The 57,551-nt window shown below is 43.4% G+C and overlaps 4 protein-coding genes across 5 annotated transcripts; 3 read left to right on the top strand and 1 right to left on the bottom strand.

Moving 5' to 3' along the window:
- The first annotated feature begins 1,279 nt into the window (after positions 1–1,279).
- Positions 1,280–18,912, top strand: LOC124273358 (cholinesterase 1-like). 2 transcript variants are annotated; one of them, XM_046708594.1, is made up of 2 exons: positions 1,280–3,111; positions 18,429–18,912. In XM_046708594.1, exons 1-2 carry the CDS (start codon positions 1,568–1,570, stop codon positions 18,811–18,813), a joined length of 1,929 nt encoding a protein of 642 aa, XP_046564550.1. In that variant the 5' UTR covers positions 1,280–1,567; the 3' UTR covers positions 18,814–18,912. The 2 variants fall into 2 exon arrangements, with proteins under 2 accessions (XP_046564550.1, XP_046564551.1); XM_046708595.1 differs by lacking the exon at positions 18,429–18,912 and adding an exon at positions 3,309–3,883.
- Positions 8,047–10,572, top strand: LOC124273359 (cholinesterase 1-like). The gene is made up of 2 exons (XM_046708596.1): positions 8,047–9,789; positions 9,988–10,572. Exons 1-2 carry the CDS (start codon positions 8,246–8,248, stop codon positions 10,370–10,372), a joined length of 1,929 nt encoding a protein of 642 aa, XP_046564552.1. The 5' UTR covers positions 8,047–8,245; the 3' UTR covers positions 10,373–10,572.
- Positions 18,913–29,581: 10,669 nt separating the features above from the next.
- Positions 29,582–33,097, top strand: LOC124273356 (cocaine esterase-like). The gene is made up of 2 exons (XM_046708591.1): positions 29,582–31,190; positions 31,387–33,097. Exons 1-2 carry the CDS (start codon positions 29,608–29,610, stop codon positions 31,751–31,753), a joined length of 1,950 nt encoding a protein of 649 aa, XP_046564547.1. The 5' UTR covers positions 29,582–29,607; the 3' UTR covers positions 31,754–33,097.
- Positions 33,098–34,528: 1,431 nt separating this feature from the next.
- Positions 34,529–38,074, bottom strand: LOC124273357 (cholinesterase 1-like). Its single transcript, XM_046708592.1, has 2 exons — positions 36,180–38,074; positions 34,529–35,457 (listed from the first exon to the last, which is right to left on the bottom strand). The coding sequence occupies exons 1-2, from the start codon at positions 37,700–37,702 to the stop codon at positions 35,088–35,090; spliced, it is 1,893 nt and encodes a 630-aa protein (XP_046564548.1). The 5' UTR covers positions 37,703–38,074; the 3' UTR covers positions 34,529–35,087.
- Positions 38,075–57,551: the final 19,477 nt, after the last annotated feature.

Genomic DNA, 57,551 nt, shown 5'->3' with positions numbered 1-57,551 from the left:
GACGCTGCGTATACGATGTCAGCAAGTATCCTGAGCATGGCGTTAGGTACATACAATGTCAGTAGGCACCAGACGTCCTGGGCTTGGCGCTAGGTATACGACGACAGTAGGCATGCTTGGCTTGGCGCTAGGTACATAAAATATCAGTAGGCACCAGGCGTCGTGGGCTTGGCGCTAGGTATAAGCCGTCAGTAGGCATCCTGGGCTTGGCGCTAGGTACATACAATGTCAGTAGACACCAGGCGTCCTGGGCTTGGCGCTAGGTATAAGCCGTCAGTAGGCATCCTAGGCCTGACGCTAGGTATACAATGTCAGTAGGCATCCTGGACATGACGCTGCGTATACGATGTCAGCAAGTATCCTGGGCTTGGCGCTAGGTATACGACGACAGTAGGCATGCTTGGCTTGGCGCTAGGTACATAAAATATCAGTAGGCACCAGGCGTCGTGGGCTTGGCGCTAGGTATAAGCCGTCAGTAGGCATCCTGTGCTTGGCGCTAGGTACATACAATGTCAGTAGACACCAGACGTCCTGGGCTTGGCGCTAGGTGTAAGCCGTCAGTAGGTATTCGACGTAAGTAGGCATCCTGGGCTTGGCGCTAGGTACATACAATATCAGTAGGCACCTGGCGTACAGGGCTTGGCGCTAGGTATAAAGCGTCAGTAGGCATCCTGGTCTTTGCGCTAGGTATTCGACGTAAGTAGGCATCCTGGGCTTGGCGCTAGGTACATAAAATATCAGTAGGCACCAGGCGACCTGGACTTGGCGCTAGGTATAAAGCGTCAGTAGGCATCCTGGGCTGGGCGCTAGGTTCATACAATGTCAGTAGACACCAGACGTCCTTGGCTTGGCGCTAGGCATAAGCCGTCAGTAGGCATCCTGTGCTTTGCGCTAGGTATTCGACGTAAGTAGAAATCCTGGGCTTGGCGCTAGGTATATACAATGTCAGTAGGCAACCTTGATATGACGCTAGATATACGGCGTCAGTAGGCACCTTGGGATTGGCGCTAGGTACGCGACGACAGCAGACATCCTGTTCATGGCCTGCTAATTGGTATGACTTTTATATCTCCTGAGTATGATGCTAGGTACATGACGTTAGGGAACCAGCCTCCACAAATGGTATCTGCCGACACGGCGAGCTTAAATAAAGATAACGATTTAGAAATACACTGAACTTGATATGCCCTGGCCACACTCTGCCCAGCGACGATGTCACGCGCAGGAACCTGAAAGATTACAGGTCACGTGACTCTCTCGTAAGCACTGGACGCTAAACACCACCCACGAGGTGCACATTACAAGCTAGGGCGTCCCGAAGAGCGGATTGTGCAGACCGTTTACAGCTTGGATACATCAAATTACACAATATGAATATCGGACCACATCTCAATCTAAGGAACGCCACAATCTCATATAAATTTCAGTATCCAAGCTGTGAGAACATTGAGCTCAGATAACAACATTTCGCAACGTGACATTATCTGGTCAAGAAGGACAGTTTTGATAAACGGGAAATCAGTTGTTCACGAAAGTCAGTATACCGTTCGATGTAGCGGAGTTTAAAATGATTCAGCTGATTATTGTGTCCATGTTGGTCCTCCCTGCTGTAGGGATAGAGGCACCAGTGATAAATTCCACCTGGGGATATATACAGGGAGTGGAGAGAACCAGTAGGGAAGGACAACCTTACTTTGGCTACTACGGAATCCCGTACGCGAAACCTCCAGTAGGAGATCTCCGATTCAGAAAACCTCAACCACACCCAGGAGTTTCTGACATATTTAATGCTTCGAGCTATGGACTGCCATGTCTCCAGCTATCTCCAATGCTCCCTTTGAACTTTTCCTTTCAAGCTATGAGTGAAGACTGTCTCACGTTGAATGTGTTCCTGCCAAATACAACCGATGTATCGTCCAGTGTGCCGGTGATGGTCTGGATACACGGGGGAGGATTCGTGTATGGATCCGCTTCTTTGTACGAGCCTTGGCAATTGGTGACAAAAGGTGACGTTATAGTCGTCACCATCCAGTACAGATTGGGAATATTCGGATTTTTTAGTACCGATAATGACGTCGCTCCAGGTAACTACGGATTATGGGATCAACATCTGGCGCTCCAGTGGATCAAGACTAACATTGAAGCTTTTGGTGGTGACAGCAACAACATCACCATCATTGGGGAATCTGCAGGGGCGGCGAGTGTGGCCTATCACGTGTTGTACCCGGGGTCAAAGGGGCTGTTCCAGAGAGCTGTTCTACAGAGTGGAGCTGCCACATCTCTCTGGGCGATCAACAGATATATCAAATTGTTAGCGATGTTTGTTGGAAGCAGTTTAGGTTGCCTTGGTGATAACCCGGATATTATCAGCAGACAACGGGCCATGGTAGACTGTATGAGGAAGAACGATAGTACCAGAGTGTTAGCCTTTTCTTCTGTTTTGGGGACGCCAGCCTACCAGCTCATGCAGTACACGTGGGTCCCCACCATTGATGGAATCTTTGTCAAAAACAATCCCCAAGTCTTAATGAGAGACATCACATTCTTAAATACCACATGTATCAAGGACATCGACGTTATGGTAGGGGCCAACAACAACGAAGGGGGACTCCTGTTGACGAGTGCTCTAGCATTCGACAGGGCATATAATTACACATACGCTACCGACATTTTCAAGCAGAAGGAGTTTGATACAGATATTCTCCCAACAGTTACATCATTGTCATTAGAAGCTAGCACTACATCCATCAATAATATCGTCAGCGTTGAGTACACCTACCCCCGACCACCATCCGACCAGCCGCTGCCTCAAGAACAGGTACTTTCAACATACGGTGACCCTAGCTTCTTAGTACCGGGAGTCCTCTTTGCCAGGACGCACGCGTTGTTGAACACCAGCAGGAAGTGTTACTTCTACTTATTTGACCACTATCCATCCTTCGCCAGAGATAGCCCTGTGAAAGGCATGAGCCATGGAGTGGACACCTTGTATCTGTTCGACTTGAATCCGGCCACGGTCAAGATGCTTGGCTACTCAGGGAACCTGACGGCAGAGGAGTATCAGCTGGCGGAAACATTTGTTTCTTTCATTGCTGACTTTGCCAAGACTGGGTACGTAACTGTTTTCATTTGATATCATCATTTTATTTCCACAATCGTCATGTAGAGTGTGTCATCAGCCAGGTGTCGTTTAATGTAATACGTTCAAATGACAATACATATGTCTAAAAACACGGCGATACTTGTACATTCGCTCATATGAGGGGAATATCCATCAGTCTTTCAAAGTGATTACTTTATTTTCACAGTAACCCCAACCCTGCTGTTCAGGAAAAGCTTGGACAGGCATGGCCCGAGTTCAATATGGCCGACCAGCGTTACCTGACATTCACAACAAACATGTCAGTACGTGACCACGTCTACCCCAGACGAGTGACCCTGTGGCTGGACATCATCCCCAACCTCATGAAAATTCCCACCACTTCTACAACTTCCTCATCGTCTACGTCCACTACAACACCAACCACATCTGCCCCTACATGGTTCGGACTGGACGCTCACACGGCCGAGGTGACTATCCTGGCCCTCATTGTAACTCTATGTGTCGTGGGCCTGTTACTGGTGACAATAGTCATGTGCTACTGTTTGAGGCGGAGGAAACACGGGATTGATACATTGTCATGACGGCACCAGACAAATAATCATTGTATCGACCATACTTCTGTTGAAGCTACAGGACCACATTTAATGTTGTTGTTGAGATTAATATCTTCACAACTCTCAATTGTAGTCTCATCCATCAGATCGGCTATTTCCTATTTCTGAATCAACAACCCATTATGCAAAGCACAAGAATTGAAAATAAAATTAGTGATTTTTTCAAGCAATGCTTTTCATTAATTATTCGTCATGAAAGAACACATTAATTTTGCTGACGTTGTGTGCTGACGAGTAGATGCCTAACTTTGAATTTGTGGGTTCGAATCCCGGATGAGATTCAACAAAGGTTTTTGAATCTGTCCTTTACTGAGAAAGTGTAATCTCATTTATAGCATGTGCCACATTTCTGCTGTTGGTAACGATCAACGGTAAATGTGTACACATAACAACATAATAGTGTCTTGAATATACAACGTCAGTTCTAAAGAATATCAGGTTTGAGCGATCCTCAAAAACAACCTTTATCAGTGATGGGGATCAAAATAACACACAGCAGAAATTGTTGGGTACTGGGCATCCATCGCCGTGTACCGAATTGACATGTTAAAGACTATTCCCAATTTTGAGTAAATTGTCAACTCATCGTTTTCATTAAACACATCCATTGACATCATGTGACGTCAACGATAACATTACAATACATGTTGGGTATTTTTTTGTGGCAGAGTTTCATATCTATTTTCTTTTCTCTAATTAATAATAATGATAAAAGTAATGACAATACTTTAGGCCAACCGGGACCAGTCCCTTCCTACTCGCATTTGTTAGAATGTCATTCTTGCAGAAAATATTTACATGCAATGTTATTAAAGCTCATCTCAAGACCTATCTCTTTGGGAGATATTAAAATTGACTTGCACTGTTGTAAGCACTTTAAGCATGCCCATGAGGTGTGGATATCAGTGTTATACAATTGTCCTGATTACTAGTATTATCATTACAAATGTCGATTGTGCAATGAATATACAGGGACTGTAAGCTCCTTGTCAGTGAATGTCCTTGGCAAAAACAGCATATCCATGAAATCCGGTATGATACATAAATATGTAAGGTGTGTAAATATTTGCAAATTTGAAAATTTACATGTGTTTCCCCACCTAAGTAAATTCACATGTTTCCAACCCGAGTAAACTTAGAACGAAATCGGAAATTTCAACACCCACTGAAATTCAAAGGAATGCATTGGAAATACTGTATGATCATGTATTTAACGGGGTATCTGTTTTGCAATTCATATTTGGAAATCCCTGACAATCCGGTCAGGGCATACATGAACGAGGTGCTTGTGCATACGAAAATCTACGATGAGCATATGTTTCAAAGGTATAGATTCATATGAAATATATGCCCGAAGTTAGGAAATATCTGAAAACATACGTACATCCGGTCATGGCATGTATTTCCTACTGTATTTACGTTTATTTCAATGGTTTACTATCCGGCTTTTGGTCCGGTGTCTAAAACGGCATGATGGCATGGTTTGTTGCTTCTACGAAGGTCTTCCTCATGCCTGTATCTTTGAGTCCAAGGTCCATCCACGGTACGACTCTGAAGGTGTCCACGGTATCATGTTTTTAACTTCTTTGGAATAGACCCACATACAGACAAAGAAGATTTTCTGCCAAAAACTGATCGTGGCCTTTTTGAGCCAATAAATTTATTTATATCATTGAATGTCCTTTTTCTCGTCAGACCCCCATTGTTCTCGGTGCCCGTGATTTGCTACCTCCTGATCTCTAAGCGCAGATCAGGAAAGTGCCCAGGTTCTATACCAGAAGCACAGCCCTTCTGACGCTCTGGGTCATGCAGAACGCTGCAGTGTTGGGGAGTCTTCATATTCTCTGGAAAGATCTTGGCGGGTTCGACTGGGCAGCTTTTCCAGGGAGAAGTCCCATTCGCTGTCTGGGTTGCGTGTAGACAACGCAACGGGACCTGAACTGAAAAAAAAATGCTACCCGCCTGACTGTGCCAGTACAACTCACGCTCTCTCTGTGCTTTATACTACTTTTAATCTGTAAACCATAAAGGTAATTAACAAGATTCTAGGTGGTTTGGTACCTCCTGATCTCTTCATCGGGAGCATAGCCCTTCTGACACTTTGGGTAATGCAGAAGGCTGCAGTGTTGGATAGTTTACAATATTGGGGTGGGTGGGGGATTACTGCGTGCAACTGGGCAACGCTTCCTGGGAGAAGTTACATTCGCTGTCTGGGCTGCGTGTAGCCAGGGCAAGTGTACCTGAGCTGATCATGATCCTTACCAGCCAGACTGTGCCATGTCCAACCAGACCTCTCACTGATTCATTATATACTCGCCCCAAAAAGAAACGCATGTAGGAATTTCAACTGTATTTTTATGTTTCTTTTGAAACATCATTTAGGCTTTATGAGTCAATGAAATATAGCGAAATTGCACACTGGGAATGCAGATTTATCCGTCTTTGGCACCAACTCGAGGAAAGTCAGTTTGAGTGTCACATGGAGACGTGTGGTGGCGCTGAAGTCAATACCTCGTGTGACCACCGTGGGCATCCAGAACTGCACGGCATCGCCTCGGCATCGAACGAATAAGTCTCATGAATCTCATGAATCTCGTGTTGCCCAATCGCAGCCCACTCTGCCTGTAGTGCCTGTGCAAGTTGCTGAAGTGTCTGGGGCTGAGGGTTACGGCGTCGCACCCGTCTGTCCAGGGCATCCCACAGTTGGTCGATCGGGTTTAAGTCCGGTGATCTTGAGGGCCAGGGGAGCACATTGATGTTGTGGTTCTGGAGGAAGTCTCTAGTGTGACGTGCTGTGTGGGGCCTCGTACTGTCCTGTTGAAACAACTCCCTCTGGCGATCAATGATTGGAAGGAGGTGTGGGCGTAGGATTACGTCACAGTACCGTTGAGCTGTCAGGTTGCCCTGGATCATCACCAAATCACTTCTCCTTTGGCAGGTGATCACCCCCCACATCATAACACTTTGCCGGCCGAATCTGTCCACCTGGGGAACGCAAGCGTCGTCGAAACGTTCACGTCGACGTCTGTACACCCCCATTCTTCCATCGCGTCGTTCCAGTAGAAATCGTGATTCATCACTGAACCAGATTCTACGCCAATTCGGTAGGTCCCAGGCCTGAACGTTGGTGCACCATTGAACTCGATGTCGACGATGTTGTTGTCGAAGCACAGGGTCAAAATAAGGTCTTCTGTCACGTAAACGAGCCTCTCTCAACCTGTTCCTGACAGTCTGTGCAGAAAGCCTCCTCAATCTGGGTATTTGTCGAGCGGTACTGGTCGCCGTAGCTGTTCGCTCGAGGTCGCCCATTACGAGGGGCATCTGCTACCGAATTCTGCCGGCGATATCTCTCCCAGAGCCGTGAAATGGTGCTTTCGTGAACATTCATGCGTCGGGCAACTGCATGTTGAGACTGGCCAGCTTCAAGAAAAGCAATGGCGATATGACGGTTGGCTTCACTTAGACGTTGCGTTTTGCGTTCGTCAACAATATTCCAAATACAGTGAATAATCGACAGACAGCGATCAACCTTTTATACCCATCATTGAGAGTATCTTATCCCCAACTTTCACGTGCATTGCATGTGAATTGTTTATTCTGTGACACTACACGCCGAAATTGAAAATCATGCTGTTAAATACGGGTATTTTACGGATGGTGCGTTTTGTTGTGATGTTTCAAAACATAAACACCACAGGACTCATAAACAGAGCAAAACCTTTTGTAAAATGAATCACGTTTTAATTCATTGCTACATGAAATTGCTATTTTTATGATGCGTTTCTTTTTTGGGAGAGTATATTTCAATCTGTAGAATGCAATACTTTAGAAGGGACAAACTCTTTCCAAATCCATGAGAAATCTGCAAGATGCAGAGTCAACTGTAAGATTAAGACTTCATCATAAACATATGTGTAAACAACTATAACATAGTGTTGATAGCAAGTGTCAAAGTTGTGTTAGATGACAAGCTGTGGTGATCAAAATTAAAGCATCGCTTAGAATCATATATCTCCCACCTCCGCTGAACTGCTATGCCCCTTATACAATACCAGTAACAGCATCAAGAACAGTTACCAAGGCAACCAGCTAGCTTTCGGTTGTGAAGTTAGGCACACAAAACTATGATAACTATCCTATGCATACAACACAAAGATCACTGCTGGCTCTGAAACCAGGTATTTGGGGCAAAGTGCGCTACCGGTACCACTGTCTTGTTATTCTGACTAAAGGTCATACCGTATCTACTACGCCTGTCAAATATAGGTCACACACGTGACTCTCACAAGCACATACCTGGGCGTATTGACAGTACAGATTGTACGAGCATATGTCAACACCAGGAACGCCTTAATCCGGTATGTAAACAGTCAGTGAATAGTAAATACAAATCACTCTGTGCGAACAGGACAGGAAACAACAATTCGCAATATTCAATACGAGGATCTCAGTCAAGAAGGACAGGTGAGGAGTGGTGGGAAAGTTGTTCACGAAAGTCAGTACACCGTCCAATGTAGCGGAGTTTAAAATGATTCAGCTGATTATTGTGTCCATGTTGGTCCTCCCTGCTGTAGGGATGGATGCACCAGAGATAAATTCCACATGGGGATATATACAGGGAGTGGAGAGAACCAGTAGGGAAGGACAACCTTACTTTGGCTACTACGGTATCCCGTACGCGAAACCTCCAGTTGGAGATCTCCGATTCAGAAAACCTCAACCACACCCAGGAGTTTCTGACATATTTAATGCTACGAGCTATGGACTGCCATGTCTCCAGCGATCGCCAATGCTCCCTTTGAACTTTTCCTTTCCAGCTATGAGTGAAGACTGTCTCACGTTGAATGTGTTCCTGCCAAATACAACCGATGTATCGTCCAGTGTGCCGGTGATGGTCTGGATACACGGGGGAGGATTCGTGTATGGATCCGCTTCTTTGTACGAGCCTTGGCAATTGGTGACAAAAGGTGACGTTATAGTCGTCACCATCCAGTACAGATTGGGAATATTCGGATTTTTTAGTACCGGAAATGACGTCGCTCCAGGTAACTACGGATTATGGGATCAACACCTGGCGCTCCAGTGGGTCAAGACTAACATTGAAGCGTTTGGTGGTGACAGCAACAACATCACCATCATTGGAGAATCTGCAGGGGCGGCGAGTGTGGCCTATCACGTGTTGTATCCGGGGTCAAAGGGGCTGTTCCAGAGAGCAGTTCTACAGAGTGGAGCTGCCACATCTCTCTGGGCGATCAACAGAAATGATCTATTTGTAGCAATGTATGTTGGATATATTTTAGGTTGTCGTGGTGGAAGTGGTGACGCAAAGAGCAGACAACGGGCCATGGTAGACTGTATGAGGACGAACGACAGTACCAGAGTGTTAGCCTATTCCTATTTTGGTGGCACGCCAGCCTACGAGGTCATACAGTACACGTGGGTCCCCACCATTGATGGAATCTTTGTCAAAAACGATCCCCAAGTCTTAATGAGAGACATAACATTCTTAAATACTACGTGTATCAAGGACATCGACGTTATGGTAGGAGCCAACAACAACGAAGGGGGACTCTTGCTGACGAGTGCTCTAGCATTCGACAGGGCATATAATTACACATACGCTACCGACATCTTCAAGCAGAAGGAGTTTGATACAGATATTCTCCCAACAGTTACATCATTGTCATTAGGAGCTAGCACTCCATCCATCAATAATATCGTCAGCGTTGAGTACACCTACCCCCGACCACCATCTGACCAGCCGCTGCCTCAAGAACAGGTACTTTCAACATATGGTGACCCTAGCTTCTTGGTACCGGGAGTCCTCTTTGCCAGGACACACGTGTTGTTAAACACCAGCAGGAAGTGTTACTTCTACTTATTTGACCACTATCCATCCTTCGCCAGAGATAGCCCTGTGAAAGGCATGAGCCATGGAGTGGACACCTTGTATCTGTTTGACCTGAATCCGGCCACGGTCAAGATGCTTGGCTACTCAGGGAACCTAACGGCAGAGGAGTATCAGGTGGCGGACACATTTGTTTCTTTCATTGCTGATTTTGCCAAGACTGGGTACGTAACTGTTTTCATTATGATGTCATCATTTCATTTCAACGATTGTCGTGTAGAGTGTGTCATCAGTCAGCTGTCTTTAAGTGTAATACGTTAAAATAACAATACATATGTCTAAAAATACCGCGATACTTGTACATTTGCTCACAAGAGGGGAATATTTATCAGCATTTCAAAGTGATTACTTTATTTTCACAGTAACCCCAACCCTACTGTTGAAGAAAAGCTTGGACAGGCATGGCCCGAGTTCACTATGGCCGACCAGCGTTACCTATCCTTCACAACAAACATGTCAGTACGTGACCACGTCTACCCCAGACGAGTGACCCTGTGGCTTGACATCATCCCCAATCTCATGAAAATTCCCACCACATCTACAACTTCCTCATCGTCTACGTCCACTACAACACCAACCACATCTGCCCCATCTACATGGTTCGGACTGGACGCTCACACGGCCGAGGTGACTATCCTGGCCCTCATTGTAACTCTATGTGTCGTGGGCCTGTTACTGGTGATAATAGCCATGTGTTACTGTTTGAAGCGGCGGAAACTAGGAAATGAAAGATATGCTTTGGAATGAGGGCACCATACAAATAATCATTGCATCGACCATACTTATGTTGAAGTTAGAAGATCACATCATTGTTGAAATTAACAGCTTTATAACTCACACTCTTAGGCTCATCGGCCAGATCTACTGTTACCTATTTCTGAATCAACAATTCATTGTGCAAAGCATAAGGAAAGGAAATAAAATTAGTGATTTTGTTTTCAAGTAACGTCTTTAATCATTCATTCTCCATGAAAGAACACTATTACTTGAATTTCAGTTTGCCTGATGACATGAACTTTGAATCATAAAAGTTGTGTATAAACTGTTTACGTGCAATTATGTGTCGTTATGGTGGCCGGACGGTGGGACAATGTCGATGATGCTGACGCTATATATTGGGAGGTTGTGTACGTGTTGTGTGCGTGATTTTGGTGGGGTGGGGATGGGGGTGGGTGACAGCACAGAATCCTCATATTAGGAGATGATGGCTGCCCTTCAAAGCTTTTTGTTCAGATGTATTACTGTGATGTTTTTGTGCACAATTCAGTTCTTCATCGAAAAGTTTAAATCCTAATGACAAATTGCTTTAATGCATGTAGTTATAAGATCATGGTAAGGTTTCTGGATAGGATGAACGCAAAACGGTATCCGTTTAGGCCATGTTCGGATAAATATGTAAATCTTCTACTGCAACCAAGTAATGTGCATTATTTGATGTTACGTTATTTCTTATTGCAAAATGATAATAACAAGATTTGTGGTGCTTTCCTTAATCACTGTTGACAGGATAATATCGAACTCTGTATGATTTGACCCTGCGCATCGTAACACACCCAAGATATTTGGTGTGATATTGATGTGAAAAGTTAGTTCAGAATCGTGTGTGTCCACCTTTGGTGCTGATGCGGGCTTGACAACGACGATGCATAGACGACACTAAGCGATAAAAGAAAAATTGGAAAATGTTGTTTCATGTCTGAACCAACGCGTGTCCTAATTCAGTTAACGTCAATGGCTGATTCTCGGAAGTCTTGCTGTCTTGTTTGGCACTTATAACTAGTACTAGCCCAGCTTCAACTAAGTTTGTGAATTTCTGACGTTGCTGGATAATTCGGTAAACGGTGCTCCATACGTTGAATTGCTGGGTTCATATCTTCTTTTGATGCCTTAAATACTGTATCGTGGTATCTCAACAATGGAGTTGCGTATCGGTAAACACTATTCACTTCAAATCTTTCCATATGGAACAAAGGTAAGTCTCTGATATGTGCCCACTGTTTCTGGAGTGCAACCACTGGGTATATATATTCAGAAAAAGACAAGTTACTTGATGTGAAGGCATTCACGACATTGTATCTTGTTTCTATCATATTGTCTGCAGATACCAGGAGACTGAATCACAGATTGTCCACTACACAGATATGGCTCATGCAAAATTGTTGTATGCTAAATGGTTTCAAGCGACTTCACAGCAGATTCAAGAATCATAGATTTTTGGGATTCGTCATTAAGATGGCCTAAGCATTCACGTTTGGGCCATGTCCGTACAGAGTAAAGGGCTGGGATGACTGATCAAGATATACTTGGCCATTGATTTTAGCTGTAACCACTGGTCAAGGTGGGTCAAATCGTACGATGCGATAGAACCATTGGAAGCTATAGTCTTCCCAGAAATTATTGAGAAAGTTGTTTCGGCAAATATCTAATACATGTATATAAACTATAAAAGTTTTACTTAAATGAATATGTTGAAATATGTTTCTCTTACAGTCTAAGTGTCTTTGCAGTACTTTGTGAGACCTCCTTGCCTTGCAATACACGGCTGAATGCGCCTAGGCACACTACCGATCAAGTTTTTAGGAAATCGAGTGACAGCGTATCCCAATATTCGACCATATCCTCATACCCTCAATATTTCTAAGTTGGTTTATTCTGCCCTTCACTAGTCCCCACACATTCTCAATAGGGTTAAGATCTGGGCTGTAGCTGGGCCAGTCAAATTAAACTTGAAGATTTTTCTCCAACCACCACTGTTTTGTGCAGACCGCAGTGTGTTTTCGGTCGTTATACTAGAAAATCCAATTATCTTCTTACAGTGTTCGGGCCGCTGGAAGGAAGTGATCATTTGAGATGTCAACATATCGTTCCTTCGTCGTATTTCCAGTGAAAATACACGGCGTCACTCCACGTGATGATATTTCACCCAACATTTGAACTGTCGGGCTATGTTTTGGGAGTTAGTAGATAGGTTTCACAGTATCTTTTATCCACATTTTCACACAGCACGGACAAAGCCGGACAGAATTTTCATCAGAAAACATTGTCCCAATCTTGAATTTCGTTAACCCTACACAAGTTTAAACGTCTTCCTTTCCGTGCCTCTTTCATCAATGGTGAGGGAATTCCGCGCATTTTCACCCACTTAAGTCTTTGTATTTCTGGTCTGAGGGTTTCGTTACATACCTAAGAACTTCCTCTATAAATCATCTCATTTCTTATATTGTCAACGCTTTTCAATTTTCACCCACTCACAATCTGACCAAGTCGCCGGCGATCCGTAGTACTGAACTTCCTTGGTCTCCCTGCCCCTGTCTTGTGCTCATTCCAAACTCCTGACTGAATATTCTTCAAAGTTCTGTATACTGGAGACCAAGGACACTTTTGCATTAGTCACATCCCTTTCAAAATCATCTAAACTCATGGTCAAAAGAAAGTGAACACTTTTTATTTTGAATGTTTGGCGAAGTTGTCCAAGTTAGTAAAATCCTTTTAGGCCGAAACAGTTCGTCCACTCTTACTAATCATTCGCCCAAACGCAGCATGTTGGCTGTGTAGAAGCACGTGAATTTGCGAAAAATGGCAAAACGTGCATCTAGGAGATTTTGCAAAATACTTTTCGAGAAATGGTATAAAGTTATGCCACGGCTAACAGCGCAAGAAAGAGAGAGGGCCATATGTATGAGGCAGATGGGCGCCAACAACAGCCATATTGCCAGGACCCTGACCTGTTCCAGCGTTACAGGCAGACTGGCAGCGCTCAAGACAGCCCACGATCAGGCAGACCACGTGTGACGACCCCACAGGAAGACCGGCATCTGCGTTCTCTTCATCTGCGTAACCGGGTCATCACCGCAACGGATACGGCGGCAACGGCTCTAGGACATCTCATAAGTCGACGTACCGTGCTACGACGTCTACGTGCAGCAGGTATCAGAGCTCGACATTCCCTGCTTGGAATGGCATTGATCCAGGAACATCGTCGTCGTAGGTTGCAGTGGGCAAGGAATGTACGTCGCTGGCAGGTACAAAATTGGGAGCGAGTGGTTTTTAAAGACGAAAGTCAATTCATCATGTTCCATAATGTATACCGTTGCAGGGAAGAAAGACTAGCGCCGAATTGCTAAGAGGAAGTTCATCCTTTTTGAGGAGGCGGTGTGATGGTGTGGGGAAGAATTTGTGGGAATCAACGTACACGGTTGGTCGTAATGAGTGGAAACGTGAACGCTCAGAGATACAGAGGTGACATTCTTCAACCCGTGGCAATACCATTTCTTCGCCAGCAACAACAGGGAACACTTCTGCAGCACGACAACGCCAGGCCCCACACAGCGCGAATTTTCCAGCACTTCTTGAACGCCCAGAATATCCAAATTCTTCCATGTCCAGCACGCTCACCGGACATAAACCCCATAGAGCACTTGTGGGATCACCTGAATCGCCAAGTGAGAAGACGACCACGGTCCCCAGCGAACCGACAGGAACTTGAAGACGCTCTCAGGAACGAGTGGAATATGATTCCGAATGACGTCATTCGGCGGCTGACGACATTGATGAGAGGGCGAGTCGGGGCGTGTATTACTGCTAGAGGTGGTCACACTAATTACTAAGGATGACCAGAGACTTGACATGACGGAGACATTCCATGATTGACTCTTGTTGTATCTGTGAACTGTGCCATTCCTACCCTTCTACCCATTCCATAACATGTGCTCTTAATCTGTGAGGAGTTTATCATAGACACTGTGGGTGCATTGTCCCAAATGCTGGCTTCATTAAATGTATTATAACTTAAAACATCGTATGTTTTGCTTTGATTTTATCGATGATTAATGAAGGTGTTCACTTTCTTTTGCCCACTAGTTTAGAACCAGCTTTCTTTACTCTTGCGCTGTCAAATCTGCCATATCAACAAATTTAAGGAAGTCGTCTGCTACACTAGGAGAGATAACTCTTGATGTAGTAAGGTTCATTCTCAAGCCTTCAAGAGTTACCTCCCACATTGAGTACCTTACTGCATAATGTAACACCTATTTCAAAATTCTATTATCAGTTTTAGGAAACAAAGATTTTTGCAGTAATTTCTGGGAAAAACTCTACTTGTAAGATTTAGTCAGGCGAGGATGAACATCTACTAAGGTCTCAAGTGCCATCTTCAGTAAGATAAACTCTCATTTCCTTACCACTATTGAACTCTGGTAGAGAAAGTTTAGGAATTCCATAAACAGAGGAAATCAGCCTTGCGTTCATGGGCAAATCAACACTGGTAACATCTGAAGCAAGTTTGGGCTGAGGTACATTAGTAGGTGATGGACTGACATGGGAATCCTCATTTCATGTTTGATGCGTCGATTAGTTATTGGTGCACATTGGTCAGAAAAATTACTTCAGTGTTAAGTTATCTGGGATAGGATGTGTCACTGACATCAGGCTCTTTCATCCCATGTCCACTGTCAATCAGAGATGAAATTAACTTTGCTTCTTTATATACTACTCAAACTTTGCTAAAGATCAAATCATACATTCAGCAGAAAACTATGATATGGGGTCAAATTGGATTTAAATATCTAAGCTTATTGTAAGCATGGATCCTAGGTTTCAGTGTGTCATTTCATCTTGTGGATCCCATACCTGCTATTGATAGCTGTTGTGTACATGTCAATGACTTGTTCCATGGTTTGCAAAAAGGTTGCTTGGTGCCATGAAAACCATGTTGATGGTTACTCATGTATCAAGTGCATAAGGTTAGATTAAAGTGACTGTTTGCCTAAAGAGGGGTTACCATATTATTATTTATCCAGATTTAAATGGATACAATATTAAATTATGAATCTACGTTTAAGTAAAGTTGTGAATTGTTGTGATCCTTAGCAAAGTGTGAGTAGTATACATATTACCAGCTTCTCTTAAGTTTATTTCTTTAACAACCTGTAACATCATGCATTCTTTCTCTTTCTTGGTAGTCCTTCCATTCTATGGAAATTATGTTTAGTTCAGATGCTTCATCCCCCATGTGCTTAATGTGAACAACTCTGTCTCTCTGTCACCTTCTAAGTGCACCTTAAGTTCATGTTTTCGTTTTATTTTCTCAAGTTCAGCACTTTGCCCATTACTCACACTTGACAAAACGACTAACTAGTTTAATGAGCACTACCTACACTTACTTCTGATCGAGGAGTCATTATTTCATGAAGTTCATGATTCATGTCAAGTTTTGTCAACTACATAATCTGACAAATGGGCCTGGACGAAAACCGGACAGAGCGTCCGTCTTGCGAGTGTGGCTGTGTTTCACAGGGCCCATCATTGTCATCACTGTCAAAGTTCCTTATTAGGCAAATACTGACACTTTCCGCCTCGAGGGACCATGGAAAGAAGACGAAGTATGTGTAATCATGTGCCAAGTCATGTGACCCACTTTTGAAAGAGGTCGCTAGCGTCAGTCTCGCTCTGTGTTTTTTGTGTTGGTAGTTTTCCTTTGTGTTACTTCTCTAGTTAAAAAATGTTGTTTTCATTTCTTGTTCTCTTTAACATGCCGTTTTGTGTTTAATAAATAGTATTGCAACACATCATCTCATGTTATTCCTGACTGGTCACTATGATGTAAGTTTACATAAAGAGTAATCATATAACCAGTTATATGACCCACTAGCGTCAGTCTCAGTGTCAGTGTATGTTACCTTTAACCTTGCTGATGGACATCATGATTTCCTACTCACTGATGGTATCTATGCGGGGAATACACGTGTGTATGTGTGCGTGTGACTTGAGCATTTTGCGTTCAATAAATTGTATTACAACACAACATATTTTGTTCCTCAAGATTGGTCACTGTGAGGTAAGTTTCCATATATCGCCTGCAGTTTCTCAAACCATTTACTGGCAGTTCGGTATTTGCAAACAAGGCAGGGTACACTGTGAAGAACACGTAAAGCACGTGGTCACATAAAAAATACAACAACAATAAAAAACGAAATTGGGTGCTTCGGTTTGGGTACACATAATCGTTAAACTGGCAACGAAATGGCAGATAAACGAAATTACCTCCATAGCATCTACACAACATTGACAATAGGTAAACAGCCTTACCATTCTTATTGTATTTAAATAGCATACATTTAATTACTTTCTGACAACTAGGATGTTGCTTGTTGTCACCTTAAGTATACACCACCAAAATAGTGAAGCTGGACACACAGCACAAAGTTAATTGCTGGAAGTGAAGCTAGGCATACAACACCAAGATAATTGCTGAGTGTGAAGCTAGGCATACAACACCAAGATAATTGCTGAGTGTGAAGCTAGGCATACAACACCAAGATAATTGCTGAGTGTGAAGCTAGGCATACAACACCAAGATAATTGCTGAGTGTGAAGCTAGGCATACAACACCAAGATAATTGCTGAGTGTGAAGCTAGGCATACAACACCAAGATAATTCTTGGGCGTGCAGCTAGGAATACAACACCAAGATAATTGCTGGAAGTGAAGCTATTCACACAACACCAAGGTAATTGCTGGAATTGAAGCTAGGCATACAGCACCAAGATGGTTGCTGGAAGTGAAGCTATTCACACAACACCAAGGTAATTGCTTAGTGTGAAGCTAGGCATACAACACCAAGATAATTCTTGGGTGTGAAGTTAGGCAAACAACACCACGATAATTGTTGGGTGTGCAGCTAGGAATACAACACCAAAATAATTGCTGGTATTGAAACTGAGCAAATTAAGCTACCAATATTGGTAGACACGCTGTTTTTATCATTCTAGTTAAAGATAAAGAAATATTAATATTTGCGAAAAACCTGAATTTCCTAAACTTGTCCTGACTGAACTAGCCCCTCTGTCGCGTAGCTTCACACCTGTCGTAGAGAGGTCACGTGACTCACATGACACATATCGGGGCATAGTGACTGTGCATATTGTCCGTTGCCGACTGTGTACAGTGTTTGCATATTTTATTTGGCTACTACGGAATCCCGTACACGAAACCTCCAGTTGGAGATCTCCGATCCAGAAAACCTCAACCACACCCAGAAGCTTCTGACATATTCAATGCTTCGAGCTATGGACTGCCATGTCTCCAGCAATATTCCTGTCTCACGTTGAATGTGTTCCTGCCAAATACAACCGATGTATCGTCCACTGTGCCGGTGATGATTTTTTTTCTGTTTTGGGGTCGCCAGCCTACGAGCTCATGCAGTACACGTGGGTCCCCACCACTGATGGAATCTTTGTCAAAGATGATCCCCAAGTCTTAATGAGAGACATCGCATTCTTAAATACTACGTGTATCAAGGGCATCGACGTTATGGTAGGGGCCAACAACAACGAAGGGGGGACTCCTGTTGACGAGTGCTCTAGCATTCGACAGGGCATATAATTACACATACGCTACCGACATCTTCAAGCAGAAGGAGTTTGATACAGATATTCTCCCAACAGTTACATCATTGTCATTAGAAGCTAGCACTACATCCATCAATAATATCGTCAGCGTTGAGTACACCTACCCCCGACCACCATCTGACCAGCCGCTGCCTCAAGAACAGGTACTTTCAACATACGGTGACCCCAGCTTCTTAGTACCGGGAGTCCTCTTTGCCAGGACGCACGCGTTGTTGAACACCAGCAGGAAGTGTTACTTCTACTTATTTGACCACTATCCATCCTTCGCCAGAGATAGCCCTGTGAATACGTTAAAATAACAATACATATGTCTAAAAATACGGCGATACTTGTACATTCGCTCACAAGAGGGGAATATTCATCAGTCTTTCAAAGTGATTACTTTATTTTCACAGTAACCCCAACCCTGCTGTTGAAGAAAAGCTTGGACAGGCGTGGCCTGAGTTCACTATGGCCGACCAGCGTTACCTGTCCTTCACAACAAACATGTCAGTACGTGACCACGTCTACCCCAGACGAGTGACCCTGTGGCTGGACATCATCCCCAACCTCATGAAAATTCCCACTACATCTACAACTTCCTCATCGTCTACGTCCACTACAACACCAACCACATCTGCCCCATCTACATGGGTCGGACTGGACGCTCACACGGCCGAGGTGACTATCCTGGCCCTCATTGTAACTCTATGTGTCGTGGGCCTGTTACTGGTGATAATAGCCATGTGTTACTGTTTGAAGCGGAGGAAACACGGAATTGAAAGATATACTTTGACATGAGGCACCAGACAAATAATCATTGTATCAAACATACTTATGTTGAAGTTAGAAGATCACATTTAACGTCGTTGCTGAGATTTAACAACATCACAACTCTCGATTTTAGGCTCATCGGCCAGATGTGCTATCAACTATATCTGAATCAACAACTCATTGTGCAACACATAAGGAAAGAAAATGAAATCAGTGATATGTTTCAAGTAACGTCTTTAATTAATCATTCGCCATGAAATAACACTATCATGTTGCTGAAGTTGTGTGCTGACGATTAGGTGCCTAACTTTGAAATTGTGGGTTCGAATCCCGGATGAGATTCAACAAAAGTCTTCGAATCTGTCCTTTATTGAAAAAGTGTAATCCCATTTAGAGCATGTGCCACATTTCTGCTGTTGGCAACGATCAACGGCAAACGTGTACATATAACGCCATAACAGTTTCTTCAAAAAAACGTCAGTGCTAAAGAATACCAGGTTTGAGCGATCCTCAGAAACAACCTTTATCAGTGATGGGTATCAAAATAACAAACAGCAGATATTGCTGGGTACAGGGTATTTATTGCCGTGTAGGGGCGGTGGGGTAGCCAAGTGGTTACAGCGTTCGGGCCCGGGTCCGGGTTTGATTCCATACATGGATACAATGTGTGAAGCCCATCTCTGGTGTCCCCCGCTGTACTGTTGCTGGAATATTGCTAAAAGCGGCGTAAAACCATATTCACTTACTCACTCATTGCCGTATACGGTTTTGTCATTTTAAAGACTATTCCCTAATTTGAGTCAATTCCCTATTAGAATGAGGACAAACTGACACAGAGGTTCATTTTGTTTTAAAAGTTTACTTGCCACATAGACCAGAAAACGTTGTTAAGCGCCTGCGCTTGTAAACTACTATCGCAAGTTGATATGCAAGAAAGGACCCAGTCAAATGGACCCTTCAAGAGCGAAATAAAAACCAAGGGAAGTAACTCTATCTTTCTTCGGCAACAATGTCCACAGAAATCGTGAATTAAACACCGTTAAATCTCAACGAAAAACAGATAAAGATACAGAAATGTTCGTTTGTTGATTTTATAGCAAGTTTTATTTGTTACTTGCCCACAGTTAAGTTGAAATGAGCAGTTTAGTTGCCCGACATCAATCAATCAGTTTATTGACATAGACAGTTTAGCGAACCAGGGCGTGGGGCAATAATATTTTTGAAGCCCTGCTGACAGCAGATTAAACATATCCAATGACATGGATATCGTGTGACGTCAGCTGGTAACATCGAAAAAAACCAAAAAAACCCGATGACGCTGCAATACATGTTGGTTTTTTTTTTGTGGTTGAGTTTCATATCTATTTTCAACTCGTGAAGGTCCGGGTTAGAATATTGATCTTCAGCAACCCATGCTTGTCGTAAGAGGCGACAAACGGGATCGGATGGTCAGGCTCGTTGGCTTGGTTGACACATGTCATCGGTTCCCAATTGCGCAGATCGATGCTCATGCTGTTGACCACTGGGTTGTCTGGTCCAGACTCGATTATTTACAGACCGCCGCCATATAGCTGGAATATTGCTGAGTGCGTCGTAAAACTAAACTCACTCACTCACTTCGTCATGTCTGTATCTTCAAATGACTCCAAGGTCCCTCCATGGTTCGACTCTGGACGTGTCCAGGGCATCATGCATTTAACTTCTTTATTCTTTGGAATGTGCCCATATACGACCTTAGAAGAATTCCTGCCAAAAGCCTGATCTTGGGCTTTTTGATAAAGCCAATGAATTTATTTATATCATTGACTTTTCTGACTCCGCATTGTTCTCGGTGCCCGTGATTTGACACCTCCTGATCTTTAAGCGCAGATCAGGAAAGTGCCCAGGTTCTTTACCAGAAGCACAACCCTTCTGACACTCTGGGAAATGCAGAACGCTGCAGTGTTGGGGAGTCTTCATATTCTCTGGTTTCTTCGACTAGGCAAAGTCAGGGGAAAAGTCAGATTCGCTGTCTTCGTTGTAGAGTACACAATGGTACCTGAAACCGCTACGAGCCTGACTGTGCCAGGACAACTCAGGACAACTCTCTCTGTGTGCTATATTCCATTTTTAATCTGTAAAATCAATGGTAATTAACAAGATTCTAGGTGCCCTTAATTTGGTACCTCCTGATCTTTTTGCGCAGATCAGGAGTGCCCGGGGTCTCCATCGGGAGCACAGCCCTTCTGACATTTTGGGTAAGGCAGAAAGCTGCAGTGTTGGATAGTCTACAATTTTGGGGGGAAATGTTTAGTGTGTGCAACTGGGCAACGCTTCCTGGGAGAAGTCACATTCGCTGTCTGGGCTGCGCGTAGACAGGGTAAGTGTACTTGAGTGGATCGTGAACCTTACCAGCCTGACTGTTCCAACACCACCCGAGCTCTCACTGATTCATTATATTTCAATCTGAAGGGACAAATCACTTGCTGTACGATTGCAACTTCATCATGAAGATATGTGTAAACGATTATAACAAGTGTCAAAGATTGTCAGATGACAAATGGTTGTCACACGTTACGGTTAGCAATGTTCAGGATCCAATATCGCCTACCTACGCTGATGATACAGTCCAAGAACTGCTATACCCCTAATAAAATAACTAAGGAACCAGCTATCTTTCTGTTGTGACGTTCGGCACACAAAACAAGGATAACTGTTAATTATGAATATAGGCATACAACACCATGATAACTGATTAGTGTGAAGCTAGGCACACAACACTATTATAAGTACTTGATGTGAAGCCAACCGCACAACACCATGGTAACTGTTGCTTGTGAAGCAGCTAGGCACACAGCACCATGGTAACTTCCAGTAGTGAAGCTTGGCACAAAGAACCATGGTAACTGCTAAGGGTGAAGCTAGGCACACAACACCATGGTAACTGCTGGTTGTGAAGCCAGGTACACAGCACAATGATAACTGCTAAGTGTGAACCTTGGCACAGAGCAACACGTTAACTGCTACGTGTGAAGCTAGGCATACAGCATCATGATAACTGCTGGTTGTGAAGCTAGGCACACAGCACCATGATAACTATTAAGTCTGAAGCTAGGCACACAGCACCATGATAACTGCTGGTTGTGAAGCTAGGCACACAGCACCATGATAACTATTAAGTCTGAAGCTAGGCACACAGCGCCATGATAACTGCTAAGTGTGAAGCTTGGCACACAGCACCATGATAACTTCTAAGTGTGAAGCTTGGCACACAACACCAAGGCAACTGCTAAGTGCGAAGCTAGACATAGAAAAAATATGATAACTACTAAGTGTGAAGCTAGGCACACGACGCCATGGTAACTGCTGGTTGTGAAGCCAGGTAAACACCACAATGTTAACTGCTAAGTGTGAAGCTTGGCACACAGCACCAGGGTAACTGCTAAGTGTGACGATAGACACACAGCACCATGGTAACTGCTGGTTGTGAAGCTAGGCATACAACACTATGACAACTACTAAGTGTGAAGTTAGGCACACAGCACCATGGTAATTCCTGGTTGTGAAGCCAGGTACACAGCGCAATGATAACTGCTAAGTGTGAAGCTTGGTACACAGCACCACGGTAAATGCTAACTGTGAAGATAGAAACAGCATCATGGTAACTACTAAGTGTGAAGTTAGGCACACAGCACCATGGTAACTGCTGGTTGTGAAGCTAGATACACAGCACCATGATAACTGCTAAGTGTGAAGCCAGGCACAGAGCATCATGATAACTGCAAAGTGTGAAGCTAGGCACACAGCACCATTGTAACTGCTAAGTGTGAAGCCAGGCACACACCACCATGGTAACTGCTGGTTGTGAAGCTAGGCACACAGCACAATGATAACTGCTAAGTGTGAAGCTTGGCACACAGCACCGTGATAACTGCTGGTTGTGAAGCTAGGCACACAGCACCGTGATAACTGCTAAGTGTGAAGCTTGGCACACAGCACAATGATAACTGCTAAGTGTGAAGCCAGGCACACACCACCATGGTAACTGCTGGTTGTGAAGCTAGGCACACAGCACCGTGATAACTGCTAAGTGTGAAGCTAGGCATAGAACACTATGATAACTACTAAGTGTGAAGCTAGGCATGCAACACCATGGTAACTGCTAAATGTGAAGCTAGGGACTCAGCACCATGGTAACTGCTCAGTGTGAAGCTAGGCACACAACACCATGGTAACTGATGGTTGTGAAGCCAGGTACACAGCACAATGATAACTGCTAAGTGAGAAGTTAGACACACAGCACCATGGTAACTGCTGAGTATGAAGCTAGGCACACACCACCATGGTAACTGCTGGTTGTGAAGCTAGGCACACAGCACTATGGTAACGGCTGGTTGTGAACCCAGGTACACAGCACAATGATGAATGCTAAGTGCGAAGCTTGGCACACAGCACCATAATAACTTCTAAATGTGAAGCTAGATACACAGCACCATGGTAAATGCTAAGTGTGAAGCTAGGCATACAGCACCATAATAACTGCTAAGTGTGAAGCTAGATACACAGCACCATGGTAACTGCTAAGAGTAAAGCTAGGCACACAGCACCATTATAACTGCTGGCTGTGAAGCTAGGCACACAGCACCATGATAACTACTAAGTGTGAAGCTTGGCACACAGCACCATGATAACTGTTACGTGTGAACCTTGGCACACAGCACAATGATAACTGATAAGTATGAAGCTTGGCTCACAGCACCATGGTAACTGCTCAGTGTGAAGCTAGGCACACAACACCATGGTAACTGCTGGTTGTGAAGCCAGGTACACAGCACAATGATAACTGCTAAGTGTGAAGCTTGGCACACAGCACCATGGTAACTGCTAACAGTGAAGCTAGAAACACAGCACCATGGTAATTCCTGGTTGTGAAGCCAGGTACACAGCGCAATGATAACTGCTAAGTGTGAAGCTTGGTACACAGCACCACGGTAAATGCTAACTGTGAAGATAGAAACAGCATCATGGTAACTACTAAGTGTGAAGTTAGGCACACAGCACCATGGTAACTGCTGGTTGTGAAGCTAGATACACAGCACCATGATAACTGCTAAGTGTGAAGCCAGGCACAGAGCATCATGATAACTGCAAAGTGTGAAGCTAGGCACACAGCACCATTGTAACTGCTAAGTGTGAAGCCAGGCACACACCACCATGGTAACTGCTGGTTGTGAAGCTAGGCACACAGCACCGTGATAACTGCTAAGTGTGAAGCTAGGCATAGAACACTATGATAACTACTAAGTGTGAAGCTAGGCATGCAACACCATGGTAACTGCTAAATGTGAAGCTAGGGACTCAGCACCATGGTAACTGCTCAGTGTGAAGCTAGGCACACAACACCATGGTAACTGATGGTTGTGAAGCCAGGTACACAGCACAATGATAACTGCTAAGTGTGAAGCCAGGCACAGAGCATCATGATAACTGCAAAGTGTGAAGCTAGGCACACAGCACCATTGTAACTGCTAAGTGTGAAGCCAGGCACACACCACCATGGTTACTGCTGGTTGTGAAGCTAGGCACACAGCACCGTGATAACTGCTAAGTGTGAAGCTAGGCATAGAACACTATGATAACTACTAAGTGTGAAGCTAGGCATGCAACACCATGGTAACTGCTAAATGTGAAGCTAGGGACTCAGCACCATGGTAACTGCTCAGTGTGAAGCTAGGCACACAACACCATGGTAACTGATGGTTGTGAAGCCAGGTACACAGCACAATGATAACTGCTAAGTGTGAAGCCAGGCACAGAGCATCATGATAACTGCAAAGTGTGAAGCTAGGCACACAGCACCATTGTAACTGCTAAGTGTGAAGCCAGGCACACACCACCATGGTTACTGCTGGTTGTGAAGCTAGGCACACAGCACCGTGATAACTGCTAAGTGTGAAGCTAGGCATAGAACACTATGATAACTACTAAGTGTGAAGCTAGGCATGCAACACCATGGTAACTGCTAAATGTGAAGCTAGGGACTCAGCACCATGGTAACTGCTCAGTGTGAAGCTAGGCACACAACACCATGGTAACTGCTGGTTGTGAAGCTAGGCACACAGCACTATGGTAACGGCTGGTTGTGAACCCAGGTACACAGCACAATGATGAATGCTAAGTGCGAAGCTTGGCACACAGCACCATAATAACTTCTAAATGTGAAGCTAGATACACAGCACCATGGTAAATGCTAAGTGTGAAGCTAGGCATACAGCACCATAATAACTGCTAAGTGTGAAGCTAGATACACAGCACCGTGGTAACTGCTAAGAGTAAAGCTAGGCACAAAGCACCATTATAACTGCTGGCTGTGAAGCTAGGCACACAGCACCATGATAACTACTAAGTGTGAAGCTTGGCACACAGCACCATGATAACTGTTACGTGTGAACCTTGGCACACAGCACAATGATAACTGATAAGTATGAAGCTTGGCACACAGCACCATGGTAACTGCTCAGTGTGAAGCTAGGCACACAGCACCATGGTAACTGCTGGTTGTGAAGCCAGGTACACAGCACAATGATAACTGCTAAGTGTGAAGCTTGGCACACAGCACCACGGTAACTGCTAACAGTGAAGCTAGAAACACAGCACCATGGTAACTGCTGAGTATGAAGCTAGGCACACAGCACCGTGATAACTGCTAAGTGTGAAGCTAGGCACACAGCACCATGGTAACTGCCGGTTCTGAAGCTAGGCACACAGCACCATGGTAACTGCTGAGTATGAAGCTAGGCACACAGCACCATGGTAACTGCCGGTTCTGAAGCTAGGCACACAGCACCATGGTTACTGCTGGGTGTGAAACTAGGCACAGAGCACCATGATAACTACTTATAATTCCATCAGAAAGTTGTATATTAAGAAATATTATTGTGCCCATCCAAACCTTTATAAATTCTCAGCATTTTTGAATAACAAAACCCTTACTATACTTCAAGACTTGTCCATGTTTGCTTACTATGCCATGTTGTTTAGGACAGAATATATCTCAGAACACAATGTAACCTAAAGTTGATTATTTTCCCTTCTTCATGTATATTATCCGTGCGTGTAAATATTGAATTATAAATGCATTGTACTACAGGCCTGTGGCCTTTCAGTACCGGAAATAAATATATATATATGATAACTACTAAGCGTGACGCTAGATACACAGCACCATGGTAACTGCTAAGAGTGAAGCTTGGCACACAACACCATGGTAACTGCTAAGTGTGAAACTAGGCACACAGCACCATAATAACTGCTAAGTGTGAAGCTAGATACACAGCACCATGGTAACTGCTAAGAGTGAAGTTAGGCACACAGCACCATGGTAACTGCTGGTTGTGAAGCTTGGCACACAGCACCATGATAACAGCTAAGTGTGAAGCTTGGCACACAGCACCATAATAACTGCTAAGTGTGAAGCTAGATACACAGCACCATGGTAACTGCTAAGAGTGAAGTTAGGCACACAGCACCATGGTAACTGCTGGTTGTGAAGCTTGACACACAGCACGATGATAACTGCTACGTGTGGAGCTTATCACACAGCACCATGATAACTGATAAGTATGAAGCCAGGCACAGAGCATCATGATAACTGCAAAGTGTGAAGGTAGGCACACAGCACCATTGTCACTGCAAAGTGTGAAGCCGGGCACACACCACTATGGCAACTGCTGGTTGTGAAGCTAGGCACATAACTATGTGGTAATTGCTAAGTGTGGAGCTAGGCATACAGCACCACGATAACTGCTAAGTGTGAAGTTAGGCACACAGTACCATTGTAACTGCTAAGTGTGAAGCCAGGCACACAGCAACTTGGTAACTGCTGGTTGTGAAGCTTTACACAGAGCTCCATGGTAATTACAAAGTGTGAAGCTTGGCACACAGCACTATGATAACTGCTAAGTATGAAGCCAGGCACACAGCATCATGATAACTGCAAAATGTGAGGCTAGGCACACAGCACCATTGTCACTGCTAAGGGTGAAGCCAGGCACACACCACCACGGTAACTGTTGGTTGTGAAGCTAGGTACATAGCTGTATGGTAATTCCTAAGTGTGAAGCTAGATACACAGCACCATTGTAACTGCTAAGAGTGAAGCTTGGCACACAGCACCATGGTAACTGCTAAGTGTGAAGCTAGGCATACAGCACCATAATAACTGCTAAGTGTGAAGCTAGATACACAGCACCATGGTAACTGCTAAGAGTGAAGTTAGGCACACAGCTAGACATACAGCACCATGATAACTGCTAAGTTTGAAGCTATGTACACAGCACCATGGTAACTGCTAAGTTTGAAGTTAGGCACACAGCAACATGGTAATTGCTGGTTGTGAAGCCGGGCACACAGCACCATTTTAACTACTAAGTGTGAAGCTTGGCACACAGCATCATGATAACTGCTAAGTGTGAAGCCAGGCAAACAGCACCATGGTAACTGCTGCTTGTGAAGCTAGGCACACAGCTCCATGATATTTGCTCAGTGTGAAGCTATGCACACCGCACCATGGTAACTGCTGGTTGTGAAGCCAGGCACACACCACCATGGTAACTGCCATTTGTGACGCTATGAATATAGCACCACGGTAACTGCTAAGACTGAAGCTAGGCATACAGCACCATGATAACTGCTACGTTTGGAGCTACGTACACAGCACGATGGTAACTGCTAAGTTTGAAGTTAGGCACACAGCAACATGGTAATTGCTGGTTGTGAAGCCGGGCACACAGCACCATTTTAACTAAGTGTGAAGCTTGGCACACACCACCATGATAACTGCTACGTGTAATGTTTTTCACACAGCACTATGATAACGGTTAAGTGTGAAGCTAGGCACACAGCACCATTGTAACTGTTTGTTGTGAAGCTTGGCACACAGCTCCATGGTAACTGCAGATTGTGAAGCTTGGCACACAGCACCATGATATCTGCTGAGTGTGAAGCTTGGGAAACAGCACCATGATAACTGCTACGTGTAATGTTTGGCACACAGCACTATGATAACTGCTAAGTGTGAAGCCATGAAGACAGCATCATGATAACGGTTAAGTGTGAAGTTAGGCACACAGCACCATTGTAACTGTTTGTTGTGAAGCTTGGCACACAGCACCATTGTAACTGCTAAGTGTGAAGCTTGGCACACCCCTCAATGGTAACTGCTGGTTGTGAAGCTTGGCACACAGCACCGTGGTAAGTGCTAAGTGTGAAGCTTAGCACACATCATCATGGTAAATCCTGGTTGTCAAGCCAGGCACACATCACCATGATAACTGCAAAGTGTGAAGCCAGGCACACAGCACCATGGTAACTGCTGGTTGTGAAGCCAGGCACACAGCACAATTATAACTACTAAGTGTGAAACTTGACGGACAACACCATGATAACTGGTGCGTGTGATGCTAGGCACACAGCATCATGATAACTGCTACGAGTGATGCTAGGCACACAGCACCATTATAACTACTAAGTGTGAAGCTTGACACACAGCAGCATGGTAACTCCTAAGTGTGATGCCAGGCACACAGCATCATGATAACTGCTAAGTGTGAAGCTTGGCAAACAGCTCCATGGTAACTGCTGAGTGTGAAGCTTAGCACACAGCACCATGGTGTTTGTGAAGCTAGGCACACAGCTCCATGGAAATTGCTGGTTGTGAAGTCAGGCATCCAGCACCATGGTAACTGCTGGTTGTGAAGCCAGGCACACAACACCATGATAACTGCTAGGTGTGAAGCCAGGCACACACCACCATGGTAACTCCTGTTTGTGAAGCAAGGTATACAGCACCATGGTTACTACTAAGTTTGAATCTATGCACACAACACCTTGTTAACTGCTAAGTGTGAAGCCAGGCACACACCACCATGGTAACTCCTGTTTGTGAAGCAAGGTATACAGCACCATGGTTACTACTAAGTGTGAATCTATGCTCACAACACCTTGTTAACTGCTATGTGTGAAGCCAGGCATACAGCACCATGATAACTGCTAAGTGTGAAGCTTGACACACAGCACCATGGTAACTGCTGGTTGTGAAGCAAGGTATACATCACCATGGTTACTACTAAGTGTGAATCTATGCACACAACACCTTGTTAACTGCTAAGTGTGAAGCCAGGCATACAGCACCATGATAACTGCTAAGTGTGAAGCTAGACACACAGCACCATGGTAACTGCTGGTTGTGAAGTTAGGCACACAGCACCATGGTAACTGCTGCTTGTGAAGCTAGGCACACAGCACCATGGTAACTGCTGCTTGCGAAGCTAGGCATACACCTAAATGGTAACTGCTGTTTGTGAAGCTAGGCACACAGCTCCATGGAAATTGCTGGTTGTGAAGTCAGGCATCCAGCACCATGGTAACTGCTGGTTGTGAAGCCAGGCACACAGTACCATGATAACTGCTAGGTGTCTTTGTCAATCTGCTTAAAAAAAAAGAAATGTCAGTATTTGCGAATAACTTGAATTCCCTGAACTGGACCTGACTAAACAAGCTCCTTTCGCGTGGCTCCTGTCAAGTAGAGCTTACGTGACTCAACGAACACATATCGGAGCATCGTGACTGTGCAGAAAGTCTTTTGTTGACTGTGAACAGTGCATATTTCACTGTACGGGTATATGTTAACAGCAGGAACGCCTTCCTCCAGTATGTTGTCAGTCTGTGAATAGTAAATACAAATCTGCCTGAGCAAACAGGACAGGAAACACCATTACGCAATATTCAATACGGGGATTGTGGGACAAGAAGGACAGGTGAGGAGTGGTGGGAAAGTTGTTGATGAAAGGCAGTATACCGTTCGATGTAGCGGAGACGATTATGAATTATCTGATTATTGTGTCCATGTTGGTCCTCCCTGCTGTAGGGATGGAGGCACCAGTGATAAATTCCACCTGGGGATATATACAGGGAGTGGAGAGAACCAGTAGGGAAGGACAACCTTACTTTGGCTACTACGGAATCCCGTACGCGAAACCTCCAGTTGGAGATCTCCGATTCAGAAAACCTCAACCACACCCAGGAGTTTCTGACATATTTAATGCTTCGAGCTATGGACTGCCATGTCTCCAGCTATCTCAAGTTATCATTTCGAGCTTTTCCTATCCAGCTATGAGTGAAGACTGTCTTACATTGAATGTGTTCCTGCCAAATACAACCGATGTATCGTCCAGTGTGCCGGTGATGGTCTGGATTCACGGGGGAGGATTCGTGTATGGATCCGCTTCTTTTTACGAGCCGTGGCAATTGGTGACAAAAGGTGACGTTATAGTCGTCACTATTCAGTATAGACTGGGAATATTCGGATTTTTTAGTACCGGAAATGATGTCGCTCCAGGTAACTACGGATTATGGGATCAACATCTGGCGATCCAGTGGGTCAAGACTAACATTGAAGCTTTTGGTGGTGACAGCAACAACATCACCATCATCGGAGAATCTGCAGGGGCGGCGAGTGTGGCTTATAACGTGTTGTACCCGGGGTCAAAGGGGCTGTTCCAGAGAGCAGTTCTACAGAGTGGAGCTGCCACATCTCTCTGGGCGATCAACAAAAACAACAAATTCTTAGCTATGTTTGTTGGAAGCAGCTTAGGTTGCCTTGGTGATGATCCTGATATTATCAGCAGACAAAGGACCATGGTAGACTGTATGAGGAAGAACGACAGTACCAGAGTGTTAGCCTTTTCTTCTGTTTTGGGGACGCCAGCCTACCAGCTCATACAGTTCACGTGGGTCCCCACCATTGATGGCATCTTTGTCAAAGATGATCCCCAAGTCTTAATGAGAGACATCACATTCTTAAATACCACGTGTATCAAGGACATCGACGTTATGGTAGGGGCCAACAACAACGAAGGGGGACTCCTGTTGACGAGTGCTCTAGCATTCGACAGGGCTTACAATTACACATGGGCTACCGACATCTTCAAGCCGAAGGAGTTTGATACAGATATTCTCCCAACAGTTACATCATTGTCATTAGGAGCTAGCACTCCATCCATCAATAATATCGTCAGCGTTGAGTACACCTACCCCCGACCACCATCTGACCAGCTGCTGCCTCAAGAACAGGTACTTTCAACATACGGTGACCCCAGCTTCTTAGTACCGGGGGTCCTCTTTGCCAGGACGCATGCATTGTTGAACACAAACAGGAAGTGTTACTTCTACTTATTTGACCACTATCCATCCTTCGCCAGAGATAGCCCTGTGAAAGGCATGAACCATGGAGTGGACATCTTGTATCTGTTCGACCTGAATCCGTCCGTGGTCAAAATGTTTGGCTACTCAGGGAACCTGACGTCTGAGGAGTATCAGGTGGCGGAAACATTTGTTTCTTTCATTGCTGACTTTGCCAAGACTGGGTACGTAACTGTTTTGATTATGATGTCATGATTTCATTTCTTAAATCGTCATGTAGCGTGTCATCAGTCAGCTGTCCATAAGTATAATACGTTATAATAACAATACATATGTCTAAAAATACCGCGATATTTGTGCATTCGCTCACAAGAGGGGAATATTCATCAGTCTTTCAAAGTGATTACTTTATTTTCACAGTAACCCCAACCCTGCTGTTGAAGAAAAGCTTGGACAGGCATGGCCTGAGTTCACTATGGCCGACCAGCGTTACCTGTCCTTCACAACAAACATGTCAGTACGTGACCACGTCTACCCCAGACGAGTGACCCTGTGGCTGGACATCATCCCCAACCTCATGAAAATTCCCACTACATCTACAACTTCCTCATCGTCCACTACAACACCAACCGCATCTACCCCATCTACATGGTTCGGACTGGACGCTCACACGGCCGAGGTGACTATCCTGGCCCTCATTGTAACTCTATGTGTCGTGGGCCTGTTACTGGTGATAATAGCCATGTGTTACTGTCTGAAGCGGAGGAAACAGGGTATGGAAATATAAACACTAAGATTAGAGGTTATTCAGATCTCATGCCTATTCGCAGCTTAGTTTGTATCAGCAGACATCCTGAACCTATTTATGTTCAGTATCAAATCTCGTTCGGCACCCGTTCAGTCCATTAACGTTAAAGTAGTCACTAACATATGTACATAAATTTAGATTGCGGCATCTTTTAGCAGTTTTAAACATTTTTATAGCGAATCAAGACAAAGATGTGTTAGAGTCACACGTATTGATCAATTTCTCCACAAACGTTTAAATACGAGATGATCTGCCACCTATCCCATCAGGTTAAACTACTACATGTTTAATGTACATGGGTGTGCATCATTACAAAGTTAGTCCCCGTTAGACACTCCTCTATGCTCTTGTGTGAGACACTTATGTCCACTGAATGTAAGCTCGTTGGAATGTCACCACCGCTTTCTCAAATGATGTAGTAGGCTACAGCCTAACAAACTGGGGATGGCTGCGTACATGTAAATGTTTAAACAGTCGGGGACCTTTTCTGGATATTCTGTACAATGTTCAACATTATATGGGCGTATCCCTATGTCTTCGTCATAAGCTTTCATCATACAATTTTATACAAAGAGATAAAACCTTACTTTCAAATTACCGAGGTATATCCCTTCTGAATGTGTTTGGCATATTATATAGTAATACTTTCAACAATAATCTTGTGTTTTTGTGACAAAACTAATTATGAATAAGCTAAGCTGGCTTTCGAACAGGATACTCTGCCATTGATAATATTTTACCTTGTAAGCTTTTTTTTCAAAGTTCTTGGAATTAGTCAAAAGACAAATGCTTTGGTATGTATTAATAATATAATAATATGATTCAAAACTACATAAACTGGATGTACCAAGTACTAAAATGGGACGGCATGCGTGCGTACATCCACAACGTAAATACAGAAGTGTCTGTACCTCCTCTCGCTGTACAACAAGGTTGTGTTCTTAGTCCGTTTCACTTTCATTTGTTATTAATGCATTGGTAAACTTATCAATTCGTAAAAATGGTGTTTTTTCTTACTCGGGCTGTACTCCATATTTTTATGCTGAATATTGAATTATGTTTTGTGATACTGTAATTGGATTCCAAAAGCAAATCCACATTTTACAGTAGTATTTCGAAGACAAAACAGGAATTGTTGTTTTAAAAATTGCGACAAACGTCCTAGAACAAAAAAGTGATTCGTAAAGGCTGTTTTTATATCATATTCCATTTGTATCCCGTTCTATATTGTACTGTGATTGTAATTCATTGCAGTAATTTGTAATGTTTTGTAAAATTCGTTAATTTTGAAGAAAATAATACTAAATGTTTATTTGCATGACACTCCTTTGTTGTTGTTGTTTTTCTTTGCTTCACACAACGGTTTTACGGAAGGATTTCATGTTAACTTTTACTTTCATTTTGGAATTTGGCAATCAAGGTGTATTTTAACTTAACAATGAATTGTGACCCTGATACACCTGGACCTGCTACATTAACCGGGTTTGATAAGGTCATGAAAGAAATAGTGACTCTATGGGCATATATTTGATATGGTGATACGGGCGATACTTTATCACATCGATGAATACATCATAACAGGTGACATACACCCGACTTTTCCATAAATATGGGGGCCGCAGTTGCTCATTATGCAGCAAGTGCATTTCTTTTGCCAGCAGTAATTGGCATCTGACCTCCTGATCTTCTACTCTTCATAATCCCTCATGTTCTTCATCACTCGGTATTCCACTACTTCCTTGTCAATCAGCTGATATTACACAACCACCGCCACCACATCTTCACATCAGGTGTAATCAGTACTTCATTTCCAGGTGTGTCTGTCTGTGTGTATGTGTGTGTGTGTGTGTGTGTGTGTGTGGGTGTTTAAGCAATTCACGATTCGAGCATATGTCTAAATATTTTTATATAAGTGTGTACACACATACTAATGAGTGAGTAAGTATGGTTTTACGCCGCTTTTAGCAATATTCCAGCAATATCACGGCTGGGGACACCAGAAATGGGCTTCACACATTGTACCCATGTGGGGATTCGAACCGGGTCTTCAGCGTGACGAGCGAACGCCTTAACCAATAGGCTACCACACCGCCCCGCTAACTAAAGAATAGTACATATAAGAGTGGCGTAATGTCAACAAAATATTATCCTCGCGTTTCTAAATAAAACGACAATATTTATCTGTTACTTTCGCCAGACAATTATTCTTTTGTGATTTGCGCAAGGTGTACATTGAAGCCAAACCGTTATCGCCAAAACAAAGGCTAAATTTGTGTTCTACACAAATGAATGTTGTGCTGTAATTGTATATATTCGCTTGAAAAAAGTCTAGAGCCGCCTTCGATTGATCATATATGATCGATGATAAACATATATCCAGTGAAACAATGTTTATTTATAAACTGACAAACACTATTAGGCTGTCGTGTTTGGGCGTGTGAATCAAACATGGTGCTGGTGTGTTCAACATCCTTGTTTTTCGCTGTTTTTAACAATGTTTCATTTCACTCAAACTCAACGAATATTGAATCAGTTGCTTTACGACATGTTGCAACATGTCGCTTAAAGTGACCATTAAGCATACAAAAAGTTGCATTTACCTAAGCGTATAAATGACCTCACCATGTTTCAGTTTATATATGACTATCAAATTTTAGTATAATTTCACTTCAAGATTCCGTGGGCCTGTTCGTGCCCACCTCGTTTATGTATTCTCCTTGCATGAACCTCCAAAGAAAACATACAAACATATTCTGAGTAAATTAATTTACATTTTTATAGTTATATGAGAGTATAACATGCACAACAACCACTGTCTCCGGAGACGAGAAATGCTAATGTTGCTTGTGTTGAGAAGTGCTAATGTTGCTGGTGACGAGATGTGCTCATGTTGCTCGTGACGAGAAGTGCTAATGTTCCTGGTATCGAGATGTGCTCATGATGCTGGGGACGAGATCTGCTTATGTTTCTGGTGCCGAGATGTGCTTATGGTGAGGGTGACGAGATGTGCTTATGGTGTTGCTGACGAGATGTGATTATGGTGCTGGTGACGAGATGTGCTCATGGTGATGGTCACGAGATGTGCATATGGTGCTGGTGACGTGATGTGCTCATGTTACTGTGACGAGATGTGCTTATGGTGCTGGTGACGAGATGTGCTTATGGTGCTGGAGACGAGATGTGCTTATGGTGCTGGTGACGAGATGTGCTGATGTTACTGGTGACGAGATCTGCTCATGTTACTGGTGACGAGATGTGTTCATGTTGATGCTGACAAGGTGTACTCATGTTGCTTTCAACGAAATGTGTTCATTTAGTAGAGCGAGAAGCTCTGTTGATCATCAGAGGAGCGAGCTTTGATGCAGAAACACACAATTGTAATAACGAATGCAAGGACCAGGGCGCCGAGTGTGGAGCCCATCGCTATGACTGCAACTCTTGAGTCGTCAGAGCACTCTGGCGGTGGAGACGATGTTGGGACGGATGTTTGTGTTGTTGTGGGCGACGTTGGAGATGGTGCTTCATTCAGCATCGGGACAAGATCAAGCCAAAGCGAAGCTCTTTTAGAATAAAGGTGTTCTTGGATGGACATATTGGTGTTGAAAGACAGATAGTGTTCGGACATGGCGTCAAACTCAGGCCATGGCGTCCCTATCTGCATCTCCAGCACTGAATTAGGATCACTGAAACATGTCAAACAGTGACAGTAAGAAAGACGTTATTCACAGTTCAGATTGCAAACAATTGTGTCAAACAATTGTGTGTGTGTTGGGGGGGGAGAGAGAGATAGAGAAAGAAAGAGAGAGACACAGAGAGAGACACAGAGAGAGAGGGAGAGAGAGAGAGAGAGAGAGAGAGAGAGAGAGAGAGAGACACACAGAGAGAGAGAGATTGTATAATTTTAAGCTGCACTCAGCAATTCTAGTATTCCATCTGTAAGGCGGTGGTCTGTAATTTCGAGTCTGGACAAAATAATCCTGTGATCAACAACACGAGCATCGATCTACGCAATTTTGATACGGTGACAAGTGTCAACAACGTCAGCGTGCCTGACCACCAAGTCCCGTTAGTCGAATCATACGACAAGCATGTATGTATGGATGGATGGATGGATGGATGGATGGATGGATGGATGCAGGCAGGCAGGCAGGTAGTAGGTAGGTATGTAAGAAGGTAGGTATGTAAGATGGTAGGTAGGTATGTAAGAAGGTAGGTAGGTAGGTAGGTAGGTATGTAGCCTTCTGTCCGGTAGGTTAGAGAGGGTAGATATGCAGACAGACAGTTTCCGTCTATCATGCCCTGATTCTGAAAATTCCACGTCTGATCTGTTAAGGGAATGTATCAAAACCAAAAATATATCATTTCATTATCATTTCATCATATTAAACAAATCCTGCACACTCACCTCGACTTAGCAAATGCCCCTATGAAAGCTGTAAAGTTGTCGGCAAGTTTAAATTCCTCCTGAGAAATGTTTCTGTTTTCGCGGTCAAGCTGACCAAACAAATACATGATGTCCATACCGTGGACCATCCCTTTCACCGGGGAGTCTTCAGTGAATGACGGGTAATGATCAAACAGATACAAGTAGGTTTTCTTGTCTGTCTTCAACATGGCGTGAACTCTGGAAAACAAAATGGCTGGAACATAAAATGCTGGATCACCATAAGTGTCGAAGACCTGGTAATGGGGTAGGCTCACATTGGCATCAGGGCGTGGGTAGGTGTAGGTAAATCCAATGACGTCATCGACTACTGGATTGTGTTGTCCTAACGTCAGATTTGTTATCTGCGGTAGGATGTCTGTGTAGTATGGCGTTGGTCGGAAGATCTCATTGACGTATGTTGTGTTCAAAAGTCTGTCAAACATAACAGCAATGTCGTACATCATCCCGCCTTCGTTATTATTGACGCCAACTAGGACATCCACGTCCTTCAGGACGGTCGTGGACAGAAACGTGTGGTCCGACATAAGTTTTGCTGGTTCATCGTGTATAAAGACTCCATCCATTGTCGGCAGCCATGACAGGAATAACAGGTTGTGGGCCATTGAACCGTGTATGACAGAGGCACGAAGGAGTGTGTCCGCTGTCAGGTTTCTCAGACAGTTCATTATTAGTTTTTGCAGGGCAATTGGATCAGTGTCCTCGGTGAGACAATCAGCAGCCCTGGCGACAAGCATCAGCGTTGCCACTGGATTTCTTTTGTACCCCCAAACAGGCGTGACAGCTCCACTCTGTAGAACTGCTCTCTGGAACAGCCCCTTTGACCCCGGGTACAACACGTGATAGGCCACACTCGCCGCCCCTGCAGATTCTCCGATGATGGTGATGTTGTTGCTGTCACCACCAAAAGCTTCAATGTTAGTCTTGATCCACTGGAGCGCCAGGTGTTGATCCCATAATCCGTAGTTACCTGGAGCGACGTCATTTCCAGTACTGATGAATCCGAATATTCCCAGCCGGTATTGGATGGTGACGACGATGACGCCAGTCTCTGTCACCAGTTTCCATGGCTCATATTCTTCAGCTGAGCCAGCCATAAATCCTCCACCGTGTATCCACACCATCACTGGCGTTTGGGAAGACACTTCAGTGGAATTGGGCAGAAACACATTCAGCGTGAGACAGTCCTCATCTGAGAGGCTCGAGTTCGTAATTTGTAAAGATGGACACGCATATCCATACGCAGTGGCATTGAACACATCCGCCACACCTGGGTGAGGCTCCGGTCTGCGGAACCTCAGGTTGCTAGTCGGGGGTTTCGCGTACGGGATTCCGTAGTATCCAAAGTATGGAAGGCCATCTTTGCTGACTTTATCCACACCTTGTATCTGTCCCCATGTTGAGTTGACATCCGGCGCGGAAAGCACTGACCATGGAGCAAAACCTAGAACCAGAAAGGGGGACCAGAATACCGAGAGCCTCATTTGGGAACCTGGGCCACAATTCGATAGACTTTCTGCTTGTACACGTTAGTCTTGAACAAGGCACATTAATGTTAAAGACGTCCTATATTGCTTGGTATTTACAAACAACTGAATGAGGAACACGTTATCAGTTGACGTGGATAACCGCGAGTATATTCCTTTCGCTTATCACTTGTGCAATGTCCATGACGCACCTACAATCATGTGATGGCGATTAGAAATGTGATACAGCCCGCTCAGAGCTATTGTTGTACTGAAATGATTGTGACATAGGGTGTCTTAGTAATGTCCATCCCGTCACGATATGGCTGAAATATTGCCGATGTGACGTTAAATATTACCTCACTCACTCACTAGTAATGTCTATGATGTATAAAACCATTGGTAAAAGCAATTGTTGTTTTTTTGGTGAAGAAAGAACACCATCTTTCACTACAATGTGACAATTTACACCCATTAGATGTTGGTGTTTAGTAAGATCATTATCAGCAGATTATATAGGGCCAAGACAAATAAATTATGTATGTTTTATACAGTCACTCAAATATTTTCCTATTATTGTTTATATCGATCAACAAAACTGCTAGTGGTAGAATTATTTTATGGTTAGTACATCAAGATTCGCGGGATCCAGTGAGCCAAGTGGCAGGAATCAACTGAGCCAAGGTGGGAGGAATCCACTGGACCAAGGTAGTAAGAATGCCTTGGAGCAAGGTTGGAGGAATCCACTGACTTAAGGTGGAAGGAATGCCCAGGAGCAAGGTGGGAGGAATCCACTGACCTAAGGTGGAATGAATCCACTAAACCAAGGTGGAAGGAATCCACTAAACCAAAGGTGGAAGGAATCCACTAAACCAAGGTAGGAGGAATGCCTAGGAGCAAGGTGGGAGGAATCCACTGAATCAAGGTGGGAGGAATCCACTGACCAAAGGTGGAAGGAATCCACTGACCCAGGGTGGAAAGAATGCCTATGAGCAAGGTGGAGGAATGCCTAAGAGCAAGGTTGGAGGAATGCATAAGAGGAAGATGGGAGGAATCCACAGACCCAAGGTGGGAGGAATGCCTAGGAGCAAAGTGGGAGGAATCCACTAAACCAAGGTGGAAGGAATGCCTAAGTGCAAGGTGGGAGGAATGCATAAGAGGAAGATGGGAGGAATCCACAGACCCAAGGTGGGAGGAATGCCTAGGAGCAAGGTGGGAGGAATCCACTGACCCAAGGTAGGAGGAATGCCTAGGAGCAAGGTGGAAGGAATCCACTAAACCAAGGTGGAAGGAATGCCTAGGAGCAAGGTAGGAGGAATGCCTAGGAGCAAGGTAGGAGGAATGCCCAGAGGCCAAATGGGAGGAATCCATTGACCCAAGGTGGGAGGAATGCCTAGGGGCCAAATGGGAGGAATCCACTGACCCAAGGTTGGAGGAATGCCTAGGAGCAAGGTAAAGGAATGCCTAAGAGCAAGGTGGGAGGAATGCATAAGCGGAAGATGGGAGGAATCCACTGACCCAAGGTGGGAGGAATGCCTAGGAGCAAGGTGGAAGGAATCCACTAAACCAAGGTGGAAGGAATGCCTAGGAGCAAGGTAGGAGGAATGCCTAGGAGCAAGGTAGGAGGAATGCCTAGGGGCCAAATGGGAGGAATCCATTGACCCAAGGTAGGAGGAATGCCTAGGGGCCAAATGGGAGGAATCCACTGACCCAAGGTTGGAGGAATGCCTAGGAGCAAGGTAAAGGAATGCCTAAGAGCAAGGTGGGAGGAATGCATAAGCGGAAGATGGGAGGAATCCACTGACCCAAGGTGGGAGGAATGCCTAGGAACAAGGTAGGAGGAATGTCTAGGGGCCAAATGGGAGGAATCCACTGACCCAAGGTTGGAGGAATGCCTAGGAGCAAGGTAAAGGAATGCCTAAGAGCAAGGTGGGAGGAATGCATAAGCGCAAGATGGGAGGAATCCACTGACCCAAGGTAAGAGGAATGCCTAGGAGCAAGGTTGGAGGAATCCACTAAACCAAGGTGGAAAGAATGCCTAGGAGCAAGGTAGGAGGAATGTCTAGGGGCCAAATGGGAGGAATCCACTGACCCAAGGTGGGAGGAATGCCTAGGAGCAAGATAAAGGAATGCCTAAGAGCAAGGTGGGGGGAATGCATAAGCGCAAGATGGGAGGAATCCACTCTCCCAAGGTGGGAGGAATCCACTGACCCAAGGTGGGGGGAATGCCTAGGAGCAAGGTTGAAGGAATCCACTACACCAAGGTGGAAGGAATGCCTAGGAGCAAGGTGGGAGGACTCCACTGACCCAAGGTAGGAGGAATGCCTAGGAGGAAGATGGGAGGAATCCACTGACCCAAGGTTGGAGGAATGCGTAGGAGCAAGATGGGATGACTCCACTGACCCAAGGTAGGAGGATACCTAGGAAGAAGATGGGAGGAATCCACTGACCCAAGGTTGGAGGAATGCCTAGGAGCAAGGTGGGATGAATCCGCTGACCTAAGGTGGGAGGAATACCTAGGAGCAAGGTGGGGGGACTCCACTGACCCAAGGTTGGAGGAATGCCTAGGAGCAAGGTGGGAGGAATCCACTGACCCAAGGTGGAAGGAATGCCTAGGAGCAAGGTGGGAGGACTCCACTGACCCAAGGTAGGAGGAATGCCTAGGAGGAAGATGGGAGGAATCCACTGACCCAAGGTTGGAGGAATGCGTAGGAGCAAGATGGGATGACTCCACTGACCCAAGGTAGGAGGATACCTAGGAAGAAGATGGGAGGAATCCACTGACCCAAGGTTGGAGGAATGCCTAGGAGCAAGGTGGGATGAATCCGCTGACCTAAGGTGGGAGGAATACCTAGGAGCAAGGTGGGGGGACTCCACTGACCCAAGGTTGGAGGAATGCCTAGGAGCAAGGTGGGAGGAATCCACTGACCCAAGGTAGGAGGAATGCCTAGGAGCAAGGTGGGAGGAATCCCCAGACCCAAGGTTGGAAGAATGCCTAGGAGCAAGGTGGGAGGAATCCACTGACCCAAGGTGGGAGGAATGCCTAGGAGCAAGGTGGAAGGAATCCTCTGACCCAAGGTTGGAGGAATGCCTAGGAGCAAGGTGGGAGGAATCCCCAGACCCAAGGTTGGAGGAATGCCCAGGAACAAGGTAGGAGGAATCCACTGACCCAAGGTGGAAGGAATCAACTGAACCAAGGTGGAAGGAATCCACTGAAACAATGTGAAGTAATCATGCCAAATATGTCTCTGTTCGACGTAAAGAAATATATCTTTGATGAAAAAAGCTGAATATGTTTCGCTCATCGTTGGTTCGAATTACCCCGATCACGACGCTAACTCTGCACTACAGGTGTACCTGAACATACACGTAAATAATTGATCCTGTCCTCTGTTATATCGCCGCAGCTTGGCGATATGTGATCTTGAAATGAGAAGTTCAAAGTGCAAGTTAGTCCGCTGTATTGCGACATGTCACGTGATGCAAGAAACGACATGAATCACACAGCAGTGTTTGCAGTAGTCAGTCTGGTTACACATAGATGAGGCATGCACTCCTGTACGTGCTACGGACATTCTTAATGCTAACGAGAAATATAAATGTGGGTGTCGGTGTTGATAATTCTAGTCAATACTAAAACTATATGTATGTGACAGAGTGACAATTCTAGGTAATACGTAGCTAAACAACTAACTAAGTAACTAATTAAGAATTTAACTACGTAACTAAGCACCTTCTAATTCTAGTGAATGCTATAACTACATATACAAAACAGAGTGATAGTTCTAGTGCATGCCATAACATTTACATATGACAGAGTGAAAATTCTAGTGAATGCTGTAACTCTATGTATGTGGCAGAGTGACAATTCTAGGTAATACGTAACTAAGTAACTAAGTAACTTACTAAGTAAATAAGTAACAAACTAAGAATCTAACTACGTAACTAAGCACCTAACTCATTCTAGTGAATGCTATAACTACATATACATGACAGAGTGATATTTCTTGTGTATGCTATAACATTTACACATGGCAGAGTGATAATTCTTGTGAATGCCATAACATATTCATATGGCAGATTGACAATTCTAGTGAACGCCATAACATTTACAAATGGCAGAGTGATCATTCTAGTGAATGCTATAACTATATGTATGTGGCAGTGTGACAATGCTAGGTAATACGTAACTAAGTAACTAAGTAACTCAGCAACTAACTAAGTAACTAACTAAGAATCTAACTACGTAACTAAGCACCTAACTAATGCTTAACTACACATACATGACAGAGTGATAATTCTTGTGTATGCCATATCATTTACATATGGCAGATTGACAATTCTAGTGAACGCCATAACATTTACATATAACAGAGTGATAAATAAATGTTAAAAACCGTTTCAATTATACATTGGCGGAAGATATGTGATGTCATAAACCTTAGCAATCCATTCCTGAGGAGAAATCTACATTTTGCTGTTGAAGTTAAGAAGACAGAGTTGCTCCTCCTTAGCAGAAAGATTTTCGTTATCCACTCAATCCTCTTTCTCGCCCCTCTGTGCCCCCCTTCGTCTGTAATTGTTCATTCAATTACCACGATAATAGTTTCGTTTTAAACATATTTTATTCATGAGAAAAGGATTGGGTACAAGTTATACCAGTTAGAACAACCTCGCCTAGAATTTACATAACATTATTTACATTCAATATACAAGACTGACAGATAAGAACAGAAAGATAGTAAGCAGTGGAGCAACTTTAACTGGAAATTCATTCCAAATTCTAATTGTGAATGGAAAATACGAATCATACGAAAAGTATAATCGTGCGAAAAGAGGTGAAACATCATCAGTTACGAAGATTATAGTTACTTTTAGATGCCACGTTCCCAGGAACAAGATCATTATGGTACGATGGTGCCATATTATTCTGTATTTTTTAAAAAGACAAAGTGTGCGCTTTCTCCTACGTTCTGCTAAAGCTTCCCAACCAGTTTCATAATACAGATATCCATGATGAGTATATTTAGGTAAAACTGTTACAATTCTTGCTGCTTTTAAGTGCAGTTGTTCAATTTTGTTTGCTTGATATTAAGCACATATTCGCATATTCGAAATGGGGTGTTATGAACATTACACAAATTCTATTCAATACAGAGCGCGGTAATAAAAATATGAGTTTACGTAGAGAAGATGTCTCTCTTAAAGTTATTTTTACAATATTATCAGTATGGTCAGACCATTTACAATCTTTTGAAAATGTTAATGACCCTAATGCACACCCGAAATAAAGCTTTGTCAGATTCAGTTGTGGCAACAGGAGGAGACATACTGGAAAACATGGAGTGGTGTGCAAATCAGTAAGGTTCAATTTCTATGAAAATAATCCAAAGCAAAAATAGCATGTGTTGTGTACGTATGTATTTATATGTGTGTGTGTGTGTGCGTGTGCGGGTGTGCGTGCGTGTGTGTGTTTAAACTGTACTTCTTCAATTTTACTTCATTTCATAAAGATGTTTACTGCATTTGTAACATATTTACAATACAGATAGTTGTGGTGTTTTTATATTTTTGAGGGAAAGTTAAGAAATCGTGTAATAGTATTGAAAAACTCATGTAAGACTCTTTGATAATACCTCTATAGAGTATATAATTCCTGAGTAGATGCTTTTGTGTTTAGTAATTGTGTTGTTTGTTATGCAAAACATAAAACGAAACAAGACAAATTGCATTCACGTTTACATTTTGTTGATGTGACTCCTGTTATCCTTTAGTCCATATCGTCTGAACTACATGTGTACTTTCATACTAGGGCTGGGACGGGTAACCCGGATACCCGGGACGGGTGGGTAATAAGTTGGACCCGGGTACCCGTCTCAATACCCGGACTCGTTATGATCATGTGACTAATAGATTAAACAATGTAATATGTTATTCTTTCATTATTAAAAGGTTGCATTGTCTTTGAAGAGTTAGACGTAATTACAGCCACTTCTTTTGGATATAATGCATGATTAAGATATTGAAAAACTCGAATTTTTAGCCACAAAGCTGAAGAATGTATTGCCATTTCTTACAAATTTGATATCAGAAATTAACATAACGGGTATCCGGTTAGGGTAGGGTAATAGAGACTGAGGTACCCGGGTAGAAAATTTAGACCTGTCCCAGCCTTATTCAATACAGTGGTCACTTGCATTCTCTTACTCCGCCATCTACCTCCATTCAAACTAAGCCATTTCACTTCAATTCATGGATGGCCTTGTTAGGAAATATTATGTGTGTGGACAGCCATTCAATAAAAGACATAGGTTCGGAGGAGATATGATCATCGCATTTATATCAGCCCCAGGAGTAAACAAAAGAAAATAACTAACCTGTAGAACATATATTTCCATCTCAATATTCACTGTGCAAGGCGATTGGGTCCAGGAATTGAGATGAATAATACTATAATACATGGTGAAATAGGGGAACAACTGACTCTTGTTCACTAAGAGAAATTAAATGTAATGTTCATTGCCATTGAGGACACTGAATTACAAGTCATGTTACAAAATCTATGCTGAGAAACATGTCTGATAAGAGAAAAGATGGGCAGGCTTGAAGTGTACAGGAAGTGTAATGTCATTGATATTCATGTTTTATCTTCGGGGTACATTGAATAATCAACTCGTAATGTTTGACTTGATTTTACAAATACATTGAATGTCTGTTATTTGCCAACTATTATAATGTCTTTGATTTGAGTGTGAAGCCTATTTCTGGTGTCCCCCGCCGTGATGTTGCTGGAATATTGCTAAAAGTGGCGTAAAACCAAAGTCAGTCAGTCAGTCAGTCTTTGATTTGATCAGGAGATAGCTATAGCTCTTGTACAAATGTTTGTTAATGCATGACATGTTAGTTTTCTCCAAACTTATAAATAGGTCGTCACAAATTCAAACACTGTACAATTATACTTTCAGTTGCAGACAGCAACGTAATCGAGGGTGTGAAATGTTTACATGGCTATCCTCGGTACCATTGGTTTAGCCTGTATTCACGAAGCGATCCTAGAGTTAGGATGTCCTAACTTGGTTCTGTAAAGCTATGATTTAGTTAGGACATCCCAGCACTAGGATCGCTTTGCGAATAACTAGCCTGGCATTGGGTCTTCTGAGGGCAGATTATATCAGTGATGTGTTTCCTCTAATCTGTCACATTCTAATGGACTGCTCATACAATCTGACAGAAAAATCAAGATTTTCGAAGGCATAGAGAGCTGATGAAACGTACTAACAATGAGCTTGCAAATTATTCTGCTGCATGGACTTTTGCTTTGTGTTTGTAAGTACAGGATGTGAGTGAGTGAGTTTAGTTTTACGCCGCACTCAGCAATATTCCAGCTATATGGCGGCGGTCTGTAAATAATCGAGTCTGTACCAGACAATCAAGTGATCAACACCATGAGCACCGATCTTCGCAATTGGGAACCGATGACATGTGTCATCCAAGTCAGCGAGCCTGACCACCCGGATGGTAGAATGAGAATGCGGAGGCGACGCCGTGAACGTTATGCGCAGTGTTGTGTACAGGAAGTTGACAGATCTGGGGGCGGAGGTGTCATGGTTTTGGGTGCTTTCTGTGGGACTGCCCGTTCCCGACTTCTGGTTATCCGTGGGAATGCTGCAGGTTACCGCGACCAGGTGCTGGCCCCCAAACCTATTCCATTCATGGCAGCACATGGCCCAAGTATGCACTTTCAACATGACAATGCCAGACCCCATACAGCCATCTTGACCAGGAATTACCTGCAGAACGAAGGACTCAGCGTTCTGGACTGGCCGTCAAGGTCACCAACGTCAAGGTCCAATCGAGCACATCTGGGATGCTCCTGGTAGACGTCTGCGCACTCGCGACTTGACACTTTTTTATTGATAAATTCTATAACCACATGGAATCGAGTTTTGGCATTGTGAATATTCTCAGTTCATCCTATCGACATAACATTGTTGTGGAAAACCTACCGATCGGCCTATAATAGGCCGGACGGGACATTATAGGCCGTTCTTGCTATTTTGCTATAGGCCGGTCGGGCTATATTTGAACATCTTTCTAATTATACTGGACAAAAATAGTTAGGGATATATGTAAATTTTGAAATTATGAATAATGATCTACTTATTTATTGACACACTGATAAAATATCAATCATAAAAATACCAATATTCTTAACTTTATTTGTCCAGTATATTTCACAAACTATCGATTTCCGTATTCGCATAGCCACGTATTCGCATAGCAGGACATATTCCCACGGAAAGCGTGCGGCACCCACGTGCGTTCTGGTTGTATCGTCTTTCAAGTTATCACAATCAGTTATCTATATAGGTTTTCTAGCGGGTAGTCAAATCATAAAGATTGTTTTAATATACTCAGATACTCACAGTTTATAGGTTAAGTCTTTCCCGCGATATATCATTTCACTGCCTTGAAACTTGCGTTGCAGAACATAATCCCGCGGAAAGCGTGCGGCACCCACGTGCGTTCTGGTTGAATTGTCCTCAATCAGTGTAGGTTTTCTATTAAACGGAGTGAAAACAAAACAATAACCTGGAAAGCATAGCTAGTAAACAAATGTTGTGAAAGGTATTCGGAGCTCAATACGTTCGTTATTAAGAACTATTAAAAAAATGGGATACGATTTCCTGTCAATAGCGAGTTGACACGACATATGAACGTAGGTATCGGTGTTGAAATGAAAAGCATTGCCTGCACACACACGCGCACACACACACGCACGCACGCACACACACGCAACTTGTCACCAATAAGTTACTGCAGCTACTGTTGTTTAGAATTGGAAGATATATTACGTATATTCTGGGAATGCAATAAAGTGAGCTCCATCTGGGGAGACCTGGAAACTTGAATATCGCACAAAATGCAAAGCCCGGTAACAACACCCAAGGAAAATGTTCTTTTGGACTATTTATCGAAAATAACAATCCTTTAACCTTTGTCAATATCCTATCAAAACGAATCATTTTCAACTTAGAAATAACAACTACCCACCAACATTCCAGTTCTTACAGAAGGAGCTCACTGAATTTAACCAAGTATACCTCTGTCATGACTGAGACTACTTCAGTCAGGTTTGGTCAAACTGCCAGTCTCTATTCTCCTGAATATATTGTTATACCAAACCGTGTAAACAATTAAGATCAATAAACAAACTATCAAAAGACCAATACTCTTTTAGTGGAAGCGGACATAGTAAGTGGCATTAATGGAACGTTTCACGTCGATATTGTTCAAAATCATATTTCTTGTATCACCTACCACCAGTGCAGTTATCAACACCGAACTACGAACCACAGAGCTACTTTGTCAAAACTGTACTTACAATTTTAAAAATTATGTTCTCTGGGCTGTGAAATAGTATGCAAGAAAATAATCATTCTCGTGTGTCAGCATGTAGATGGTAAATCATCAGCTGATTGTTACAAGTATATGTAATGATCGAAACACTAGAATTTGTGAACACATATCGAATGTGTGTCATTGACATTTAGTGTCAATACGTCCATTAACGTCCAAACATTATAGTCACGAGACACCATTTTTACCTGTAACCGTCGTCATCGCTCGTGACCTATTCGTCTATTTCCGTGAAAACTGGTAAATGTCGGTTAATATGGCGAAAGAAGTCCATTGACAACAGAGAAGTATGGTGGCTGACAAAGGGCCATCGCTTTAGGGCTTTATCGCCTTGTTATTTCGCTTTCTCGCTCTTTTGCTTTCTCGACTTGGTATATCGCTTTATCGTTATATCATTTTATCGCCTTGTTATTTCGCCTTGTCGTTATATCACTATATCGCCTTGTTATTTCGCTTTATCGTTATATCACTTTATCGCCTTGTTATTGCGCTTTATCGTTATATCACTTTATCGCCTTGATATCGCTTTATCGTTATATCACCTTATCGCCTTGATATATCGCTTTATCCTTATATCGTCTCATGTTATCGCTTCCTCGTCTCATGTTATTGCTTTCTCGTCTCGCGTTATCGCGACCGAATTTTAAGGCGAGAAATCGATGGCCCTTATCATCCACCATAGAGAAGACCTCTGTCTTGTCCGCAACAATGAGCGAATGTCATAACTATTTACAGTCCCGTTAATTCAAATCTTGATACCTTTCATAAATTCTCATTGACATCCTAGAAATTATGAAGATGTGGTATGTGGTGGCTCATATCACTACGTCGTGTCGTACTATCGCTCAGTCGCCATATCCCTGGTGTTTTCAGGGCCCGAACCAGCCACCATAGGTACCGTATTTCCTCCAATAAGCGACCGGACGCTTACTTTTTCAACGGACTTCTAGACCCGGCGCTTATATGAGGGGCCGGCGCCTATTGGAGATCGAGCGCTTATTGGAGATCCGGCGCCTATTGGAGATCAGGCGCCTATTGGAGATCCGGCGCCTATTGGAGATCCGGCGCCTGTTGGAGATCAGGCGCCTATTGGAGATCAGGCGTCTATTGGAGATCAGGCGCCTATTGGAGATCTGGCGTCTATTGGAGATCAGGCGCTTATTGGAGATCCGGCGCTTATTGGGGATCAGGCGTCTATTGGAGATCAGGCGCTTATTGGAGATCCGGCGCTTATTGGGGATCAGGCGCCTATTGGAGATCAGGCGCCTATTGGAGATCCGGCGCCTATTGGGGATCAGGCGCCTATTGGAGATCAGGCGCCTATTGGAGATCCGGCGCCTATTGGGGGAAATACGGTATATACGGATCTGGCTTCATGATATATATTCTCCTGTAGTGCATGTTACTCCAAGAAGAGGGAAGTAGTTTATTTGAAACTTTATTAGACAACTTAACAACTCGTTTTAACCTGTTCCCAAGTCCTATGTTACGTGAAACGTGAAGACAGATCTTGTGCAAAACATGTACAGTTGGATCAAAAGAAACACCACTGACAAACTGTCAACACAATCCCTTCAAGCTGTTGATCACTGGATTGTCTGGTCCAGATTCGATTATTTACAGACCGCCACCATACAGCTGGAATATTGCGAAGTTCGGTGTAAAACTAAACTCACTCACTCACTCACTCACTAAAGAACACATCAGATACCATCCTCGATAATCTCCAGGGTGATCGTAACGTATACCCTGGAGAGTATCGAGGATGATCAGATACACACTTCAGACCAAATGACAGGCCATATTTTCCTTGGAAGCGCACATAAAATCACAACATTGTCTGGCGGTGATACGCAACCTATACTAACAGCATTCTAGGTCGTCTGGTAGCCCACATTTCGATTGTCTGAACTATGTCCAAACATCCGCATAATCCCTTCAACGTGCCGCGGCTCAAGAACCTTCAATTCTTAATTCCTGTAATCTTGGGGGGCATGAAATCTTCCATTTATTGGACAAACGAGTAAATTTCATTCCTTCACGTGAGTGTAATATTTTCTACCTCGAGTAGAAAACAGTGAAAAGTGAGTTCAACAAATAAGGAACCCTGTCAAATGAATCGCTATGCTTGTTTAAAAATAGTGGGGGCGGTGGGGTAACAGAGTGGTTAAAGCGTTCGCTCGTCTCGCCGAAGACCCGGGTTCGATTCCCCACATGGCAACAATGTGTGAAGCCCATTTCTGGTGTCTCCCGCCGTGTTATTGCTGGACTATTGCTATAAGCGGCTCAAAACCATACTTACTCACTCATTAAACGATATGGTTGGTGTCCGTAATGAGATTCGTGGATGTCGTGTCGTTTGACTCGCAGGTGTGTCGCCGTGGGTTTTATTGAATTATTGAAACATCTGAGACACAGTGCACCCGTCACCAAGGGGCTGAATGAGTCTGTATATTTTCGCTGTAATGAGATGATGCAGCCTTCACACGTGTCACACGAATTTACACTATTGAACGTGGGCGCATTATTCTCCTATAAATAACATGCTGAATATATCTAGATGTGAGTGAGTTTTTGACTGTGATCATTATATTAAAACTTTGAACAGTATTCCTGCTATATCCCGACGTGTCACATATGCTGGAGGGAAGTCCGAGATGGTGCAAATCCTTAGACGGTTACCAGTTTGTAAAGAGCACGAGAACATGTGTACTGCCCAGGAACCTAGACACATTAAAACTGATTCGAATTCAAGATTGTAGGTTTCTGTGACTTCTCACGGGCAAGGAACCACACAGTTGCTTACGGCGAGTAGATGACAGTAGTAGTTGTTGAAGTGGTCTAGGGCGATCAGGAGAGCTGTTAGTCCGGAGGTATATTGCTGACAGCCTGTCACAGTGTTGCAGTCACCTGGAAACAGCACGAGCTGCCTTGACTGTTTACAGCATACCTTCACCTAACACGTGCAGTCAAAGCTGACAGTGTTCCTCAGTTGAGAGTGGAGCATTCATATCAAAGAAACAGATACAGATTCACTCTGTCTTCTGATTTTGTCTTGAGTCCGCATGGTGTGAAATAAACATTGAGAGTTCACATTTTCAAAGTGTGACAATGCTAACGAATTTGTTTTGCAATATATAGATTTTATGAAAGTCCGAAAACAGACCGTTCCATCAGCTGTTGTGTGGGACTCCAACTATCGTTCACAATATTTTCACAAATATCTACCTTATACTGCTGATGAATTGGGTGAGTGAGTCTCTGTTTATGATGTTGACCGTGAGTATTACGGACAGGTCATCGGGTGAGATACCTGACTATTAAACCTGTAACACACATGGAGAGGTAATGGAGTGGGATACCTGACTGTTAAACATATAACACACGTGGAGAGGTCATGGAGTGGGATACCTGACTGTTAAACCTGTAACACACATGGAGAGGTCATGGAGTGGGATACCTGACTGTTAAACATATAACACACATGGAGAGGCCATGGAGTGGGATTCATGACTGTTAACATATAACACACATGGAGTGGCCATGGAGTGGGATACCTGACTGTTAAACATATAACACACATGGAGAGGTCATGGAGTGGGATACCTGACTGTTAAACATATAACACACATGGAGAGGTCATGGAGTGGGATACCTGACTGTTAAACATATAACACACATGGAGAGGCCATGGAGTGGGATTCATGACTGTTAACATATAACACACATGAAGAGGCCATGGAATGGGATACCTGACTGTTAAACATATAACACACATGGAGAGGTCATGGAGTGGGATACCTGACTGTTAAACATATAACACACATGGAGAGGTCATGGAGTGGGATACCTGACTGTTAAACATATAACACACATGGAGAGGTCATGGAGTGGGATACCTGACTGTTAAACATATAACACACATGGAGAGGTCATGGAGTGGGATACCTGACTGTTAAACCTGTAACACACATGGAGTGGGATACCTGACTGTTAAACATATAACACACGTGGAGAGGTCATGGAGTGGGATACCTGACTGTTAAACATATAACACACACGGAGAGGCCATGGAGCGGGATTCATGACTGTTAACATATAACACACATGGAGAGGCCATGGAGTGGGATACCTGACTGTTAAACATATAACACACATGGAGAGGTCATGGAGTGGGATACCTGACTGTTAAACATATAACACACATGGAGAGGTCATGGAGTGTGATACCTGACTGTTAAACATATAACACACGTGGAGAGGTCATGGAGTGGGATACCTGACTGTTAAACCTGTAACACACGTGGAGAGGTCATGGAGTGGGATACCTGACTGTTAAACCTGTAACACACATGGAGAGGTCATGGAGTGGGATACCTGACTGTTAAACATATAACACACATGAAGAGGTCATGGAGTGGGATTCATGACTGTTAAACATATAACACACGTGGAGAGGTCATGGAGTGGGATACCTGACTGTTAAACCTGTAACACACGTGGAGAGGTCATGGAGTGGGATACTTGACTGTTAAACATATAACACACGTGGAGAGGTCATGGAGTGGGATACCTGACTGTTAAACCTGTAACACACATGGAGAGGTCATGGAGTGGGATACCTGACTGTTAAACATATAACACACATGGAGAGGTCATGGAGTGGGATTCATGACTGTTAACATATAACACACATGGAGAGGCCATGGAGTGGGATACCTGACTGTTAAACATATAACACACATGGAGAGGTCATGGAGTGGGATACTTGACTGTTAAACATATAACACACATGGAGAGGTCATGGAGTGGGATACTTGACTGTATAACATATAACACACGTGGAGAGGTCATGGAGTGGGATACCTGACTGTTAAACCTGTAACACACGTGGAGAGGTCATGGAGTGGGATACCTGACTGTTAAACATATATCACACATGGAGAGGTCATGGAGTGGGATACCTGACTGTTAAACCTGTAACACACGTGGAGAGGTCATGGAGTGGGATACTTGACTGTTAAACATATAACACACGTGGAGAGGTCATGGAGTGGGATACCTGACTGTTAAACATATAACACACGTGGAGAGGTCATGGAGTGGGATACCTGACTGTTAAACCTGTAACACACGTGGAGAGGTCATGGAGTGGGATACTTGACTGTTAAACATATAACACACGTGGAGAGGTCATGGAGTGGGATACCTGACTGTTAAACCTGTAACACACATGGAGAGGTCATGGAGTGGGATACTTGACTGTTAAACATATAACACACATGGAGAGGCCATGGAATGGGATACATGGCTGTTAAACATATAACACACGTGGAGAGGTCGTGGAGAGGAATAGCTGACTGTTAAACCTGTAACACACGTGGAGAGGTCATGGAGTGGGATACATGGCTGTTAAACATATAACACACGTGGAGAGGTCATGGAGAGGAATAGCTGACTGTTAAACCTGTAACACACGTGGAGAGGTCACTGATTGGAATACATGTCTACTATACCTAAAATACACGTGGAGAGGTCATGGAATGGGATACATGGCTGTTAAACATATGACACACGTGGAGAGGTCATTGAGTTGGATACATGGCTGTTAAACATATAACACACGTGGAGAGGCCATGGAGTGGGATACCTGACTGTTAAATATTGTGGTTCAGGGACTATAAGACAGACTAGATCCATACCCCGTAACAGCTAATCACAGCGCATTATATGTTCACTCAGTGAGTGAAATTGACCTTTTGTCTTTTAGGCCAGCGTACATTCTTGTACTTAGACGCATATCTAGTCGGTCGGCAGATAGGGAACCAAGTAATTTATGAACCACTTGCGATCAGTTCCGGTGTGGCAAAAAACTTCCTCAAAACGGATCTCATTCTGACGCCTGATATTCAGGGTATCAGACTGACTTTTCGCACCGATATATTTTTTTTCATATTTTACATATATATCTACCAACTAATAGTTAAATCAAACCCCAAAAACATCCACAAACCATTACTAATTTCAGGAACTAACCAAACCTGTAAGACTTGAATTCAGTAAAATTTCTTAAAGGCCAAATATAGAGATAGCATAACACATTACAACCCGTTTTATCACCCACACTGCACATTTTGACTGCATCAGTGCTTGTCACCCTCTATTAGACCATGGGCTTAATACTCATTGTCATGGGTTTGCTCAAATAATGAGCTGATACTGCAGTGTTGAAGAAGACTTGTAGTTATAGTTTCATGATGTCACTCTCCATTGCTGCTCTTTGCTGTTTCCGCTGATAGCTGAACAACACATTTTTATATCAGCTACACATTTCCTAAATGTTCATGCAAAGGAAATATGCATCTGCGCACTTGACCATAATATGTTTCAGTTACATTATTTTTATCAAGAGTTTCTAACGTTCAAATATAGCTTTTTGTACTCCTGCTTTGAACCCTGCCCCTTTGGGTGTGCATTATATCTCCTCGACTGGCCTATCAGAGTAAAAATATCAGTGTTAAGTGATGAAATGTATATTTTGCACCATTTTCATGCTAATGATACTAATTACCTTAATCTGGGTACTTAGATGGTAGCCTACAACCTTATTACCTACAAGTTATGGTTGTCTGGGTTAAACCTTGTTTGTTTTTAGTAACCTGATACATTTTGTGGCTGGTTATGAGAAGAATTTCTAATTACCGGATAACACTTTTACTGCTGCTGAGAGATCCTGCAAGATAAAAACTTTTCTTGCATTTGGCCCAGGACTATAACGTTGTCTGTCCACATGGCACTGCCACTCAGCCAGCATAATTATGACCAATACATCCTCCTACTCACACTGTGGGTCCAAACTTGATATAGTTTCAAATGCTAGAGATTTTCCACATCAGTTTGACAAACAAAACATGTACTGATGCACTTGAATCTGTTAATTGAATATTGAGCATGAATGCAGTCAGAATTCCCTTTTTAAGCTTTAGTAATTCCATTGCAGATATATCTTTGTATGTTTAATATGCAGGAACATTTCCTCATTTCAAAGTCTAAATCCAGTACATTGTGTAACATAGGAAACGGGGTAAACACCAGTGGACAGAATAAGATTAACTGAAAAACCAAGGATGAATCTCACTAAAGACATAAGGACATGTTATAACTTATTGGTAGGTCAATAGACCAACTGTTTCTATGCAGGGATATGTTATTAGTCTTTTATAATGTTTTTTTAAGTTCCCTTAGCGGTCAAATTGCATAAGATGGTAATTTTGTTCAAAGCGGGGGTTTCTTAAAGTAACTTTTTCTTTTTTTAAAAATTGACGTGAACATTTCTTCCTATACAAACAGTAAGAATTAAAGCCTCTTCCTGTTGTAAGTTACCTTTACAAAGCCATAACAACAGTTTCAGAAATGCCACTTTGATGCATCTATTCAGGTAGTGTTCATTATTCATCATTGGCCCATCATCGGCTGATAGTTTGCACTGTCGACTAATATGGACATCTCTGAACAGCACTGGGCAGACAGTATTGATATAAATCATAGAATTGATGATCGTTATTAGGAATAGTAACTTTGAAAAAGAATATAAAAAAATCTGAAAGAAATCAACACATGTTGCATCTAACATTCATCTAATTTTCGAACACAGTATGTTTATCTCCATTCAACCATAACCGATTTAACATCAAACTTCCTCGTCCTGCGGAAGACACTACGTAATCCGGCATGGGACGAGAGGCGAATTGAACTCGTCTGTGAAGGGAGTGGTAGGTTCCGTTCGTATTTTTCCGTTCGTAACATTGCAACATAAAAAATATTCTGTCCAAAGAAAACAAACTACTGTTTATTCAATGCAACAATGTACGACCTAAGAGCTTGGTTTTTATAATCATAACTCCACACGACCGAAACCAGCCTATTGTTTTGTGTGCCGCTTTACTGTACCCCCCTGGCCACACTATAATGGAATCGTCTGACCTACTTATTTTCTTGGAAGTAGACAGTTACTCAACAGTTTGAAATGGCGGACGAGCCAGTGTTTACATTTTGCGAAAGGTCGAAATTCGAAGTGACAGTGGAAAATACTTGACTGACTGTCGAACCTGAACCCTGCAGAATCGAAGAACAGATCCTTTTCTGATTGACCTATGACCTGTAACTCATCAAAGACTGTTGATTTTTATGACCGGCGAGTGTCGATCATGATTTCACGTAGGTGCCTCCACCCCGGCATGCGACGAAAGAGTGACAGTGCTGCTTTGTGTACATGCGACATGCGGATTCCTTGGGACATTGTTCTCATCATTTGGGACTGGATTGTGGCCAAGCTTTTCAAAGTGTACGAACATAGCAGTGGCAGCCTTGTGGGGAAGGTGGCAGGGAGCGGAATTCTCATGGTTCAATTTTTGACATTTTGAACGATGCAACGGGACATGATGGAGTATGAGTGGCAAATTTTGTGTTTCGCCTGATCGTTTTCTTGCGAATTTCCCATTCTAAACGGAAACAAATATACCATTTACCAGGTAGGTAAATTTTTACGAACGTTTTTCCGCACAAATAGGGATAGGTAGGGATGTATTTTTGATATTGTTTGTTTATGTTTGGGGCTGTGTATTGTAATTGAGTTTTAATATTTTTATAATAGAAGGTAGATCTAATAATTATGATAGTGAGGTTCCCTAATAATTGTGGAGGAGAAATCGTATAATTGTATTTTTCGAGTTTTAATAAATGTTTCATCAGCATTTCCATCACGTGTGTTGTGCTGATATTAGTCATGTTGGTGGCCAAGCTGAAGTAGTGCGGCAGTGTTATATACGTGCACAGTGAAGCGCCGTGAAATCAGACACATTTTCAATCCAAATTGATACCGTCTGATTTTATGGATTGACCAATCAAATTCGAGCATTTCACGTAGCCATGGTACAATATTTCATATTTTATAATTGTCCATGAAAAGATCAACATTTTTTATTCTCAGAGATTAAAAAGTTCTAATTTCCCATCTTTCTGCATGAAAAATTATCATTTATAACTCTCATAACATTAAAAAAAACATGATACAATTGCAAAATGTAAACGATACATATTAATATAATAAAAGTCAATTTCTATAGCGCAATACCCACGTTGGATGACATGCTCAAAGCACTTTGAAGTAGGTAGGAAAAAGTTTTAGAGGTATGCCACCTGGAAGAGATAGGTCTTGAGTAGAGTTTAAAAGTTGAGAAATTGTCACCTGATTTCAGATTTTCTGGCAGTTGGTTCCATTGGACTGCTTCTGTGTGAGAGAAAGACCATTTGCCATAGGCCTTAAGTGGGTGTTTTGGGAACTTGCAGCAAGTTCTTTGTCTGAGATCTTAGAGATCTAGATGGAAAGTATGGCTTGAGAAGCTTATGCAGATAGACTGGGGCTGTACCCTGGATGCACTGGAATGTTATACACAAGGTTTTGTATAACCCTCTTTTGTATAGGTAGCCAGTGCAGGCATCTGAGTACTGGTGTTATATGTTCTCGTTTTGGGCACATGGTTACAATTCTTGCTGCTGTGTTTTGTACATGCTGTAGTTTGTTGATTAATCCTGTGGGAGATCCCGTTAGTAGAACATTGCAGTAGTCCAGAAGGGGTAATATTAATGACCTCACCAGCTTGATTGTAGCATCTTTTGAGATCAGCTTGCGGATCTTGCTGACGTTACGGATGTACATGTAACACGTCTTGGCTAGTTGATTTACATGCTTCTCCATTGACAGTTCATTGTCAAGAGTGGCACCAAGGTCTTTGACTGCAGCACTGAGAGTAATCTCGTTGCTTCCTACTCTGATGTTGGTAAGATTGGTCTTATCGCGTCTTTTCTTCGGGCCAATAAGAATTGATTCTGTTTTTTCCTCGTTGACCTTGAGCATATTTATGTTCATCCAGGTTTTCACGCTCTTGCAACAATCAGCAGTTGTATCCACGGCTACTTTGGCGTCAGCATGAGTTGGCTTGAAAGGTGTGTACACTTGGGAATCATCTGCATAAAGGTGGCGAAAAAGGTTATGATTTTCTATGATAGAGCCCAATGGTTTCATGTAGAGAGAAAATAACTGGGGTCCAAGAACAGATCCTTGGGGCACGCCATATTTCAGCATCGTGGGTTCTGTCAAGGTGCCATCAATGGACACACTTTGAGATCGATTATGAAGGTAGGACTGGAACCAGTGAACTGCTGTGTCACCTATGCCCATTTCATGCTGGAGTCGATGAAGCAGTTTGTGGTGGTCGGTGGTGTCGAAGGCGCCACTAATGTCGAGCAAAACCCGAAGCCCAATATTTCAACTATCTACTCCACGGCGTAAATCATCAACAACTTGCAAGAGTGCAGTTTCAGTGCCCTGGTGGCATCTGTTAGCTGATTGGAATTGTTCTTGTAGACTGTGACTTGAAATTTGATC

This window comes from Haliotis rubra, unplaced genomic scaffold, assembly GCF_003918875.1.
Source record: "Haliotis rubra isolate DU_JTF1 unplaced genomic scaffold, ASM391887v1 Scf18, whole genome shotgun sequence".
Classification (NCBI taxonomy): domain Eukaryota; kingdom Metazoa; phylum Mollusca; class Gastropoda; order Lepetellida; family Haliotidae; genus Haliotis; species Haliotis rubra.
This window is presented reverse-complemented; position numbering and strand designations above follow the sequence as displayed.

What these genes read in the sequence shown, in the direction of transcription:
- LOC124273357 (XM_046708592.1), bottom strand. Translation starts at nt 37,702, where the DNA reads ATGAGGCTCTCGGTATTCTGGTCCCCCTTTCTGGTTCTAGGTTTTGCT. An exon ending in GGGGCATTTGCTAAGTCGAG is followed by an intron (nt 35,458 to 36,179) that starts GTGAGTGTGCAG and finishes GACATGTTTCAG; the next exon opens with TGATCCTAATTCAGTGCTGG.
- LOC124273359 (XM_046708596.1), top strand. Translation starts at nt 8,246, where the DNA reads ATGATTCAGCTGATTATTGTGTCCATGTTGGTCCTCCCTGCTGTAGGG. An exon ending in GCTGATTTTGCCAAGACTGG is followed by an intron (nt 9,790 to 9,987) that starts GTACGTAACTGT and finishes TTATTTTCACAG; the next exon opens with TAACCCCAACCCTACTGTTG.
- LOC124273358 (XM_046708594.1), top strand. Translation starts at nt 1,568, where the DNA reads ATGATTCAGCTGATTATTGTGTCCATGTTGGTCCTCCCTGCTGTAGGG. An exon ending in GCTGACTTTGCCAAGACTGG is followed by an intron (nt 3,112 to 18,428) that starts GTACGTAACTGT and finishes TTATTTTCACAG; the next exon opens with TAACCCCAACCCTGCTGTTG.
- LOC124273356 (XM_046708591.1), top strand. Translation starts at nt 29,608, where the DNA reads ATGAAAGGCAGTATACCGTTCGATGTAGCGGAGACGATTATGAATTAT. An exon ending in GCTGACTTTGCCAAGACTGG is followed by an intron (nt 31,191 to 31,386) that starts GTACGTAACTGT and finishes TTATTTTCACAG; the next exon opens with TAACCCCAACCCTGCTGTTG.